Source organism: Macrotis lagotis, chromosome X (assembly GCF_037893015.1).
Source record: "Macrotis lagotis isolate mMagLag1 chromosome X, bilby.v1.9.chrom.fasta, whole genome shotgun sequence".
NCBI classification, from domain to species: Eukaryota; Metazoa; Chordata; class Mammalia; order Peramelemorphia; family Peramelidae; genus Macrotis; species Macrotis lagotis.
Window position 1 is genome coordinate 333,334,895 of NC_133666.1, and position 72,089 is coordinate 333,406,983.

General features: G+C 35.0%; 1 protein-coding gene across 1 annotated transcript; it reads left to right on the top strand.

Moving 5' to 3' along the window:
• The first annotated feature begins 33,718 nt into the window (after positions 1-33,718).
• Positions 33,719-34,473, top strand: LOC141497019 (uncharacterized). The gene has a single exon (XM_074199599.1). The coding sequence runs from the start codon at positions 33,719-33,721 to the stop codon at positions 34,463-34,465; it is 747 nt and encodes a 248-aa protein (XP_074055700.1). The 3' UTR covers positions 34,466-34,473.
• Positions 34,474-72,089: the final 37,616 nt, after the last annotated feature.

A 72,089-nucleotide genomic window follows, 5' to 3' on the forward strand; every position in this document is an offset into this window, starting at 1 on the left:
TTCCATATTGCTATATGGAACTATGCTCAAAGAGCAATAAAACTGTTTCTACCCTTTAACCCAGCAATTCCAATTCTAGATCTATATCCAAAATAAATCATAAAAAAATGGTAAAAGCCCCACACGGTCCAAATGTTCATAGCAGCTCTTTTTGTAGTAGCAAAGAATTGGAAATGAGGGGGAGCCATCAATTAATGAGTGGCTGAACAAGTTATGTATAGTAATACTGTGGAATATTATTGTTCTACAAGAAATCATATATGGTCGGACTCTAGAAAAGCATGGAATGACTTTCAGGAACTGATACTGAGTGAAGGGAGCAGAACAATGAGAACAATGTACACATTAACAACAACACTGTGAGTTGACCAACCCTGATGGATGCAATTCAGAGAGCTAGGACAACTCTAGGAGACCTCCTATGGACAATGTTATCCATGTCCAGAGGAAGAAAAACATTAATATTAAAAAATACAACCTACAGGGGAAAAAATTCTTGTTTTATAAGGACTGAAGAATAAAAAGGGTCTTGATGCAAAAAAAATGATTATCAGGGGCAGCTAGGTAGTGTAGTGGATAGAGTACTGGCCCTGGAGTCAGGAGGACATGAATTCAAATCTAGCCCCAGACATTTAATAATTACCTAACTGTGTGATCTTGGGCAAGTCACTTAATCTCACAAGCTTGCAAACCACTCCCCCCCCACAAATAATTATCAATAGCTCTCAATAGACCAAGAACTTTAATTGGTTAAAAAGTACAATCATATTGGTCTTCTACTTACTTTTAAGAAAAAAAATTTCTATGAAATTTTTCTCTTATCACAAAAGTGGAGTGATATTTTCATGTAAACAGTAAAAATGAAAATAACCTCCTCATGATCATACATGAGAAAAGAAATCAAAGATTTTGAAAATGGGAAAAATAATACAAATGACACAAGAGAACATTTTTAAAAAGCCTGTGTAAGGAAATAATACTTTTCTCAGCAAGTACATAATGCATATATACATTCATAGTGTATATACATACCTATGTAAATATTGAAAAGAAAACATATATATATATATATATACATATTTTAAGTGCTTATATCAAAGTATGTGTTTTTTTTTAAAAAATATTTAGTGGATATTAATGTGCAAAATGGCAAAAAAAAAAAAAAGGCAAAATAGCTCCACAGGTGACACAAAGAACAGGGACTAGAAAAAGGAGTTGTTTAGTTTTGTACTAAGAATGAGGCTCCTTCTGGGAAGAAGGAAAGATAAGATATTACAAGATTGTTAATATCCCATCCCAAGATCCTTAATATTCTACTCCAAAATTATCAGGGATCACAAAAGGAAATTTGAAAATAAATAGAAAAGCAAAATGTATTCTGATCCAATAAAAATTAATACATATTAATGAAACAAAAACTGTATTCATATGTTTATATATATATATATATCACAGTCACACATATGTGTGTGAAAATATATATGTGTGTGTGTGATGTATGTCCAAAGAATATGAAAGAAAATACCAGAAAAATAAACTAGAATTTTATCAAGGTAGAACAAAATGAATAATTATTTATACTGATGAATTGTAAATTTTTATTATAAAAATATCATTTAAGAGTTAAAAAGTAACAGAATATGGCTTAAATATTAGAGTAGGGTAATATTAAAGTAATGTTTCATAAGTATTTATGGAAAATAGAAATAAAATCTATATGCTAACAAGAATTATTTCATAGAAAGATAAAATGACAGAAGTAGCAGAGGAAAAAGAAAAATAATGCATTCAGAAAGTTAACATATTTTTAAAAAATGTAATCTGAAGATAAAAATGGTAGGTAAGGAGGATGTAATAAGGAAAGAAATTAAAGAATTTCAGGATTTCCAAAATTTTGAAGAAAACAATCAGACAATTTTACTTCAGTTAATCACAGGAAAAAAAATAAAAATAAGAAACTATTAGAAATGGTAAATTGACAGAATTTATTTTTGTTCACCTTTTATTTTTGAAGCAAATAATTGCCATCATGGAAGATGTCTAGACTTGCACATGAATTGATTTAAGTGAATCAGGGTTGCACTAAGTCATCAGACTCACTCTCTCTTCTAGACTTATCAAAATGGCAGGAAAAAAAGTCAAGATGCAGAAAATTGCTTTGGTGTCTTTGATGTCTGACCAAGATCTAAGCATTCCACAATGCCTGCTTTAACTACCTTCATGGCTGTTGAAACATTGCATAGAGTAAACATTCTGCTAACTCACTAACAGGCTTGAAGCCTGTTGATTACCCTCCACCTAGATTAACTCAGCTGCTGAGATGGTTTTGCCAGTGTGTGGTTTCAGGTAAGGGGCCACAGGTAAGAGTAAGAGTAGGGTGACAGGTGGAAACTGAAGATGGAGGAGCAGCTCTGAAAAGGACTCAGAAAGCCCTTATAATAGAGGTGCTAGTCCTTTCTGAACCCTCTATACACACTCAATGGAATTTTTTACAATACCTTCAAAAGTGGATTTAAGCAAACTATAATTTTCAAGCATATAATTTTTAAGCCTATGGTTGCAATAATAAGAATATGAATACTCAGTGAACAAAATTATCATTGTTATTATTGTTGTTTATTCATTTTAGTTGTGTTCAACTCTTTATGACTTCATTTGCAGTTTTCTTAGCAAAAATCCTGGAGTGACTTGCCATTTTCTTCTCTAAGTCATTTTATAGATGAGCACCTAAGAGGGACAGAGTTAAGTGTCTTGTCCATGTTCCCACGGGTAGCAATTATCTGAGGCTAGATTGAAATTTGGAAAGATGAGTCTTCCTCACTTCAGACACATTTTTCTATATGTTGTGCCACTTATCTGCCCTCAAGATGATCATTACATAGATAAAAAGTTAGAATTTCCCTTTTTTTCCTTACAAAAGTAAGATATGGTATAAGAAGCTAAAAATGACATTCTGAAAAATTTTCAAAAGATAGAGAATAATGTTTCACTGAAAAATCAGTTTCTTTGCAAAGCTAAGCATTCTTTTATAGATCTAAATATGTTCATTCAATAATTCTGATGAGTTTGAACAACTAGTGAAAAGCAGAACCAAGCACATCACATTTTTTTAATGTACCAAAAAGAGCACTGATTGAACTGAGCCATCAAAATAAATTCTCTGAGTGATGCATTCTTTTGAAGAGGAGCCACTTCTATAATTACCAAAAAAAGCAATGATACAAATGAGTTAGAAGGAGGCAATGAGAGAATGAACAATTTGATTTGTGTTGTCATAGATCAATAATGTAAGAATAAAAAAGCCCATTAGAGAGTAAAAGTTATAACAAGGTTCATACAATGTGACCCACTGATTTCGCTGTCAAAATTACACACTAAGGAAATGATGGACTGGGAAGAATCCCTCTGAGCAAAAATGTTCTAAGAAGTATTAAGTCAAATCAATAGAAAAAAAGTCTTTAAAACAATCCATGGCTAAACATTTATGTATGCAAACATCATAGAATGATATAGTTAGTCTAGAAATATTTAAGCATTTATTTTGTGAAAAGCACTGTATAAAATACTGGGAATACAAATACAATGAAAAAGGAAGACCATCCTTATCTTCATGGAGCTTACTTAAATTCTAATGAGCTAAGACAATACATGGAAGGAAGCAGAACATTGTATAGGGGAATGAAAGTAGATTAATTCTACAGTGAAACCTGAAGAGAAATGAGATATGGTTTGCAAGCACATCTTTAAACATAGATTATGAGAGGAACAATTCAATCAGAGGGAGAAGTCTCAAAAATTGGAGGGTTTGACTTATGTGTGAGTTCTAAGACTGGTGTGAGTTTCAAGGGAAGAACTGGGACATGGTAGAGGAATTAGGAGAGGATTATCAACTCAAAAGAAATATCAAATATGGAGACTTTTTAAAAAAATCTATGAGAATCCTTATGCTAAATAATAAAAAAGAAGAACCAAAATTATAATATTCACATTGACTACAACCACACAACAATTTTGTAAAAGTACACAAAATGTAAAAGCTCAAAACAGAAGGTAAACTAACATAATAATTTTGTTGCTAAGATTCTGAAGTAAAAAAAAAATATACTCATTCCTGGGGTGGAGCCAAGATGGCAGCTAGAGAACAGCCTTTCTTAGGAGCTCTTTTGAAAATATTTTAAAAACTTGAAATTATGACTCTAATTAAATTTTCACAAAACAGAACCCACAGAAAGATGCAATGAAGCAATTCTCTCACTCAAGGTAACCTGGAAAATAGTGGGAAGTCTCTGTTCCATGGGGTTTGAGGGGGTGGCAGTGCCAGAGTACAGGAGCTTCCTTCTTCCAGGAACACCCTGGATCCCTGGGAGCCCTGGCTCCTTGCAGCAGAAAAAATTTCCTGACTCCAGGGCCACTGCAGGAAGTACCAAACACGACTTTGAAGATCAGCAGGGAGACCTCTGCTAGAGCGAATGTGAAGCCCAGGCCAAGGTGGTCCTCCTCTGCACATCCCAGATACCAGGAAACAGAAACAGGCCTGTATAGCCGTCCAGGAGAGAATTGCCCGGAAGCTGCTTCCTGTGTGCTCAGCCCACAGAAGGTAAAGAAGTGGAGGGAGACTGCTGAGGTCTCTCCTCTGTTCCTGGGACAGGACTCTGAGGCTTTGACCATATTCAGACCCTAGTCTATCTGGGGCCCCATAGAGCACAGACCTCCTCACAGCCCTGGGGCAGAGGGGTGATGTGTCATTCACAACCAAGAAGAGCAGTAGGAGCCCCTCATAAAACCCTGAAGGAACTGAGGTACTTGCCAGGGTGACCCAGTAATACTCAAAAGTTCAGGAAACACTCCAAACCAGGGCACAGGCTGTGGAGATGTGTAAACAGACAAAAAAGGAGCCTGACCACCTTGATCCCATGGAGGACCAAAACACGGACTATGAACATGAGAAAGTCCAAGCCTCTGCATCTAGACTCCAAGAAAGATAGAAGTTGGGCTCAGGCTATGATAGATCTCAAAAAAAAAAAGAATTTTGAAAATCAAGTGAGGGGGGCAGCTATGTGGTGCAGTGGATAGAACACTGGCCCTGGAGCCAGGAGTACCTGAGTTCAAATCTGGCCTCAGACACTTAATAATTACCTATCTGTGTGGCCTTGGGAAAGCCACTTAACCCCATTGCCTTGCAAAAAAAGAAAGAAAATCAAGTAAGGGAGGTAGAAGAAAAATTGACAAAGGAAATGAGAGAGATGCAGAAAAAAAAACATGAAAACAAAGTCAGTGTCTTATTCAAGGAGATCCAAAAAAATCTGAAGAAAATAGCATATTAGAAACCAGTTTAGGTCAAATGGACAAAACAGTTCAAAAATTTAATGAGGAGAAGAATGCTTTAAAAAGTGGAATTGGCCAGGTGGAACAGGAGATAAGAAAGTTCTCTGAGGAAAACAAGTTATTCAAATGTAGAATGGAGCAAAAGGAAGCTGAATACTTTGCAAGAAATCAAGACACAATAATTCAACACCAAAAGAATGAAATATCTCATTAAAAGAACAACTGATCCTAAAAAACAGATCCAGAAGAGATAATTTAAAAATTATTGGGCTACCTGAAAGTCATGATCAGGAAAAAAAGCCTTGACTTATTTCATTTTGAAAGAATTTCTACAGGAATTGCCCTGATATCTTAGAAGCAGAGGGTAAAATAGAAATTGATGGAATCCACCAATTTCCTCCTGAAAGAGATCCAAAAAAAACTCCTGAGGAATATTATAGCCAAGTTCCAGAACTTCCAAGTGAAAGAGAAAATATTACAAGCAGGCTGAAGGAAACAATTCAAATATCATGGAGCTACAGTCAGGATCACACAGGACTTAGCAGGATCTACATTAAGGGCTAATAGGGCTTGGAATATTCCAGAAGGCAAAAGAGCTTGCAATGTAAGTGAGAATCAAATACCCAAAGATGAACTTTGAATGAAACAGAGGAATTTCAAATGTTCCTGTTGAAACAACCAGAGCTGAACAGAAAGTTTGATCTTTGAATAGAGGACCCAAGTGAAGCATGGAGAAGGAGAATGAGAAGGGCAAATTATGAGAGACTTAATGGTGATGAACTGCATGTATTCCTGCATGAAAAGATGAAACTGAAAACACTCATGTGAACTTTCTCATTTATTAGAGCAGTTGGAAGGAGCTTTTATAGTCGAGACACAGGAGGGAGCTGAATTGAAGGTATAATATATGTAAAATGGAGTCAATGGGTGAAAAGGGAAGAATAGAAAGGAAAGGTTGACTAAGCTAAGATATTTCATATAAAAGTGTCAAGAAATAGATTTTGCAGTGGTATGGAAAGGGAGAAGGCAAGGGGGGAATGAGGGAGCCTTCATTCTCATTAGAAATGGCTCAGAGAGGAAACAGTACACACTCAATAGGGTATAGATATCTAGAAGAAAAAGGAGAGAAGGAAGACAGGGGGAGGAGAGGGGGGGGATGTGTGTGATAGAGGAGAAGGTAGATCATAGGAGGAGATAGTTAGAAATAACACATTTTCTTTTTGTATTTTTACGAAGTGGTGAGATTGGATGGCCTGTCTGGGACCATGGGGCTGGGTGGATGCTGGGTCTCTGGGATGGGATGGAGCATTGGGGCCTCTTTGCCCCAGGACCAGTGTTGTGCCCACTGTGCCACTTGGCTGTCCCACAGCATATTTTTAAAGAAAATATAATAGATGGTCATGGGGAGGAATGGATGGAGGGAATGACAATCTGCAATAGCAACTGTGGAAAGTTATGGAAGTTAACTTCTATGATAGATTTATTATAAAGAATGTGATCCACCCAAGAAAGAACTGATGATGTCATCATCACAGGCTGAAACACAATTTTTTCTCTTTTCTTCACTTTATTTTCATGTGGTTTTTGTATTTTTGTGGGGGGGAGGGGGTATTATGTTTACTCTTACAAGAAGAATATTTTAGTAATGTGTAAATAAATTAAAGAAACTTTTTTAAAAAGAAAAAAGAAAAAATGTACATTCTTTTATTTTTAACAGTTAATAATGAAGCATAATAATGTAAAATTATTTAAAATGTTTTATATGTCAAAGATTGCCAAGTTCATGACAAGTAGTGTACCATAGTTGATGGACGGCTGTCTTTGAATAAAGAACAACTAGTTCAAGTACTGACTGATTCACACTAGCTGTGTGCCTCTTCCTAAATAATTTCTTCTCTGTCAAAGACATTAACACTATAACTTACAGATGTGTTGCTATTGTGCATGATTGGAAAGGGTTTCAATATGCTGAATACTCTTCACAAATGAAACTAATAGTCTGAATTTGAAAATAAAACACAAAAGTACATCTGATTTTTCTAATTAAAGCATATTGAGAGAAAAGCTAGATAGTTTCTAGATTCTCTCTAAATATTAAAAAAATCTGCAGGTAGGTCAGTAGCATGTTTGGTGGACCCCCCATGGAAAGCTTAAGGAAATATATAAGAATCTTTTGAAAGTGATATGGAGGCACTATGAGACATATGGAGAGAAAACCCACACTGAATATTTAGGGAAATTTATTATTTTTATCATTCTCTCTTACTCACTTGGTACAGAGGAAAACTATATAAGTGACCCTTTCTTATCCCTGGCAGTCTGATTTAAACCTCTAAAATAATTGTTTTGACTTAGTTCATTAAAAAAATCCCAGTTCAATCATTAAAAACAAACTGGATAAATTTGATTAATTTAAAAAGGAATTTAAAATTAAAAACAAAACCGCTATAACCAAGATCAAAAGAAATGTGGAAAATTGGGAAACAATTTTTACAACTAGTATTTCTGGCAAAGGATTCACTTCTAAAATATACAGAGAACTGAGTCAAATTTATAAAAAAAAAGCCAAGCCATTCCTCAATTGACAAATGGTCTAAGGCTATGCAAAAGCAATTTACAGATGAGAAAATCAAAGCTATCCATAATCATATGAAGAATTTCTCTAAATCATTACTGATTACAGAAATGCCAATTAAAGCATCTCTGAGATTGCTCTGAGACACCTCTCAGATTCGCCAATTTGACCAAAAAGGACAATGTTCAATGTTGGTATGGATGTGGGAAATATGGGACACTTAATACATTGTTGGTGGAGCTATGGACTCATCCAACCTTTCTGGAGAGAAATTTGGAATTATGCCCAAAGGGCAATAAAAATGTGCATACCCTTTGATCTAGCAATACCACTGCTAGGTCTATACCCTGAAGACATCACTTAAAAGGGTAAAAACATCACTTGTAGGAAAAATATTCATAGCAACTCTGTGGCAGCAAAGAATTGGAAATCAAGTGAATGTCCATCAATTGGAGAAATGAGCAAATTGAACAAAAAATGAACAAATTGTGGTATATGTACCTTATGAAACATTATTGTGCTATTAGAAACCAGGAGGGATGGGATTTAAGAGAAATGTGGAAAGACTTGCATGATTTGAGGCTGAGAAAAATGAACAGAACCAAAGAACACTGTCCACTCTACAGCAACATGGGGGTGATGATCACTCTTATTGGACTTCCTAATTCCATCAATGCAATAATCAGAGACAATTTTAGAGCATCTGTGATGGAGAATACAATCTGTACCCAGAGAAAGAACTATGAAGTTAAAAAAAAAGTCTATTGCTTTCATTTTTGTATTAAAAAGTGTCTTATGTACTATATAATTTTGTTATCTCTAATATTTCATTTTCTCCTCAAGGACATTATTTCTCTTCAAATACATTCAATTTCAATCAATGTATAGTTTGGAAACAATGTAAAGATGACCAGACTGCCTTCTGTGGGGGGATGAGGGAGGGTGGAGGAAAGATTGCAAAATTTAAAACCTTACAGAAAATGATGCATAGAAACTACTATTGTTTATAATGGGAAAATAAATAATATATTTATATAATGAAAAAAGGAAAAAAATCAGTTCAAATGGGTATAACCCAGACTCAAGATGCAATTGAGTCCAGAGGCATGAAAACATATATAAAAATAGATTTTAAAAACATTTATCTCGGTATCATACCCTACCACCTCAGTCATCACAAGTTAAATTGAAACTTCTAAAGATAGTCTAAATTGTTTAGACAAGTGGTTGCATTATATAATAATAATCTGTTTTGTGAAACAAGGTTGAATTAGGAAGAATATCACATCATTTTGGGTGAGTCATTTCTTACCTTATTAATCTATAAGCAGATCTTTACTCTGAAGCAATTTTCTTTCAAAAATTCTAATCTTTCTGTTAGATAAGGACATGAACTCAAAGAAGACTTTCATTTTCATAACTAATTCATTCAGGTGCCTCTTTTTGTCAATTGGGATTTTTTTTATTTTTTACTATGTCCAGCATGTATTGCCAAGAATGGTTTCTTTCTGGTAGTAACCAATGAAGCCCCCATCCCCTTCTTATTTCTATGAGCAAAGGTATACTACATCCCTGAAATTCTGAGATTATGACATATTCTTCTTAATACCCAAGTTTACAAGCACTGAAATCCAGATATTTTTTGAAGCTTGAGTTAGAACCCAACAGGTTAAAGAATAATAATGTCAGAATCAGATGTTTTGAATTCATCTCTGACCTCTGTGACAATTAATACCCATGTGACATTGGGAAAATTTCCTAACATCTCTGGACTTTGGTTTTCTCAATGCAAAATGAGAAAAGTATCCTTTCTGTATCTAAATATGAATACTTCCTATGTGAACTTGAGAAAGTCACTTCTCACCTCTTGGACATTCTTCTTAATTGTGTTTCATGAATTATTGGATTAGATTACTCTGGACCTTTCTTCCAACTCTGAATCTGAGATCCAATAATTTCTTATTTCAGTCACTTGTAGATACTAAATGCTTGCTTAGTAGAATGTACTGTAAAAAGATGCCTGGTATTGTTCTATTACTCAGATTAATTGAACTTTTAACAATAGGGAATTGGTTAAGAGCCTGTCAACTGCAAGGAAATGTTCTTCTGACCATTACAGGGACTAAATCCTTTTCTCTCCTAGCAGATTCGATGCAAATAAAAAGGTTCATAATTGCATTGTTTTGTGATAAACTTTGAAAGTTATTTCAGCTGAATAAAAATTTTGACAGTTTTTGCATTTCTTGGCATGTGTATTGTGGACACACATTATTATTTATCTATTAAAAGTTCTCTCATTAGCATAGTGTGAAGTATACAAACAAAATGAAAAAAAAATGACTTTTAGATGATCATTTGGTTTATATGTTTTATCTGTCAGTCTTTTAGAGTCATTTTTTCCCCTGTAAAGCGCCAAATAATTGTAAATGGTTTAAGGTTTGAAAGCCAAGAATCAAAATTGAGGAGTTTTTAGGTATAAATGAGAGAAAGCAAATTTCTAGACTTTTTTTTTTATTCAGAAAATCAAAATATGATTCTGAATTATAATTTTTATAATACAAGTCTACTAATGAGAATTAAATTCTTCTTTGGTAGAAGGACATTTTACTTAGTTGGGATTTAAATTAATGTTCCTTAAAATTAAAATCTATTAGAAACATTCATTTAAGTACTGATGTGTAATTAGGTTTTATTTATTTCATCTTGAAAATATGTCTTTTCATAAATAAAAATGCAGCCAAATACTGATATTAGTATACAATCATATGATTATAATTGAGCACATTCATCACTTTGAAGGCATTTATAGAATTGTATTATATGACTCTTCTCTTGATATTTGTTTTTATTATGTCATTTAATTGCAGATAAACAATAGCCATTTGAAGGTTTCATGGAAGCTTCTTGATTGCTAAGTTAAATCCAATTTGAAATAATAAAACTTCCTTTGTACTTTTATTGTGATCTGCAAGACATTACTGGAACTGTAGTTTGAGCTCACAAAGTATACTGTAAATTTGTGTGAGAATCCAGACTTTGTTTTTTTGCCTTAACTTTGGACAACTAGGAAATCTATAAAGTAGCATTTATAATTCAAACAACATAAATTGTCACTAAGTTGACTTTGCTACTTATAATTTTTGCATTTAACCATTTTATTTTGTAATTTTGAATCAATTTAATCAAATAGCATTATCAAGTCCACAGTAAAAGCTAATTTACCAAGGCTAAATAGTTCCCAATAGCAATGACTGAGGTCATTTCTTTTCACTGAGAAAAAAATTCATTCTCAGTCCTGATCTCCAAATATAAAATATTTTCTCTCATTTTTCTTGTTCTGATAACATGTACATGTACTTGTAATTTTTTTAAATGCCATGCATTGATAATAAGGATTATATTCAAAACATTGTCATTATAACTATTGTGCCAGTAAAATAGACAGTGTGTGTTAAGAATAGCTGCAAAGTCATCAGAGAGGCAAATTGTTTCTGTCACAACAACTGAACTCTGCTGTTGTATCGTGAAAGTAGCCATAGATAATATGTAAATGAATCAACATGGCTGCATACTAATAATAATTTATTTGTATGTGAAAATTATATATGTGAAATTTGTATAATTTTCATGTCATAAATTAATACTCATCTTTTTATTTTTAAAATGAAAAATTTAATTCTCAAAACATTCAAAAATAGGCTGACAGACAGGAGTTGACCAGGGTGGGGTGCCATATATTGCTGATCCCTGGTTTAGACTCTAGAAATACTTTGAATAATTCAATATAGATTTGAAATGAGGATACCAATACTAAAAAGATTGTACTTCTTCATTAACAAGTCAGGGATAGAACCTAGGATATAACATACTGATTTCATTTTCTATTAAGCAGAGGAAAGGAACAGTATGCTCTCAACAGAGAATAAGGGTTTAAAAGAGAAACTATGTTATCGTTATTCAATCATATCTGATTCTCTGTGACCCCAGGAACCATAGCATCCCAAACCCTTTTTATCCTGCTTTATTTCTCTTGAAGTCTGTCCAAGTTCATGTTCACTGTTTCCATGACTATCTACCCATCTCATCCTCTGTTGTCCCCCTTTCCTTTTTCTTCAATCTTTCCCAACATCAGGGTCTTTTCCAGCAAGTCCCACATCTCATTATATGGCCAGAGTATTTAAGCTTTAGCTTCAGTATTTGAGTTTTCATTTGAATAACCTGAATTACTTTAAGTATTAATGATTTGATCTGCTTACTGTTCAAGATTCATTCAAAACTTTTCTCTAGCACTATAATGTAAAAGTGTTGATGCTGTGATGCTCCATTTTCCTTTTTGTCCAACTCACAATTATACCTTACTCCTAAAAAAATAGCAAACAAGCATAAACAAAACTATAACTTTGACTTTACAGACCTTGCAGGTAAGGTGATAGCTCTACATTTAGTATGCTGTCTATATTTACCATAAATTTTTTCCAGAAGTAATTGTCTTTTAATTTCATGGCTGCAGTTGTCACTTTCAGTGATCTTTGAGACCAAGAATATAACATCTTATACTATTTCCATTTTTTTCACTCATTTTATCAGGAATTTATGGGACCTGCCAAGATACTAGGATTTTCTAAAACTAAACTTCAGGTTAATATTTACACATTCCTCTTTCACCATCATCAAGAACTTTAATTCCTCTTCCCTTTCTTCCTTAAAAGTGGTTTCAACTACTTATTTGAGATGTTATTATTACTCTTGGCAACCTTAACTCCAACTTTTGATTCACCCAGTCTGTCATTTTGCATAATGTACTCTACACATCAGTTAAAGAAATAAAATAGCAGTAAATTGCCTTATTATACTACTTTTCAAATTTTAAATCAATTATCTGTTCCATATTTGGTACTAATTATTATTTCTTGATCCATATACTGGTTCCTTAGAAGATTAAATGATCTGATACTCCCAACTCTTTAAGGACATTTTGTTGTGGTCTTAACAGTTAAATTCTTTAGTTTAATCAGGGAAACAGTGGTAGATGTTATTCTGTAACTCCTTTGCTCTCTTCATAATCCAACTAATGTTAGAAATTTCCCATCTAATTGTTAAATAGAAAATAATTAATTGACTAAGTAAGTTTAAAATAACTTAGAAAGATAATTTTTACCATGACAGTATCAGAATTAAAATGGAAATCGACTACTGAAGTGTAACACCATAATGTTAGATATGGAATCATATAGGTTCAAATCCTTATTCTACTGGCCTAACATTTTTAGACATTTGCTTTAATTTGCCTTTATGACCTTGACTATTTATTTAACATTTTTGAGTTTCAACCTCCCTGTCTGTAAAATGGAAACAGGTAGGGTTGAACAGGATGACCTCTAAGGATCCTCACAGTCATAAGTCTATGAGGATATATATGTGAATTATGTAAATCATTTAGCCTCTTCACTTTATTAATTTTCTGGCTTTAGTAGTGGCAGTGAGGTTTTATTTAGTCCTAGAAGATTTGAATCAATAATCTGGATATTGCAGTCTTTCAAATGTATTGCTCAATGGAGGAAAATTCACAGGCTTTCACTGTGATTTACCCAGATTAGTCATTTATAACTATGATATCTTTATTTCATTTTGCCTTTAGGAAGTCAGAGTTTGCAAGTTATCTGGTTCTGGGTACTACTGATCTCATTTATTAAGCCTACTATGGTGCCAGACACTAAAAAAGCTAAAAATCTTTTGAAAAAATAGAAAATGTATTGCTTTGATCTACTAGAAAATGAGATAAGACAAATATATTTTTAAAAATCATATAGTCAGTGTTCCACATTATAAACTAATTGTGACATGTTGTGTACACATATATCCCTGTGTGAAAATTTCTGAGCTAGGAAAGCACAGCAAAGAATGTAGAAAAATTTTGTTGCTCTCCCTTAGGGAAGGTGAGAAGATTATTTTTCTTCTATTATTTTCTCACAAATGTTCAATAAAAAGTACAATATGAAACTCAGAGTGAGAGAACATTCAGGAAAAATTTCCAAGCAGGTAATGGACACAAAAGTAGGCAAAGCATTTCCACAAGTATACCAGCTTCTTAATTATAATCACTCTGGAGTCCTTTGAAGGCTATAGAACCTTGGAGGAAGGTCTGATGTTTCCTCAAATCTATAATTGAATTTTTTTTTCAATAAAAGGAAGATTTTATTTTTTTGAATCTTACAATTTTTCCCAAATCTTGCTTCCCTACCCCCCCCACCCCCCTACAGAAGATAGTCTGCTAATCTTTACATTGTTTCCATGGTATACATTGATCTAAGGTAAATGTGATGAGAGAGAAATCATATCCTCAGGGAAGAAAGATAACGTATAACAGATAGCAAAATTATGTAATAAGATAACATTTTTTTTAAAGTAAAGGTAATAGTCACTGATCTTTGTTCAAACTCCATGATTCTTTCTCTGGACACAGATGGTATTCTTCATCACAGATTGCCCAGAATTGTACCTGATTGTTGCACTGATGGAATTAGGGAGTCCATCAAGGTTGATCATCATCCTATGTTGCTTCTGGTAATGCTCATCTCACTCAGCATCAGTTCATGGAAATCCCTCCAGGCTTCCCTGAATTCCCATCTCTCCTGGTTTCTCATAGAACAATAGTATTCCATGACATAGATATACCAAAATTTGTTAAGCCATTCCCCAATTGAAGGTCATTCACTTAATTTCCAATTCTTTACCACCACAAACAGGGCTGCTATGAATATTTTTGTACAAGTAATGTTTTTTATCCTTTTTACTCATCTCTTCAGGGTATAGACCCAGTAGTGGTATTGCTGGATAAAAGGGTATGCACATCTATGTTGCCCTTTGGGCATAATTGCAAATTGCTCTCCATGAGTTCACAATTTACAGTTTCTTTAGATCTTGATTACAATGGTTTTGTCTGTACAAAAGCTTTTTAATTTAATGTAATCAAATTGGTCTAGTTTATTTTTAATTATGTTCTCCATCTCTTCATTGGTCATAAACTTTCCATAGATCTGACAGGTAAACTATTACTTGATTCCTAGTTTGTTTATAATATTGTTTTTTATGTCTAAATCCTGTATTCATTTTGATCTTATCTTTGTCTAGGGTGTGAGGGGTTGGTCTAATCCAAGTTTCTTCCATACTCACTTCGAATTTTCACAACAGTTTTTATCAAAGAGAGAGTTTTTAATCCCAATAACTGGACTCTTTGGGCTTATCAAACATCAGATTACTATAATCATTCCCTGCTATGCCATCTATTCCATTGATCCACCACTCTGTTTCTTTGCCAATACCAGGAAGTTTTGATGACTGATGCTTTATAATATAATTTTATATCTGGTAGGACTAAGCCACCTACTTTTATACTTTTTTTCATTGAATCCCTGGAAATAATAGACTTTTTATTTCTCCATTTGAATTTATTTACAATTTTTTTCTAAATCATTAAAGTAACTTTTTGGAATTTTGATTGGTAGGGCACTTAAAACATAGTTTAATTTTGGAAGAGTTGTCATTTTTATTGTATTAGCTTGACCTATCCATGAGCTGGTGATATTTGCCCAGTTATTTAAATGTGATATTATTTGTGAGAAGTGTTTTGTAATTGTCTTCAAAAAGTTTCTGAGTCTGCCTTGGCAGGTAGACTCCCAGGTATTTTATATTGTCTGAGGTTACTTTGAATGGGATTTCTTTCTACTTATTTCTGCTGTATCTTGTAAGCCATATATAGAAATGTTGAGGATTTATGAGGGTTTATTTTATATTTTGCTACTTTGCTAAAGTTGCTAATTATTTCTAGTAGTTTTTTAGATGTTTTGGGGGGAATTCTTTAGATATATCATCAAGTCATCTACAAAGAATGAGAGTTTTGTCTCTTCCTTCCCAATTCTAATTCCTTCAATTTCTTTTTCTTTTCTTATTGCTGAATATAACATTTCCAATAAAATATTGAAAAGGAGTGGTGATAATGGTCATCCTTGCTTCACCTCTAATCCCATTGGGAATGCCACTAGACTATACCCATTTCATATAATGCTTGTTTATAGTTTCACATAGATATTGCTTATTATTCTATTATTTTAAGGAACACTCCATTTATTACTACACTCTCTAGTATTTTTATTAGGAATGGGTGTTGTTTTTTTTCAAAAGCTTTTTCATTATCTATTGATATAATCATATGATTTCTGATGGGTTTGTTATTGATATAATTGAGTATACTAACAGTTTTCCTAATATTGAATGAACTCTGCATCCCTGGGATAAGCCCTACTTTGTCATAATGTATTATCCTATTGATAACTTGTCATCATTTTGTTAAGATTTTAATTGAGAATTTTGGATCTATATTCATCAGGGATATAAGTCTATAATTTTCTTTCTCTGTTTTAACTCTTCTTAGTTTAGGTATCAGCACCATATTGATGTCATAGAAAGAGTTAGGCAGAGTTCCGTTTTCACCTATATTTCCAAATTGTTTATAGAGAAAGGGCATGAATTGTTCCTTAAATGTTTGATAGAATTCACTTGTGAATCCATTTGGCCCTGGAGATTTTTTCTTAGAGATTTCAATAATGGCTTGTTGAAATTATTTTTTTCTGAGATAGGGTTATTTAGGGATTTAATTTCCTCTTCATTTAAACTGGGCAATTCATATTTTTTTAAATATTTGTCCATTGCACTAAGATGTCACTTAAATTTATTGGCATAGAGTTGGGCAAAATAATTCCAAATTATAACTTTAATTTCCTCCTCATTTGTGATGAATTAACCATTTTCATTTATGATACTAGCAATTTGGTTTTCTTCTTTTTTTAAAACACATTGAACAAATATTTGTAAATTTTATTGGTTTTCTCATAAAACCAAATTTTCATTTTATTTATTAGTTCAATAGTTTTCTTGGTTTTGATTTTTTAATTTCTCCTTTAATTTTTAGAATTTCTAATTTGTTATTTAATTGGGGGGGGTTAATTTGTTCTTTTCCTAAATTTTAGTTGCATATTTAGTTTATTGAATTCCTCTTTCCCTAATTTATTCATGTAAGCATTTAAAAATATAATATATTCCTTGACAGCCACCTTGAGTGTATCACATAGGTTTTGGTATGTTGTTTCATTGTTGTCACTATCTAGGATGAAATAATTAATTCTCTAATTTGTTGTTTAATTCACTCTTTCGTTTAAATGAGGTTATTTACTTTCCAATTAGTTTGGGATCTATATATCCCTGGTCCCATATTGCATTTTATTGCATTATGATCTGAGAAAGATGTATTTATTATTTCTGCTTCTCTGTAATGGATCATTATGTTTTTAGGCCCCAGTACATTATAAATTTTTATGTGCCATATACTGCAGGAAAAAAAGTATATTCCTTTCTGTGCCCATTCAGTTTCCTCCAGAGGTCTATCATATCAAGGTTTTCTAATGATCTATTTAACTCCTTAACTTCCTTCTTCTTTATTTTATGATTAGATTTATCTAAATCTGAGAGTGGGAGGTTGAAGTCTCCCACTAGTAGAATTTTGCTGTCTATGTCTTCCTGTAGCTCTTTCAACTTTTCCTCTAAGAATTTGGATGCTCTCCCATTGGGTACATATGTATTTAGTATTGAAATTTCTTTATTCTCTATTGTACTTTTTAGGAGGATGTAGTTTCCTTCCTTATATCTTTTAATGCTATCTATTTGTTCAGCTGCTTTGTACACTTTCTTAACCATGCTTTATTCTCTTCAGTTGAAGCAAAATATATTGTGCTCCAACTTTCTACCTTTTCTCTATATGTATCTCTCTGCTTCAAATGAGTTGTAGGATTCTGGTTTTTAATCCACTCTGCTAATTGCTTATATTTTAAGGGAGAGTTAATCCCATTCACATTCAAAGTTGTAATTACTAACTCTTTATTGCCCTCCATGCTATCTTCCCTCTGTTTGTATTTTTCCACTTTTCCCCTTTATCCATATTCCCCAGTGTTTTGTTTCTGCCACCTTCAGTGTGTTTTTCCTTCTATATCCAGGCCCCCTCCCCTTTCTTTTCCCTTTTCCTTTTCCCTTTCTTCCTTCCCTTCCTTCTGTTAGTTCCCCTTTTTTCTCTCTCCCCACCCCTTTCCCCCTTTTAATACTTGTAAGGTACGATAAGTTTCATAACTTAACTGACTGTGTGTATGCTAACTTTAAGCCAAATCTGATGAGAGTAAGGTTCAGGTGGTTTTCACCTCCTCCCTTCTTCCCCTCAACTGCAATAGGTCCTTTGTACCTCTTAATGTAATGAGATTTATCCCATTCAATCTCCTCTCATCTCCTTATTGTCCCCCTTTTTAGGAGATATCATTCTTTTTGAGTCACAGAAAAGTCATGAATGTCCATAATTTCTGACTAAATATAATCTCTCTAATTGAATTACAATTCTCAAGAGTTATTAGAGTCTTTCTCCCAAGTAGGGATATAGACAGTCTCATCTTATTGGATAGCAGTTTCACAGATAAGTGATGAGTGTCCATCACTTCTGGCTAAGTATATTTTCTCTAATAGATTTGCAATTCTCAATAGTTATGAGAATCTTTCTTCCAGATGGGGATATAGCTAGTTTCATCTTATTAGATAGCAGGTTTTTTTCTATACATTTTAAAACCTTTTCATGTGTCTCTTGAGTGTCCTGTTTGATGTCCAAATTTTCTATTTAGCTCTGGCCTTTTTATCAGGAAATGTTGGCAGTCTCCCATTTTGTTAAATGTACATCTTTTCCCCTGGAAGAGAAGGCTCAGTTTTGTCAGATAGTGGATTTTTGGCTGCATCCCAAACTCCCTTGCTCTTTGGAATATCTCCTTCCAGATCCTTTGATCCCTTAATGTTGATGCAGCTAGGTCCTGTGTAATCCTTACTGTGGCTCCTTGGTATTCAAATTGTTTCTTTCTGACTGCCTACAAGATTTTCTCTTTCATCTGATAGTTATGGAATTTGGCCATAACATTCCTCGGTGTTTTCATTTTAGGATACCTTTCTGGAAGGGATGATGTATTCTTTTAATAACTGTTTTGCCCTGTAGTTCCATGATATCAGGGCAATTTTCCATCACTAAATACTGTAATATTAAATGCAGGCTTTTATTTTCACTTCATTGTTTTCAGGAATACCTATAATTCTTAGGTTGCCTCTCCTCCATCTATTCTCAAGATCAGTGGTTTTGCTGATGAGGTATTTTACATTTTCTTTTATTTTTTATTTTTTGTTCTTTTGGTTTTGCTTAACAGAATCTTTTTGTCTCAAGAAGTCATTAGTTTCCACCGATTCTGTTTTTTTTATTTTTAGACAAGAATTTTCTTCATTTACCTTTTGCCATCCACTTTCCAATTGGACAATTATATTTTTAAAGGAGTGTTCCATTTGCCGAAGTATAGTTTTAAGAGAATTATTTTCTTTTTGCATTTGCCCAATTTAGAATCTAAGAGAATCATTCTCATTTCGCATCTGTCCAATTGTATTTTCCAAGGATTTGTTTTCTTGTTATAAGATGTTAATTTTCTCTTGCAATGTGTTAATTTTCTCTTGAATTTCTTTTCACAATTTTTCCAATTAATTTTTAAATTCCTTCCTGATTTCTTCAAGGAAATCTTTCTGTGCTGCAGACTAATTCATATTTTTCTCAGAAGTTCTAGATCTTTTGGGGTTATAATCTGTGCTTTCAAAGTAATTCCCAATGCCCCCCTTTTTGCTGGTCTTTCTCCATTTTCCTAGGATCTTGTTTTGGAAAAGGGGTTGGCTTCATAGGCTTGCTTTTGAATATCCTAGAGGCTTTGTAAACTTGACTTAGTAGCTCCAAGTAGGCTGGCCAGTAGGAGGGCACTGGCTGCTTTCTCTGGAGTGTTTGAGGCCCTTTCTCTAGGACTGGGGGGAGGAAGGATCAGTGGCAAGATCTGAATTGTCGAACAATGTACTGGGCCCTGGAAGTGGTAGTTAATCTGCCTTTCAACTGAGGGAACTCTTCTGCCCCAACCTAACGCTGAGGGGGTGGAGGGGCATTACTGTTTGTTCTGGGAAGAGGACTCTGCTGAAAGTATGGAGCTCAGACCCCAAGTGCTGTTTGATGTACAGCCATGCTCTGCAACATTCTGTGCTGGAACATGCCCTCAGCTCAGCTGGGACACCCCAGGCCTCCAACCCCCCTAGCCAAAGATTCCTTGTCTAATGTTGCTCCTTGGACCTGCCACTTAAAGAAGCCTCCACTGCTAAGACTGATCCTATGGCTTCACCCCACCTCTGCTGCCCCTCTGCTGGCTCTCTGCTCTCTGCTCCTGGTTCACCCATGGTCCCTTCAGACAGACCTTGAGGTAGATGTTCTTCTAACTTCTTTTTCTGGGTTTTGTTGATCAAATTTCTGTTAAGTGGTTTCTTTCATGTTATTTTTGATAGGAAACCAGGAGACCTTAGCACAGTGCCTGTCTTCTTTCCACCATGTTCACCAGAAGTCATAGATCGTCAAATTTATTGGCATTCTGTTGTTGGACAAAATAGTTCTTAATTGTTGCTTTAATTTCTTTCTATTGGTGTGAATTCATCCTTTTCATTCATAATACTGGCCATTTGTTTTTTTAATTTCCTTTAAACATCAAATTAATCAAAAATTTATTTTATTGTTTTATTCATAAAAGCTGCTCTAAGATATATTTATTTATTAGTTGAATAGATCCCTATTTTCCATTTTATTATTGTCTTCTTCATGTTTTAGAATTTCTAGTTTTATATTTAATTGGGGATTTCAAATTTTATTTTGACAACATCTTGTTTTGGATGCCCAAGTTGTTGATCTCTTCTTTCTCTATTTTTATTCATTTAGTATTTAAAAATAAAAATAATTCCCTAACAACTGCTTTGACTGCATGACATAAATGTTGATTATTTGCATTTTCTTTGGCAAAATTATTGATTGTGTCTATGATTAGTTGTTTGACCCCCTCATTCCTTAAGATTGGATTATTTAGTTTCCAATTAATTTTTAGTATATTTTTCTCTAACCCTTTGTTATAAGTAATTTTATTGCATCATAATCTAAACAGGATGCATTCAATATTTCTACCCTTCTACCTTAGATTGTGAGGTATTTATGCCCTAATACATTATCTATTTTTGTGTAGGTGTCATGTGCCACTGAGAAAAAGGTTATTCCTATCTTTCCCAACACAGTTTTCCTCAGAGGTGGATCATATCTAACTTTCCAAAATTCTTTTCACTTTTGGTTTTTTTAAAGATTTTATTTGAGTTTTAAAATTTTTCTCCCAATCTTACTTCCCTCCCCCACCCCCCACAGAAAGCAATCTGTCAGTCTTTATTTTGTTTCCATGTTGTACATTGATCCAAAATGAGTGTGATGAGAGAGAAATCACATCCTTAAGGAAGAAACAAAACGTATAAGAGATAAGATCAGACAATAAGATATCTGGGTTTTTTCCCCTAAATTAAAGGGAATAGTCCTTGAACTTTGTTCAAACTACACCACCCTTTATCTGGATAAATATGGTATTCTCCATTACAGACAGCTCAAAATTATCCCTGGTTGTTGCACTGATGGAATGAGCAAGTCCATCAAGGTTGAACATCACCCCCGTGTCAGGGTGTACAGTGTTTTTCTGGTTCTGTTCATTTCACTCAGCATCAGTTCATGCAAATCCCTCTAGATTTCCTTGAATTCCCATACCTCCTGGTTTCTAATAGAACAATAGTGTTCCATGAATACCACAGTTTGCTAAGCCATTCCCCAACTGAAGGACATTGACTTGATTTCCAATTCTTTGCCACCACAAACAGGGCTGCTATGAATATTTTTATACAAGTGATGTTTTTACCCTTTTCATCATCTCTTCAGGATATAGACCCAGTAGTGGTATTGCTGGATCAAAGGGTATGCTCATTTTTGGTGCCTTTTGGGCGTAGTTCCAAATTTCTCTCCAGAAAGGTTGGATCCAAGAGTTCACAGCTCCACCAACAGTGTAATACTGTCCCAGATTTCCCCACAACCCTTCCAACAATGATGATTATCCTATCTGGTCATATTGGCCAGTCTGAGAGGTGGTACCTCAGAGAAGCTTTAATTTGCATTTCTCTAATAATTAATGATTTAGATAAATTTTTCATGTGACTATGAATTGCTTTGATCTCCTCATCTGTAAATTGCCTTTGCATATCCTTTGAACATTTGTCATTTGGGGAATGGCTTTTTTTTAAAAAAATATGACTCAGTTCTCTGTATATTTTAGAAACGAGTCCTTTGTCAGAATCATTAGTTATAAAGATTGTTTCCCAATTTGCTACATTTCTTTTGATCTTGGTTACAGTGGTTATATCTGTGCAAAACCTTTTTAATTTGATGTAATTGAAATCATCTAGTTTGTTTTTGGTGGTGTTCGCCATCTCTTCCTTAGTCATAAACTGCTTCCCTTTCCATAGATCTGACAGCTAAACTAGTCCTTGGTTTTCTAATTTGCTTATAGTATTGTTTTTTTATGTCTAAATCCTGTAACCATTTGGATCTTATCTTGGTAAAGGGTGTGAGGTGTTGGTTTAATCTAAGTTTCTTTGATACTAACTTCCAATTTTCCCAGGAGTTTTTATCAAAGAGAGAGTTTTAATCCCAGTAGTTGGACTCTTTGGGTTTATCAAACAGCAGATTACTATAATCATCTCCTGCTTTTGCACCTAGTCTATTCCACTGGTCTACCACTCTATTTCCTAGCCATACCAAACAGTTTTGATGACTGATGCTTTATAATATAATTTTAGATCAGGTAGGGCTAAGCCACCTTCTTTTGCACTTTTTTCATTAAATTCCTGGAATTTTTTGAATTCTTATTTCTCCATATAAATTTACTTGGAATTTTTTCTAACTCATTAAAGTAATTTTTTTGGAATTTTGATTGGTAGGGCACTGAACAGGTAGTTTAGTTTTGGTAGAATTGTCATTTTTATTATGTTAACTCTACCTATCCTTGAGCAGTTGATATATGCCCAGTTATTTAAATCTGATTTAATTTGTGTGAGAAGTGTTTTATAATAGTTTTCAAAAAATTCCTGAGTCTGTCTTGGCAGATAGACTCCCAGGTATTTTATATTGTCTGAGGTTACTTTGAATGGGATTTCTCTTTCTAGCTCTTCCTCCTGTATCTTGCTAGACATATGTAGAAAAGTTGAGGATTTATGAGGGTTTATTTTATAACTTGCAACTCTGCTAAAATTGCTAATTGTTTCCAGTAGATTTTTGGATGATTTCTTGGGATTCTCTAGGTAGACCATCATGTCATCTGCAAAGAGTGAGAGTTTTGTCTCTTCCTTCCCAATCCTAATTCCTTTAATTTCCTTTTCTTCTCTAATAGCTGAAGCTAACATTTCTAATATGATATTGAATAGTAGTGGTGATAATGGGCACACTTGTTCCACCCTTGATCTTATTGGGAATGCCTCTAGCCTCTCCCCATTGAATATAATGGTTGTTGATGCTTTCAGATCGATACTTCTAATTATTCTAAGGAACAGTCCATTTATTCCTACACTCTCTAGTGTTTTTATTAGGAACAGATGCTGTATTTTGTCAAAAGCATCTATTGATATGACCACATAATTTCGGATAGGTTTGTTGTTGATAGAATTGAGTATACCAACAGTTTTCCTAATATTGAACCAACCCTGCATTCCTGGGATAAATCCTACTTGATCATAATCTATTATCCCAGTTATAACTTGTTGTAATCATTTTGCTAAGATTTTATTTAATATTTTGGTATCTATATTCATTAGGGAGATAGGTTTATAATTTTCTTTCTCTGTTTTAACTCTTCCTGGTTTAGGTAACAGCACCATATTGGTTTCAGAGAAAGAGTTTGACAAAATTCCCTCTTTCCCTCTTTTTCCAAAGAGTTTATGTAGAATTGGAAATAATTGTTCCTTAAATTTATGATAGAATTCACTTGTGAATCCATCAGGCCCTGGAGATTTTTTCTTAGGGCTTTCAGTGATGGCTTCTTAAATTTCTTTTTCTTAGATAGTGTTGTTTAGTTATTTAATCTCCTCTTCATTTAACCTGGGAAACTTACATTTTTGTAAATATTCATCCATTTCCCTTAGATTATCAAATTTATTGCCATAGAGTTGGGCAAAATAATTTTGAATTATTACTTCAATTTCCTCCTCATTGGTGGTGAGTTCACCTTTTTCATTTATGACACTAGCAATTTGGTTTTCTTTTTTTTAATTGACCAGAAATTTATCAATTTTATTGTTTTTTTTCATAAAACCAACTTTTGGTTTTATTTATTAATTGAATAGATGTTTTGCTTTTGATTTTTTAATTTTTCCTTTAATTTTTAGAATTTCTAATGTGGCATTTAATTGGGGATTTTTAATTTGTTCTTTCTCTAATTTTTTTAGTTGCATGTTTAGTTCATTGATTTCTTCTTTGTCTAATTTATTCATATAAGCATTTAAAGATATAATATATCCCCTGAGAGCCTCTTTGAGTGAATCACATATTTTTTTGGTATGTTGTTTTTTTATTGTCATTATCTAGGATAAAATGATTAATTCTTTCTATAATTTGTTTTTTGGTCCACTCATTATTTAAAATGAAGTTATTCAGTTTCCAATTGGTTCTGGGTCTATATCTCCTTGGCCCAATATTGCATATGACTTTTATTGCATTGTGATCTGAGAAAGATGCATTCACTATTTCTGCCTTCTGCAGTTGATCATGAGGTTTTTATGGCCTAGTATATGGACAATTTTTGTATAAGTTCCTTGTACTGCAGAGAAAAAGGTATATTCCTTTCTATCTCCATTCAATTTCCTCCGTAAGTCTACCATATCTAGTTTATCTAACAATTTATTTACCTCCTTAACTTATTTCTTGTTTATTTGATGATTTGATTTATCTAGATTTGATAGCAGGAGGTTGAGGTCTCCCACTAGTAGAGTTTTGCAGTCTATGTCTTCCTGCAGTTCTTTCAAATTCTCCTCTAAGAATTTGGATGCTGTCCTATTGGGTACATATATATTCAGTATTGATATAACCTTATTGTCTATGGTACCTTTTAGGAGGATAAAGTTTCCTTCCTTACCTCTTTTAATGCTATCTATTTTTGCAGCTGCTTTGTCTGAGATAAGCATTGCTATCCCTGCTTTTTTCACTTCAGCTGAAGCAAAACATATTTTGCTCCAACCTTTTACCTTTACTCTATATGTATCTCTCTGCGTCAAATGAGTTTCTTGTAAGCAGTATATTGTAGGATTCTGGTTTTTAATCCACTCTACTATTTGCTTATGTTTTAAGGGAGAGTTCATCCCATTCACATTCAAAGTTATGATTACTAATTCTTTATTGCCCTCCATGCTATCTTCCCTCTGTTTGTATTTTCCCCCTTCCCCCCCTTTATCCATATTCCCCAGTATTTTGTTTCTGAATATCACCTCCTTCAGTGTCTTTGGCCTCCTATATCACCCCCTCCGCTTTCATTCCCCTTTCCCTTTTTCCCTTTTCCCTTCCCTTCCTTTTGTTAGTTCCACTTTTTCCCCCCTCCCCTTCCCTTTCTCTGCCTCCACTTTTCCCCTTTTAATACTTGAAAGGTTAGATGTTTTTTTAAGTTAACTAAGTATGTGTAAATTGACTTTAATCCAAGTCTAATGAGAAGAAGATCCAGGTGTTTCTCATCTCCTCCCTTCTTCCCCTCCATTATCATAGGTATTTTGTACATCTTAGTGCAATGAGATTTACTCCATTCAATCCCCTCCCTACTCCCATCTCCTTCCTGTACCCCTTTTTAAGGATGTAGTATTTTTAAAATTATTCTGAGTCATAGAAAATTCTGACTATCTGTCAGTTCTAGCTAAGTACATTCTATCTAATAGAGTTAAAATTCTTGAGAGTTATTAAAGTCTTTCTCCCAAGTGGGGTTAAAGCCAGTTACATCCCATTGGATAGCAGTCTCATGAATTAGGTCATGAATGTCCATCACTTCTGGATAGGTATATTGTCTCTGTTAGAGTTACAATTCTCAAGGTTTATGAGAATCTTTTCCCCCATGCTGGGATATAGCAAGTTTCAACTTTTTGGACCCCCCCTTTTTTTTTTTACCTTTTTCATGTTTCTCTTGAACATCCTGTTTGATGTCCAAATTTTTTATTTAGTTCTGGTCTTTTCATCAGGAATTTTTGGAATTCTTCCATTTCATTAAATGTCCATCTTTTTCCTTGGAAGAGAAGGTTTAGCTTTGCAGGATAGTGGATTCTTAGCTGTATTCCAAGCTCCCTTGCTCTTCAAAATATCTTATTCCAGGCCCCTCAGATCCCTTAATGTTGATGCAGCCAGGCCCTGCTTAATCCTTCCAGTGGCTCCTTTGATATTTAAATTGTTTCTTTCTGGCCACTTGTAGGATTTTCTCTTTTATCTGATTGTTCTGGAATTTGGCCACAACATTCCTTGGTGTTTTCATTTTAGGACTTTTTCTGGAGGGGATGGATGTATTCTTTCAATAACTACTTTGCCTTCTGGTTCCATGATATCAGGGCAATTTTCCCTCACTAGATCCTGTAATATTATGTCGAGGTTTTTTTTTTTTCCTCTTCAATGTTTTCAGAAAGTCCAATAATTCCCAGGTTGCCCCTCCTCCAAAAATTCTTGAGGTCAGTAGTTTTGCTGATGAGGTATTTTACATTTTCTTCTTTTTTTCTATTTTTTGATTTTGTTTAGCAGGCTCTTGCTGTCTCATGAAGTCATTAGTTTCTACAGACTCCATTCTTTTTTTTAGGGAGGAGTTTTCTTCATTAACCTTTTGCAACTCCTTTTCCAATTAGTCAATTCTACTTTTGAAAGAGCTTTACATTTGACCAATTGAGATTTTGAGAGAATTATTTTCTTTTTGCATTTGCCCAATTGAGGATCTGAGAGAATTATTCTCATTTTGTATTTGTCCAGTTGTATTTTCTAAGGATTTTTTTTTCTTGTTGCAAGGTATTAATTTGTCTCTCCCAAATTTTCCAGTTGATTTTTAAACTCCTTCTTTATTTCTTCAAGTAATTCTTTCTGTGCTGAACACCAGATCATATTCTCCTTAGAGGTTCTGGGCCTCTCTGAGTTAGGGTCTTTTCCTTCCAAGAATTTTTCTATGAATCCATCTTTCTACCCACCCTTCTTCATTTTGCTAACACCTTGAGTTGGGGAGGGGCTAGTTCACAGGGACTTGGGATCCCTAGAGGCTTTACTCACTGAGTGTAATTTCTCTGGCTGGCCAGTAGGAGGTTGCTTTCTCTGGAATGTCTGTAACCCTGATTTAGGCCTTCTCCCTTAGCTTGAAGGGAAGGGTTGAAGCTATTAAATCCTTTTGCCTTCAATCAATGGTGGGCTTTACACTGGTGTGAGGTCATCCCTCTCCCTATTGTCAGCTGGGTTGTTTCTTCTGCTCACACACCTGTGCATGAGGCAGAAATAGTCTGTAATTGTTTGCTCTGGGAAGAGGCTCAGCCACAATGGATGTGTGGACTCAGAGTTCCTCAGACTAGAGGAGCCCAGGGTTGGTGTCTGCCGCTCTCCTGCAACGGAACTGTCCCCCCAGCCCTGTTGGCAAGCTCCAGAAGGTATACGCCAACACCAGTGCCTCTGCTCCCTAACTGACTCAAGCCCTCACGGTCTAGCCCCACCCCTGATCCAGCAGGTTCATCTCTCGGGTCCTCAGACTCCCAGGTTCCAGTTCAGCCGTTAATCTGACTGATCCAGGGCTGATTTGCCCTCTGTGCCCAGACTCACCCAAGACAAATCCTTAGGTAGATGTTCTTTCCCCTGGCTTTTCTTTCTGAGTTTTTTGGGTCAGATTTCTGTTAAGAGATTTGTTTCATATGATAGATGGAGAAAGATCAGGAGACTTTAGAACTATGCCTGTCTTCTCTCCCCCGTCTTAGCCAGAAGTCCTCTATTCACTTTCTTAACTTCTATCTTGTTTATTTTGTATTTAGAATTATTTAGTTCTGAGATGATGAGACTGAGGCCCCCTGCTAGTATAATGTTGCTGTCTCTTACTTCCTGTTATTCACAACGTCTCATGCAAAAATTTGGATACTATATGACTTAGTGCATATTGTTTAGTACTGTTATAACTTCATAGTCCATGGTACCTTTTAGCCAAATATAGTTTCCTTCTCTATCACTTTTACTTTACTCTATTTTTGCTTGTATTTTGTTTAAGATCAGGATCATTTTATTTTTTCTCCAGTTGAAGCGTAATATATTCTGCTCCAGCTTTTACCTTTACTTCTTGTCTGTTTTGCTTTTTGTTTAAATGTGTTTGTTGTGAAGAAAATATTTTAAATTCTTGTTTTCAATGTACACTAATGTTAACTTCAATTTTATGGGAGAGGGGGTGGCTAGGTGGCATAGTGGATAAAGCACTGGCCCTGGAGTCAGGAGTACCTGGGTTCAAATCCAGTCTCAGACACTTAATAATTACCTAGCTGTGTGGCCTTGGCTAAGACACTTAACCCCGTTTATCTTGCAAAAAAAAAATAAACCTAAAAAATAATTTATGGGAGAGTTCATCCCATTCATATTCCCATTTATGATTACTATGTATTTTCCTCCATTCAATTTACCCTTATTTATCCTTTTCATTCTTTCTCCTTCTCCCAGTCTCCTCTCAACAGTGTTTTCCTTCTAACTACTGCCTCCCTCAATCTGCCCTTTTTTCTATTAGCCTTCCTATTTTCTTTTCTCCTTCCCTCCTAATTTCCTATTGGGTAAGATAGTATCTATGCCCAACTGAGAGTCCATGTTTTTTCCTTTCTGAGCCAAATTTGATGAAAGTAACATTCAAACAATTTTCATCCCCCTTCCTTCCCTCTATTGAAATAGATCTTTTGTGCTTTTTTTTCATGTGATGTAATACACTCCTTTTTGCCTCCCCTTTTCCTCTTCTCTCAATACTATCATTTTTTTCTTTTTATGATGCACTGTAATTTTGTTAACATTTCCCAATTACATTTAAATTCTTACATTTCTGATGGAGTGCTATCTGTGGGTGGGGGTGGGGGAGGGAAGCAAGATTGGGGAAAATTGTAAAACTCAAATAATATCTTTAATAAAAATTTAAAAGTAAAAATAATTAAAAAATAAAAAAATAAATTCTTACATTTAATTTTTTTAATTATATGAAAACAAAAATAACATTCCCTTTTAAAAAAAACTTTAGAGTTCAAAATTCTCTTCTAACTTTCTTCCCTCCCTCCTTATTGAGAAGAAAGAATAGTGAGAGAGAGAAAAAATGAATTTCAGTCTGTGTTCAAATTTCAGTGGCTCTGTCTCTGGGGTGAGTTACTTTCTCTATCATGAGTCCACCAGAGAAGTTGCTTCAATATTTTTCCCACAGGTGCTTTTACTGTCTGTGTTCCCCTCCACTCTATTCCTCCCCAGTCTCATTTATTCTACTCTCTCTCTCCTTGCACCCTGGCCCTGTCTAAAATTGTGTTGTATATGAGTACTCTCTCCCACAATCTTCCCTCTCTTCTATCACCTATTCCCCCCTTCCCTCCCCCCATTTCCCCTTATCTCATCCCATTCTTTTCATTTTTCTCTAGGGTAAAATAGATTTCTATACCCTATTAAGTGTATATGTTATTTCCTCTATAAGCCATTTCTGATGAGAATGAAGGCTCACTCATTCCCCCTTGCCTTCCCCTTTTCCACTCCATTGAAAAAGCTTTTTCTTGTGAAATTTCTTAGCTTATTTGTCTTCATCTCCTTTCCCTTCTTCCCAGTACTTTCCTTTATTACTCATTGACTCCATCTTTTTACTACATTATGCCATTATATTCTGCTCCTTCCTGTGCCCTGTCTATATATGCTCCTTCTAACAGTTCTTATAAATGAAAAATTTCATATGAGTTATCAATATCTTCTTCCCATGCAGGAATACAAACAGTTCAATATCATTAAGTTCCTCTCAGTTAATCCGTCTCATGCACTCCATCTATGGTTCACCAGAGTCCTATACCTAGAAATCAAACATTCTGTTCAGCTCTGGTTGTTTCAGTAGTAAAGTTTGAAAGTCCCCTGTTTCATTGAAAGCCCATCTTCTCCCCTGAAGGAGGATGTTTAGTTTTACTGCGTAGTTGATTTTTGATTGTAAGCCAAGATCTTTTGCCTTCCGGAATATCATATTGCAATTCCCTGTGAGCACTTAAAGTAGATGCTGTAGATTCAGTGCAACCCTGACAATGAGCCTCAGTAGTTGAATTGTTTGTTTCTGACAGCTTTCAGAATTTTCTCTTTCATTTGGGAGTTTTGGAAGTTGGCTGTAATATTCCTGGAAGGTTTTTTTTTGGAAGTTGGAGTAAAATATATTTTCCTTCAGCTGAAGTGAAAAAAGCAGGGGTAGCAATCCTTATCTCAGAAAAAGCAGCTGTAAAAATAGATAGTATTAAAAGAGATAAGGAAGGAAATTATATCCTCCTAAAATGTACCATAAACAATAAAGTGATTTCAATACTGAATATATATGTACCCAATGGGATAGCATCCAAAATCTTAAAGAGAAGCTGAAAAAACTACAGCAAGACATAGACTGCAAAACTCAACTAGTGAGAGACCTCAAACTCCCACTCTCAGATTTAGATAAATTGGATCATAAAATAAACAAGAAAAAAATTAAAGTGGTAAATAGTTTGTTAGAAAAATTAGATATGATAGACTTATGGAGGAAATTGAATGGAGATGAAAAGGAATATACCTTTTTCTCTGCTGTACATGTCATTTATACAGAAATTGACCATGTACTAGGGCATAACAACCTAATGATCAACTGCAGAAAGGCAGTGAATACATCTTTCTCAGATAACAATGCAATAAAAATCATATGCAATATTAGGCCAGATATTGACCCAGAACTAATTGGGAACTGAATAACCTCATTTTAAAAAATGAGTGGATCAAACAACAAATTATAGAAAGAATTAATATTTTATCCTAGATAAGACAATAATGAAGTAGCATACAAAAACCTATGGGATACACTCAAGGTGACTGTCAGGGGATATATTATACCTTTAAATGCTTACATGAATAAATTAGAGAAAGAGGAAATCAATGAACTATATATGCAGCTACAAAAATTAGAGAAAGGAAAAATTAAAAATCCCCAATTAAATACCAAATTAGAAATTCTAAAAATTAAAGAAGAAATTAATAAAATTGAAAGCAAAAAAACCTCATTGAATTAATAAATAAAACCTAAAGTTGGTTGTATGAAAAAAAAGCAAAAAATTGATAAACCTTTGGTCAATATGATTAAAAAAAGAAAGAAGAAAACCAAATTGCTAGTATCGTAAATCAAAAAGGTGAACTCGCCACCAATGAGGATGAAATTAAAATGATAATTTGGTATTTTTTGCCCAATTCTATTCCAGTAAATTTGACAATCTAATTGGAATGGACAAATATTTAGAAAAATATAATTTTCCTAGGTTAAATGGAGAGGAGATTAAATACCTAAACAACCCCATCTCAGAAAAAGAAAACTAACAAGCCATTATTGAAATCCCTAAGAAAAAATCTCCAGGGCTTGATGGATTCACAATTGAATTGTACCAAACATTTAAGGAACAATTGATTCCAATTCTATATTAACTCTTTGGAAAAATAGAGGAAGCAGTGGCTAGGTGGCACAATGGATAGAGCACCGGCCCTGGAGTCAGGAGTACCTAAGTTCAAATCCAGCCTCAGACATTTAATAATAACCTAGCTGTGTGGCCTTGGGCAAGCCACCTAACCCCATTGCCTTGCAAAAACCTAAAAAAAAAAAATAGAGGAAGACAGAACTCTGCCTAACTCTTTCTATGAAAGCAATATGGTGCTGATACCTAAACTAGGAAGAATTAAAACAGAGAAAAATATTATAGACCTATGTGCCTGGTGAATATAGATGCAAAAATCTTTTTTTTTTTAGTTTTTGCAAGGCAAATGGTGTTAACTTTTCTATATGTGACTAGCAAGATACAGCAGGAAGAGCTAGAAAGAAAAATCCCATTCAAAGTAGCCTCAGGCAATATAAAATACCTGGGAGTCTATCTGCCAAGGAAGACTAAGAAACTTTTTGAAAACAATTATAAAACACTTCTCACACAAATTAAATCAGATTTAAATAACTGGGCAAACATCAATTGTTCTTGGATAGGTGGAGCTAATATAGTAAAAATGACAGTTCTACCAAAAGCAATTTACCTGTTGGTGCCCTACCAATCAAAATTCCAAAAAAAAAAAAAATACTTTAATGAGTTAGAAAAAGTTGTAAGCAAATTCATATGGAGAAATAAAAAAGTCAAGAATCTCCAGGGATTTAATGAAAAAAAGTGCAAAAGAAGGTGGCTTAGCCCTACCTGATATAAAATTACATTAAAACACATCAGTCATTAAAACTGGTATTGGCTAAGAAATAGAGTGGAGGATCAATGGAATAGACTAGATGCAATAGCAGGAAATGGTTAGAGTAATCTGCTGTTTGATAAACACAAAGAGTCCAGCCTTTGGGATAAAAATTCTCTCTTCAATAAAAACTGCTAGGAAAATTGGAATTTTGTATGGAAGAACATTAGATTAGAACAACACCTCACACCCTACACCAAGATAAGATCCGAAGGGATACAGGATTTAGACATAAAAAACAATAATATAAACAAACTAGAAAATCAAGAACTAGTTTACCTGTAAAATCTATATAAAGGGAAATAGTTTATGATTAAGGAAGAAATAGAGAACATCACTAAAAACAACTAGATGATTTCAATTAAATTAAATTAAAAAACTTTTGCGCAGACAAAACCAATGTAACCAAGGTCAAAAGAAATGTAGTAAACTGGGAAACAATCGTTACAACTAATGTTTCTGTCAAAGGACTCATTTCTAAAATATGCAGAGAACTGACTCAAATTTTAAAAAAGGCATTTCCCAATTGACAAACAGTCAAAGGATATGCAAAGGCAATTTACAGATGAGGAAATCAAAGCAATCCATAGTCATATGAAAAATTGCTCTAAATCAATACTTATTAACGAAATGTAAATTAAAGCTTCTCACATCTCTCACACTGGCCAATATTGCCAGAAAAGATAGTGATCATTGTTGGAAGGGTTGTGGGAATTCTGGGACACTATTACATTGTTGTGGAGCTGTGAACTCATCCAACCTTTCTGGAGAAAAATTCAGAACTATGTCCAAAAGGCAACAAAAATGTGTACTCCCTTTGATCCAGCAATACCACTACTATCTCTATACCCTAAAGAGATGAATTAAAAGGGTAAAAACATCACTGTGGTAAGCAAACTGTGGTATATGTATGTCATGGAATAATATTGTTCTATTAGAAACCAGGAGGGATGGGAATTCAGGGAAGCCTGGAGGGATTTGCATGAACTGATGCTGAGTGAGATGAGCAGAACCAGGAAAAACACTACACCCTAACAGCTACATTGGGATGGACTCACTCATTCCATCAGTGCAACAATCAGGGACAATTTTGGGCTGTCTGCAATGGAGAAGAACATCTGTTTGCAGAGAAAGAACTGGGGAGTTTGAACAAAACCAAGGACTATTAACTTTAATTTAGAAAAAGGCTGATATCTTATTGTCTGATCTTGCTATCTCTTATACTTTAAGTTTCTTCCTTAAGTATATGATTTGTCGGGAGCAGGCAGAAGCGGGGCTGAGAAGCAGCAGCCGTGGCGAGTGGAGGAGCCAGCAGCCGGAGCGGGAGCTGGAACGGGGCGGGCACCATGGCTGGAATCACCACCATCGAGGCAGTGAAGCGCAAGATTCAGGTTCTGCAGCAGCAGGCCGATGACGCAGAGGAGAGGGCCGAGCATCTCCAACAGGAGGTGGAGGGGGAGAAGCGGGCCTGGGAGCCGGCTGAGGCTGAGGTGGCTTCCTTGAACTGTCGGATCCAGCCGGTTGAGGAGGAGCTGGACCGTGCTTTGGAGCGCCTGGCAACAGCTCTGCAGAAGCTAGAGGAGGCAGAGAAGGCAGCTGATGAAAGTGAGAGAGGTATGAAGGTCATTGAAAATCGGGCCCTGAAGGATGAAGAGAAGATGGAGCTGCAAGAGATACAGCTAAAAGAGGCTAAGCACATCGCAGAGGAAGCAGACAGGAAGTATGAGGAGGTGGCCCGCAAATTGTTCATCATTGAGGGGGACTTGGAGCGCACAGAGGAGCGGGCCGAGCTGGCTGAGTCCCGTTGCCGGGAGATGGATGAGCAGATCAGACTGATGGACCAGAATCTGAAGTGTCTGAATGCTGCTGAAGAAAAGTATTCTCAGAAAGAAGACAAATATGAGGAGGGGATAAAGATTCTTAACGATAAACTGAAGGAGGCAGAGACCCATGCTGAGTTTGCTGGGAGATTGGTAGCCAAGCTGGAAAAGACAATTGATGACTTGGAAGATAAACTGAAAAGCACCAAAGAGGAGCAACTCTGCACACAAAGGATGCTGGACCAGACTCTGCTTGACCTGAATGAGATGTAGAACCCCCCCCCCCCCAGCCCCACCCTGTCTATTGCTCCTTCCACTGACTCTGACTTCTCTGGAGGCCAGCCTGCCTGAAGCTGACCTTTAAACTGAGGGCTGATCTTTCACCTGAAGGCTGCTTTCTTCTCTGGGTCCTTGCTCACCTTTCCCCATCTCACCCCCACCCTCAACTCCCATGTCCATTTCACCAAACTGTCTCCACAGCTCTCCCCTAGAGATCCCAGATGGACTAAGGGCTGAGTACTTTTGGGAACAACATTTAAGGGAACATGAGCGCAATGCAATAGTGTCTTTAAAAGCATGTTGTATGACGTATACATTTTGTAATTACCTTTTTTGTTGTCGTAGCAACCATTTATAAGACATTCCAGATAATTCCCCAGCTTCTAGGCTGTATCTAATCTATTTTCTTCCTTTTGGATAGTAAATCTTTCTACCTAAACAATGTCCCTTTTCCATAGAAGAAGGAAAGATGTGTTAGCCTGCCTACTGAGAGCTGAACATAGGCCAAGATGAGACTCCATCATGGAAAACCTCAATGTTCTGTACCAAGCACCAGCCAAATCTGAAAGGTTATTCCAGGAGGAGTTTGCCAAAAAAAAAGTGCCGTTCAGTTTTTCAGCTTTAAGGTTTTCTTAGGGTGTTATTTTTTCCTTTTCCCCCTCCCTTTTTTTTTTTTTGGATCAGTAGCAAACAAGCAAATTACACAGACAAGACCTCTCTTGAGACCAAATTATTTTCCCTCTCCTCATTCACTCACAGAATGGATCATGTGCCCCAGATGTTAGGGTGTCTACTATCCCCACTTCACCTTCTTTGAAAAATAACGTTTATTTTGCCACTGATTAGCCAAGTGAAATTCATCTCATTACCCATTCCTGGGTCTGAAGCTGCTGTCTCTAAAAGTGCCATCTCATTTTGCTTTGTATCACTCAGTGCTGGAGAAATCTTGAATAGCTTGTGTACAAAACTTTTTTTTCCTTAATTTTATATATATTATTTTTGAGGCTTTATTTCTCTCAGATGAGGAGCACCAGGACCACCCCTACCCCACTTCCACCCCCATCTGGCTGTGAGTGCTCTCTGTCCATGAGCTGGCAGTGTGCTGATCTTTTTAAATTTTTTTTTGGGGGGGACAAGGTTTCTGTGAGGTCTGTTTGCATCGTGCCGCTTATTGGCTTAAATGTACTCTCCTTTGGTGTGGTCTATTTGGGAACCAATCTGGAGAAAGAGGAACCAATAGTGCAAGTGTTTTGATACTTAAAATTGACAAAATGTCTTTTGAAATAAAGAACCAGTCCCTCTAAAAAAAAAAGTATATGATTTGTCTCTCATCACATTCAATTTGGATCAATATATACCATGGAAACAATATAAAGACAGGCAAATTGTCTTCTGTGGGGGGGGGGTGAGGGAGTAAAATTAGGGGAAAAATTGTAAAACTCAAAATAAATAAAATCTCAAAAAAAGTTTCTGTTTTGGCATCTCTTTCAGGAGGTGACTGGTGAATTCCCTCCATTTCTATTTTACCCTCTGCTTCTAGGATCTCAAGGCAATTTTGCTGTATTATTTCTTGAAAAAATGAAGTCTAGGCTCTTTTCCTGCTCATGGCTTTCAGGTAGCCCAATAATTTTTAAATTATTTCTTCTGGATCTTTTTTTGAGGTCAGTTGTTTTTCCAATGAGATATTTCACATTTTCTTCTAATTTTTGACTTTTTTGGGGGGAAGAGTTTTATTTCTTCCTGAATTTTTGTAAACCCATCAGCTTCCTTTTGTTCCATTCTGTGTTCGAAGGAATTATTTTCTTCAGAGCACTTTTTTATCTCCTTTTTCAGCTGTCCAATTCTGCTTTTTTTTTTTTTTTTAGTTTTTTGCAAGGCAATCTGATTAAGTGGCTTGACCAAGCTACAATCTGATTAAGTGGCTTGACACAGCTAGGTAATTATTAAGCGTCTGAGGCCAGATTTGAATTCAGGTACCCCTGATTCCAAGGTCACTGCTCTATCCACTGTGCCCCCTAGCTGCCCCCTCCCAATTCTGCTTTTTAAGGTATTCTCCTCGTTTGCCTTTTGTTTTGCTTTTTTCCATTTGGCCTAAACTGGTTTTTAGTATATTATTTTCTTCAATATTTTTTGTATTTCTTTCACCAAACTATTGATTTGGTTTTCATTCATTTTTCTGCATTGTTCTCATTTCTGCTCCCCATTTTTCCTCTACTTCCCTTACTTGCTTTTCAAAGTGTGTTTTGAACTCTTCCATAGTCTGAACCCATTTTCTATTTCTCTTGGAGGTTTTGGATAGGGAAGCTTTGATTTTATCATCACCTGAGTATGTGTTTTGATCTTACATGGGACTAAAATAATTTTTGATGGTCAGATTCTTATTTTTCTGTTGTTTACTCATTTCCTCAGCCCAAGACTAATTTGGAATTTTTGGATAATCTTTTGGAATTTTTTTGTGGGGGACACCCCACTGAGACCTTTATTCCTCCAAGGTCTTATGCTCTCTTGCCTGTGCTTTGATATGACCACAGCATGCCCCCCCCGCCCCGGAGCTGTAAGGAAGAACCCTGCTTGGCTAGGCTATTTTGGTATGGAAGCCGAAACTGCAAACTATATCTGAGTGAGACAAACAGCAAAGTCCTTCTCCCAGGGAGAGCAGAGAAATTTCTGCAATCTCCCCTGACACCCTTACCATCTATGGTCTGTGCCCTGGAGGTGCAAGCTGGTTTCTCCTGATTCTCACTGCAGGTTCTGCTGTCAGTGCTCCTCACTCCACATTCATTGTGGTATAGCAGAATTATCTCACTGCCCCTTCAAGCTGTTCCCAGTCTGCTCTGTGCCTGGGCTTTTTCCATCTCCCGGTCCTTTCCCATGGACCTTCTAAGTTATCTTGGACTGGGAAAATGTATCACTCAGTCTTTCTGTGGGTTCTGCCCCTCTAAATTTTGGCTAGAGTCATAATTTGATGACTTTTGGAGTTTTGGGGGGAAAGTGTTCCCAGGAAATGATGCCTTCATGTTGCCATCTTGTCTCCACTCCCCAATACTTTCATTTGTATAGCACTTAATTTTTATATCATCACATCAAAATTAACTCATTACTATATCCTTTGTGTATGCTTAATTCCATACTGCCTTAATAGAGATATAGTTCTTAAGAGTTCCTACTATCATCTTCCAGTTTAGACATGTAAACAGTTTAAATTTATTGAATAACCTTTTCCTGCTTTTTTATGCCGAATTTTCTGTTCAGTTCTGGTCTTTTCATCTGGAAAATTTGAATGGCTCTGATTTCATTGAATGTTCATTTCCTCCTGAAAGATTATGCTCAGTTTTACTAGGAAGCTGATTCTCAGTAGTAATCTTAGTTCTTTTACTTTACAAAACTTTATAATACAAACCTTTTAACCCTTAATGTTGATGCTGCTAAGTCCTATGTAATCCTGACTGCGACTTCACAGTATTTGAATTGTTTCTTTCTTTCTCCTTGCAATATTTCCTCCTTTACTTGGGAGTTGTGAAATTTGGCTACAATATTCCTTGGAAATTTTCATTTTCAGATGAGGAGGTCATGAGATGCATTATTTTAATTACTATTTCTTCTTCTAGTTCCAGGATATCATGATAGTTTTCCTTAGTAATTTCATGTAAGATGCTAAATTTTCTTCTTCTTCTTCTTCTTCTTCTTCTTCATCATCATCTTCTTCTTCATCTTCTTCTTTATCTTTCTTCCTCTTCATCTTCTTCATGTTCTTCTTTATCTTTCTTCTTCATCTTCTTCATCTTTCTTCTTCTTCATCTTCTTCATCTTTCTTCTTCTTCTTCTTCTTCTTCTCCTTCTTCTTCTTCTTCTTCTTGATCATGATTTTCATATAGTTCCATAATTCTTAAATTATCTTTTCTGAATCTATTTTACAATTCAGTTGTTTTTCCAATAAGGTATTTTACATGTTCTTCTATTTTTTCACTTTTTTGAATTTGTTTTGACTATTTATTGATATTTCATCAGCTTCTATCTCCCCAAACTGAATTTTTAAGGAATTATTTTCCTGAGTTAACTTTTGTAAGTCCTTTTCTATATGGTCAATTCTACATTTCAAGGAATTGTTTTCTTCAGTCAATTTTTATGCTTCTTTTCTAAGCTATTCATTCTTTTTATAATTTTCTTATATTATTCTCATTTCTTATTCTCAATTTTTCTCCATCCTTTCTTACTTGATCACTTCCAGGGGAAGTTTTTGGGACTGAGATCAATTCAAATTTCCTTTTGAAGCTCTACATGTAGGTATTTTGACATTACTGTCCTCTTCTGAGTTTGTGTTTTGATCTCCCATGTTACCATAGTTACTTTTTGTTGTCAGGGCTCTTTTTTGTTTTTTGTTCATTTTTACCCAATTTTGTGACTTTTAATGTTAAACTTTGCTCCTGAGGCAATTTTCCTTGTGCTAAAAGATTGTGACTTGTTCGCTGACTTTCTCTGTCTAGCCTTCAGGACTAGCCTTACTACTAGCCTTCTACTCAAGGATGACTCATTCTATTCATGCCAGTTGTGCCTTGTGTTCAAGGGATGATATTGTGCCTTTTGTATTTGAACTGGGCTTGGAAACCTCATAGCTATCCCACTCTGCCACCATTCAGGACCATGGATACTCAGTTGCTGATCTTGCTGTGGCTAAGAGCCTCCTTCTTGCTTTCCTGGACACAGCCTGCACTGGGCTGTATTCCCCTTTTACCCAAGTGAGATACTTTTCTGAAGTCTCCTTAAGTTATATTGGACTAGAAAATTGTTTCACTCTGTCTTTTGTGGATTTTGTTGCTCCAAAATTGATTGATTTTTGTTCCCAAGGGAGACTGAGAAGAATTTAATCAACTTCTTTGCTTTTCTCTGCTATCTTGGTTCCACCTTTCCTCACTCTTTCTTAATCCTTCAGATCAAATCAATTACTAAATTGTTTGCTTTAAAAATCCTCCATACCTTGCAAATTGTTTATTTCTCCAATGTTCACTTCCCTCATCTATTCTGTAATTAAGTAACACCTTATTTACTTGTGATTTCTTAAAGAAGACACCCTCACTCCTGACTTTGTGCCTTTCCACTAGCTATCCTTCATGCATAGAATTCTATTTTTCTACTTCTTTTGGTTTTCCTGGTTTTCTTGAAAAAATCCTACCTTTTGCAAGAAACTTTTTCATTTTTTCCTTAATATTTATTTCTATAATCACCCTACTTTGTCCTGTATATATGTTGTTTTACATAGTTATTGATATGTCTCCCCCCCTTTAGATTGTGAGTTTTTTGAGAGCAGGTACTGTTTTATGTTTGTTTGCTTGCTTGCTTTTCTTTATATCATTGGCACTTAAAGTGCGTGGCATTTAATAAATGCTTATTCACTTGACTTTTATAAAGTGCTTGAATGCAAAGTATTTTACATACAACAAATCTTTGAATCTATATGTTCCACTTTTACAGATAAGAAAGCTGAATTGAGATATTTTCTAGGGTATCATATTGCTAAAAGGCAAAGCTTCAATAATCCTAAGAGTGAGACATTAGGGAGAGATCATACTTTGGTTAAGTATTTGAATCTTTGTTAAAAATGATGATTATTAATACAGATATTCAAATAACAGTAGTAGAGCTAGAGATATTTGTAGCTGAAGTCTTGGGGCTGAAAAGAGCATGGAAAACCTGAACATAAATTTTTCCCATCATTCTTGCACATTAAAGAGTGTATGGGAAAGGAATCAGTACAATTGAGATCTTGTGTAATTTTAGGGACTTGTCTATAACCGTGCAGCTTATATATGTCAGAAATGAAACTTGAACTTGTTCAGGTCTGACTTCAAGACCAAATTGCTATGTACTATATAATATTATTTTTTGTTGCTTATATTTAGATTATGAAAAATATATGTATATATTATAATTATGTTTATATGTGCATATATATATATATATATGTTTCTATATATGGATCTTACTGATTTGTTCTTACTGCCTTATCACCTAGCACTGTATCTTGAATATAATTGTTGTTTTTCAGTCATAGAGTCAATTATTACTCTTCATTACCCCTCTGCCCTTATATCCATAGGGTTTTCTCAGCAAAGTTATTGGAGTGCTTTGCCATTTCCTCAGCAGCAAATTAAGGCATACAAATAATTTGCCCAGGGTTAGCTAGAAAGTGTATGAGATATAATTTTAATTCAGTTCTTCCTGATTCCCAGATGCAGAACTCTATATGGTTAATTCTTTTCATTTACTATCGAAGAAGACCAAAAAGGCATTATTATACTAGAGACAAATTATAGTTTGTAATACAATGTACCATGACTGATCATACCAATACAAACTCAGAATACTCTACCACAGGTCAGGCATAAATACTTCATGTGAACATCAAGTTCCATTTCTGACATTTATAGGCTGCATTTCCTTAAAAATTACACATGATCTCAAATGTACTCTAAACTCATATATTTGACATTTCCTTTACATTGCTTCAATTCTGCCTTGATCATCGAGTGCAACATCCTCTTTTATGAAGGCATGGTCCTGAGCCAGTATCTCCCCTGCTGCACAATCGATTCTAAAGTTCTTAAGAGAGAACTTCAGATTGTCTCTGTATCACATCTGATTGTGATTGCTTGTCCTGTGTGAGTTCTCCATAAAAATAAAAATATCCTTTTTTGGCAATTGTATTTTGGCATTCAAACAATAAAGCCAGTCCATCATAGTTGCAGTCTCTGTGGTAACATTTGAAAGCTTGGCAGTTTAGTTCAAAAAAGTTTCTTATTATCTGGTATCTTCTAATAGGTGATCTTCAGGGTCTTCATAAGACAATTTAAATGGAAGTGGTTCAGTTTCCTATCAAGGCACTAGTAAACTGTTCAGGTTTCACAAGCATACAGCATTGAGGTCCACACAATGGTTCTGTAGATCTTCAGTGTGGTAGTTAGTCTAATACCTCTTTTCTCCCACACTTTCTTTCAGAACCTCCCATATGCTTAGCTAGCTCTGGCAATGTGTGTGTCATCCTCATTATCAATGTGAACCACCTTGAAGAGCATACTTCCAAGGTAAATGTATTTACCCATAGTATTCAAAACTTCTCCATTTGCGGCAATCAATGGTTCCACATATGAATGGTGTGGATAAGGCTGATGAATCATCTGTTTTCTTTGTGTTGTTAGGCCAAAATTTATACAAGCAGCAGAGAATGTATCTATACTTTGTTTCATCTCAGCTTCAGAGACTGTTTTGTGTGCACAATCATCCTCAAAGAGAAAGTTAGGCATCAATTCTTCCTCCACTTTGGTCTTGGTTTGCAGTCTTCTCAAGTTAAAGAATTTACTATCAATTCAGTAGCTGACCATGATGCTGTGTTCATATTCAGTGAAAGCATTTGATAACATGGCATGTGAAAACATCATGCCAAAAAGCACTGGAGTAGCTACAGCCTTGTTTCACTCCACTGATGAATGGGAAATCATGAGAGCATCATCTACTATTCAGAACCTGGGCAAGCACATAATCATGAAATTGACATTCAATATTGATAAAATTTTCTGGGCAATCAAATTTTGACATGATTTTCCATAACCCTTCAAAACTTAGCCTTCAAAGGTCTTTGCCATATCTGAAAATGTTGAATACAGACCTCTATTCTGCTCCTGGCATTTTTCCTGTAGTTGTCAGGCAACAAATCCTATATCAACTCTTCCTTGATTCTTTCTGAAGTCACACTGGCTCTCAGAGAGGTGATCACCTTCCAGATGGAGAGTCAGCCTATTTAGGAGCACTCTGCCAAGAATCTTACTAGCAATAACTAAAAGAGAAATACCCCTGTGTTGTCATCTTTACCTTTACCTTTTTACAGGAAGACAATGAAGGCATCCTTGAATTCCTGGGGGATAATCTCTTCATGTCATATAACCCAGAAAATTTCAATCAACTTTTGTAGGAGCATTGCCCCCCTGTAAATCTCAGCTCAAATAGAATCAGTACCACGTGCTTTTCCAGGTGAGAGGAGCCTAATGGCATTCAAAACTCTTCTCCAAGTAGAGTTTCAGCTAGGGCTGGATTGACTTCAACTTGAGGTAAATGATCAAGTTCCATCAGTACTAAGATGCACCATATGTCTTTGGTCCATAAATAGCCTTCAGGAGAGCTTAAAAACACTTTGGATTATTACTATTCATATAACATTGAATTTCATCTGCCTTCTTACTGAGTCAAGGGTCCTGTCTCTCTCTAAGTTTCACTTGTAGTTTACTTTTGATGGAATTAAATATTGCCTTCTGAGAAATAGATGGACTATCCTTTTGGTAAAGTTCTTATTTTTGTAGTTCCTATTTTTTTATTTAGCTTCTGTATTTCCCTTCATTTTCATCAAGCCAGTCTTGATTTTTGTGAGTGTTCTGACCCAGATGAGCAAACACAGTGCAGTATACCAAATCTCTGAAAGCTACCTGTTCTTTCTATGATCCACTGTTGCAAACTGTGTGTTGGCTCAACTTTCCATCCAAGTTGGCAACAAGCTGTTCCTGATCAGAAAGATTCTAAACTCATGATATTAATTCTTCTAGTAGTCATTTTGCCTTGGGACCATCATTTCCAATGACTCTGAATATATAACTTGGAGAGGATGTCTGTTATCAGTCCAGAACTCTGTGCCACATATTGTCTTTGTCACTCTCATATCTTGTCCATCTCTTCTCTGTACAATCACAAAGTCTTAGATGCCAATGTTTGCTGTGAAAGTACACCCAGGAAGTTATCCTGTATTTAGGTAAATGGAAGACTGGGTTTGTGATGAAAAGGTCATGAGATGCACAAGTTTTCAGTAGTAGGTGACTGACTATGGCTGTTACTGTTTCCAACTTCATTCCTTCCAAGGACTTTCTGCTATAACTGGTAGTCTGAACTTACTTTAGTAAAAAAGTCACTAAGAATTATGAGTTTGTCTTCTTTTAGTACATTGATGATAAGGGTCTCCAGATCATCATAATTTTTTTTGATTCATCAAAATTCTTCATGGTGGGAGCATACATATTTTCCTGCAAATGGCAGTCTCATTTTCATGAGCCTGTCATTCAGTCTTTTTGGTAGGTATGCAAACTTGTTGCCTAGATTAATTTTGATTGCAAAACTTATCCCAACTTCACAGTGCTCCCCTTCACTCTGGCCACTCCAAAAACATGTGTATCTAGTTTCAGTAAACTGACCTTCATTTCCCAGTCTTGTTTCGATCAGGGTTGCTTTTTGGATATGATTCCTGTTGAATTTTCTTGCAACAAGACCTGTTCATCCTTCAGGTCTATTGGATCTTGGGTTATCTTCGAGTTTGCACATATTCTATGCATTTGATGTTGAGTGGAATATTCTTTGAAGAAGTTTTTCTCATTTTTTTGTGTGTGTTTCAACCACATGGTGGGATCCTCATTGACCATGGTAATCAGGTCAGGGTTGGGTAAGCAGATAATTTTTAGGGCACCTTTTCTAGCACATTCCTCACACCAGGAGGTGAGCTATGATATTTGAAAAGGCTTCTCAGACACTCGGGGGGCTACCAAATCCCACTACTCAGGGGGCTGCTGAATCCAGTGAGGAGACAACTCTATGACCTGGGTTGCCTGTATGCAGGGCTCCCAATGTATCTGTGCCTACTGGTTCATTGCTTGCCTGTAACCTTTGAAATAGGACTGGTGAAGTGGTATGGGTGATGTATTTTAATTCATGAATAAATTGGATTTAAATGAGGTAGAATTGCATGATGTCATTGGTCTCATTCTCTCTTCCAAAGTCATAGAGATAGAGAGAAGACAACTAGTGATACTCTATATGTAGTGGATTACCTTAACATCTTCATTATCTAACTAAATTTTAAGTACTCTATAGCACCTGCTTCAGCAGTCATTAGAATGAAGTTTTCTCATTTGCCCTTTACACCAGTGGAAGATTTCACATACTTGGGATAGACACCTCTCCCCAATTCACCAATAAATTTGAGACTCCTTTGGTTACCCTCAATCTGATTTAGTCTGTCTGCTGAAATAGTTTATCAGGGTGTGGGTACTGTGATCCTTAGAGCCACAGGTGAGAGTTAGGTGATTCAGGTGGACATCAATGATGGAAAGCAGCCCTCACATCAGAGGCACTAATTCTTCCTTGAACTCACCCTACACCCTAGCATTTTGTCTACTAAGCCAATGAATATCACAGATACTCAATATTTGTTGATTTGAATGAAAGGACTCTTTAGTCATTTGAGTAATTTGTATATTAGTCCTTAAGAAACTTTAACAAAACTCACAAAACAGATTAAAACATGTGATTTAATCCAATTTCCACCCTCCACATTGGAGTGAAAATGAAGTCTACATGATGCGCATTTTGTAAACTGGAAACACAGTGATATTTGGCTTCCCAGAATGGGATTTGTTAAACATGTCCTATTTGACCATTTCCACCAATCCTGCTCAACATTTAACAGCCTAGGAATTACTCCATCACTACTGGAATCACAGCAGAAAGAAATCAGCAGCCTGACATATTTTTGTAAAGAGCTAATTACCCCATCTACTCAAATAGCTCCGGTAATGGAGAAAAACAAATGCTATTACTCCTAGCATTGGCTCTGTTTCCTGTTCTAATTGTCATTTTCATCTCCTGAAGGCAACCATTATATTATTGACTCATCGGGACTCCCCCAGTGGAAGTCAAAGAAAGAAAGACTCAGAAGAACAACTTGTGGCTGGAATGCCCTGGGTTAAATCTCATTGATTTAGAATGCAATGAGCTTGTTACTGGCACCCAGCTTTAGTTTTCAGACAAGCTCCCACCAAATGCATTTTTTTAAATTTTGCTTTTGTTCAGTAATTTGAGCTAAGGCAGACATAATTGGCCTGGGAAGTACCATTCTTCTGGCATGTCTATAGTTAATAGCAACCAAAATCTGGCATTCTTCATTTTCCCCAGGAAGTTGTCCTTATTTACATTTAAAGTCTTTTGTATTTATCAAAAGAGAGGATTTGTTTTTCTTGTATGTAACAATCTAAATATAGAAGCCAGACTTACCTGGGTAGTAATGCACCAGCTGGGATCTTTAATTTAGAGATAGGAGAAGTTTAAAAACCACACTATCCAGAGGTGTCAAACACTGCTCCCAATGGGAACCAGATTAAATATAAATTAGAAGTATTTAATAAAACATATACAAGTGCAACAGAATATCAATGTAAATAAAATTAAACCTAATTAATAATAGGTACTTAATAGCATTCTAAGTCAATTTTCTATTTTTTTTGATACCACTGATCTATTCCTATCTTTCCTTTTTTAAAAAAGGTAGTAGAGACTTAAAGAGGGGAAGTGACTTGTCTAAAGCCAAACATTTAGTAAGTATCAGAATCAGAATTCAAGCTCTAATTCTAAATCCAGTGTTTTCCCCATTGAAATTATACTGTTCTTCCAGAATCCCAGGCTGATTGTAATTCAATTCAATTCCACAAACATCTACCAGGTATTTATGGAGACAGAATGAAATACCATCTGACTTCAAGGAATTTATATTTTGTAGGACTATTCAACATATACCCAGATAAATAAATATAAGATATTTGAGTACAAATGACTTGAAAGTTCAGGGGAAACTTCTAAGAATAACAGGCACCTTACTGAAGTCTTGATTTGAGAAAGGTCTTCATTTCATTGCTGAAAGACATTCTATATGAATGCATAGAAGGAAGAGATGAAGTGGAAGCATAGTATCTGAAGAAGATCAATGTGAAATAAGGCTGGAAAGTTGCATTGAGGCAGATTATTTTAACATCAATATAGTCATCCTGAATGAACCATTCTATCATGTTCCTTCCCATCAGCTTCTCTAGTATTCTTCAATTCCACTTCCACATCATTTGCCTTGTTTTTATCTATCAAGTACCAGTAATACTCTCCTCCCCACCAACAGCAACACATTCTTCTCAATTGCCCTAGAAAGGCACTGAGGATGAACATCTAGAGCTACTAACAATCTACCTTAACTTATTCCAGAATGATTATTATATTTATGCCCCACATATCCTTTCCATTCCTGTTATTTTGGCACCCCATTTCTCATTGTTCAATCCTATTCCTGTCCCCACCACATGAACCTCTACAATGATCTGCTCTACAACTATTTCCTCTTTTCATTGTGCTCTCTGGAATGCATATTCCATAGGTAACGAACTAACTTTTGTCTTAGACCTTTTCCTTTCTCTTATTCCTAAACCTGGTCCACCTTCCCCCCCTCCCCATGACAGTTTTTCTTGTCACCTTTTTTCTAGCACCAGTTGCATTTTGTTGGTTTTAATGAGATTTGGAATAATTCTTGATCCCCATTGCCACTCCTTCTAATTCATTAGTCTCTTCCCCTTTGAGGTTTACTTAATCCATCGTCATTACCCCAAAGTAAAATTCTGCTAGCTAGTAATTACCAATCTCTCCTTAAGTTCAGTATTTGTCCCACAATCTTCCTCTCCTCTAGAATGCCATTACTAGAGAGCTTTTATCATAGAAAATGATGTTCTCTCCAATGTTAATTTATTAGTTCCTAGACTTACTCATTTCCCTTAATCTACTATTCAATCTTAACTTCACTACATTCTGATGTGTCTGATCTTGTCATTACCTATAAATGTCACTATTCCATGTTCATAAACTCTTGAAATTCCTTTAGTCATTCCACTTACCATCTGCCTTGCAACTATTTTTTTAAAGTTTTTGTGTTGTTGTTTTGTATTTTTTTAATTTACATTTTTATTATTTACACATTACTAAAATGGTCTTGTTGTAAGAATAAACATAATCTCCCTCCCCGCACAAAAATAAAAAAACCTCATAAGAAATAAAATGAAAGAAAAAGAAAAATTATGTGTTTCAGCTTTGTCTCTGGGGTGGATCATATTCTTTTTCATAAGTCTATAAGAGAAGTTATTTCCCTATATTCCACAGTTGTTGCTGATGGTAAATCCCTCTATCCATTCCTCCCTACTTCCATTTATTATATTTCTTCTCTTCTTTTCCTCTTCAAAAGTATGCTGTGGGGCAGCCATGTGGCACAGCAGACAGCACACCAGCCCTAGAGTGTAGGGGCCCCAAGCCTATATTCCCCACTCCCTCAGGTGATCCAGGAACCACCCAGCCCCATGGTCCTGGACAGGCCACCCAATACCAACACCTTGCAAATAGTGAAAAAGAAAATGTATTATATCTGACTATCCTCTCCCATGAGCTAACCTCTCCTCTATCACCTACATCCCCCCTCCCTTCCCCCATCTCCTTTTAATTCTAGATTTCTATTTTCTATTAAATATATATATATATATATACAGTTTCATATCTGAGCCATTTCTTATGAGAATGAAGGCTCCCACATTTGCCCTCACCTTACCCTGCTTAAATACCATTGCAAAAGCTATTTCTTGACTCTTTTATATGAAATATCTTAGTCATTTCTACCTCTCCTTTTCCTTTCTCCCAGGACATTTCCTTTTCATCCTTTGACTCCATTTTAAAAATATGTTATACCTGGGGTGGCTAGGTGGTACAGTGGATAGAGCACTGGCCTTGGAATCAGGAGTACCTGAGTTCAAATCCAGTCTCAGACACTTAATAATTACCTAGCTGTGTGCCCTTGGGCGAGTCACTTAACCCCCTTGCCTTGCAAAAACTAAATACATATAGATAGATAGATAGATAGATAGATAGATAGATAGATAGATAGATAGATATAGATATAGATATAGATATAGATATAGAGATATAGATATAGATATAGATATACCTTCAAAATTTGGCTCTCTCCTGTGCCTCATGTATAAAAGCTCCTTCTAACTGCTCTAATAAATGAGAAGTATTGGCAGGATCATCTTCCCATGCAGGAATACATGCAGTTCATCATCATTAAATCCCTCATAATTTACCCTTCTCTTCTACCCTCTCTATGATTCACCTGAGTCCTGTACTTGAAGATCAAATTTTCTGTTCAGCTCTGGCTGTTTCAACAGGAGCATTTGAAATACCCGTTTCATTGCAAGTCCATCTTTTCTTCTGGAAGAGGATGTTCAGTTTTGCTGGGTAGTTGATTCTCAATAGAATTCCAAGCTCTTTTGACTTTCAGAATATTATATTCAAAACCCTATGAGCCCTTAATGTGGATGATAAGTCCTGTGTAATCCTGACTCTAGATCTATAATATTTGAATTGTTTCATTCTGGCTGCTTGTGATAGTTTCTCTTTGATTTGAGAGTTTCTGGAACTTGGCTATAAGATTCCTGGGGGGTTATTTTTTTTCTCTTTGCTTCTAGGATATCAGGATAATTTTCTTGTAGAAATTCTTTAAAAATAGTCTCCTTTTACTTGATCATGATGTTCAGGTAGCCCAATTCTCTCTTTTGGATCTGTTTTCCAGATCAGTTGTTTATTTCAAATGCAATATTTCACTTTTTCTTCTAGTTTTTCATGCTTTTGTTATTGTATTATTGTCTCTTGATTCCTTGCAAAGTCATTAGGTTCCTTTAGCTCCATTCTACATTTGTAGGAGTTGTTTTCTTCAGAGAACTTTCTTATCTGCTTTTCCATTGGCCAGTTCTGCTTTTTAAGGCATTCTTCTCATTAACTTTTTGGATTGCTTTTTTCCATTTGACCTAAACTGGTTTATGGTGTGTTATTTTCTTCAGCATATTTTTGGATCTCTTTCACCAAGCTGCTGACTTGATTTTCATGTTTTTCCTGAATCTCATTTCTCTTCCCAATTTTACCTCTGCCTCCCATACTTGATTTTCAAAATCTTTTTTGAGTTCTGTCTTAGCCTGAGTCCAACTTCTATATTTCTTGGAGTCTTTAGATGCAGAGCTTGAACTTTGTCATCTTTTGAGTTTGTGTTTTGATCCTCCATGGGACCAAAGTAATAGTCTATGATCAGGTTCCTTTTTTTCTGTTACTCATTTCCCCAGACTGTGCCCTGGTTTTGGGGGTGCTTACTGAGCTTTTGAGTATTATTATTAGGATACCTCTGCAAGGACCTCAGTTCCTTTAGTGTCTTGTGAGAGGCTCTGACTTCTCTCCTGGCCTGTCCTTTGGTCTGTGTATGACCACAAGTACAGCCCTCTGCTCCAGAACTCTATGGCAATTGGGGGGGGGGGCAGACTGACATTGGGGTCTAGATATGGACAAAGCACCAGAATCCTGTTTCAGGGACAGAAGAGAGACCTCGACAATCTCCCCCACCCCCTTACCTTTCCTGGGCTGATCACTCTGAGAGCAGCTGCTGGGTAGCTTCCTGGAAGGCAGCTCTGAAGACCTGCTTCTATTTCCTGGGATCTGGACTATACTGAGGGTTGCAACTATGCTGATGGCTATGGCTGTGCTGAGAGCCACACTGGCTCCCACTCATTCTGGCAGAGGGTTCCTCATTGATCTTCCAAGTTGTGCTAGGTGTTCCCTGGGTTGGCAGATCAGGAAACTGTTTCTGCTGCCAGAAGCTGAATGTCCCAGGGACCCAGCTGCTCCGTGGGCTGTTCTCTGAAGGCTGGAGCTCCTTAGCTGCAAGATGATGATTTTGGCTGCACTGCTGCTGCCAACCCCATGCAATAGAGCCTTCCCATAGTCTTCCAGGTTACCTTGGCCTGCAGAATTGTCTCACTGGATCTTTCTGTGGGTTCTGTATTGAACATTTAGAGTTATAATTTTAAGGCTTTTAGAATATTTTAGAGAGAGCTCCTAGGAAAACCTGTTCTCATGCCACCATCCTGGCTCTGCCCCCCTACCTTGCTACTATTAATATGGTTCCTCTTCCTCACTGTGACCTTAACCTACCTTTCTTTTTTGATTTATTTATTTTAATGCAATAGAATTAAGAGTGACTTACCCAAGGTCCCACAGCTAGGCAATTATTAAGTGTCTGAGGTTGGATTTGAACTCAGGTCTTCCTGACTCCAGAGCTGGTGCTCTATTCACTGTGCCATTTAGATGACCCTTCACCTACCTTTCCGTTCTGTCCTAGGATGTCATCTCTGCTTTGATTACATTCTTCAACTTTCCTAATTTTGACCCTTTGGTGAAGCAGGGACATTTTTATTGGTTCTCTTTTCCTGTTATTCTACTGTAGATTTTGCCTTATCAAGTCCTCTCCTGGAATTATTCCCATTATACATTGTCAAACAATGCTCACTGGATCTACAGCAAAATTAGGTTATATATCTTAACTGGACTCTAACTGTAACAAACTATTCCTTTTATACTTGCCCAGATGATTCATTATTCAACTCACTAAAACAGAATTTGCAAATTGTTTTATCCTCCCTCAGTCTTCCCATGACTAGTCATTCCCATTCTCACTTACTTAGCTTATAATCTTTCCCCATATTTCAGTGGGAAAAAATTGCACTTTTTACTAAGAACTGATTCTTTCTCCCCCATTTCATATCATCGAGATTCTTTCAGTCACTACCACCTCCTTCACTCCTTAGGTTTCCCCTCCCTCTTTTTTCCTCCCTCCCTCCCTCCCTCCCTTCCTTCCTCCCTTCCTTCCTTCCTTCCTTCCTTCCTTCCTTCCTTCCTTCCTTCCTTCCTTCCTTCCTTCCTTCCTTCCTTCCTTTCTTTCTCTCTCTCTCTCTCTCTCTCTCTCTCTCTCTCTCTCTCTCTCTCTCTCTCTCTCTCTTTCTTTTCTCCCTTCTGTTTGCTGAAACCTGATGAGTTATCTTGGTATTTACCATGCAAAACCATTCTGGCCCTCACTGATTATTCAAAAATAGGTACCAGGCCAACCCAATTTGGTCACTGTTTGGACCCTGACTGTCTCAGATTGAAAATAAATAGCATTGTTTTTTTTTCTGTTTTAGCCAGAAAACCTGGATGCCTTCCCATCCTAAACTGATTTGTTATTTGATTATGCAAAAGAGGCCATTTTGGGCTTCATTTCTTTCTTACCTTCTTTAGTCAAGGCCTCAGTCAAATTGAGATCTGATTAAGATATTGCATCCAGCTCCATCTCTAGTGTTCCTGATCCATATCTCTCCACTGGACCCATACAGCTCTGGAGAAGAAAGTGAGGCTGGCAACTGTGTACATTTCTTAAATTCGAATTCACTTATATGTTCTCTATTCCATGATGTTATGGTCCTCTTCAAGAATGAATAACAAACAACAACAAAAATAATTTCCCTTTGCCAAGGAAAATCCTTTTCTTTTCACAAATAACCCCATTCCATTCTATTTTCTTTAGGTGATTCGACTTTCCTCTCTTATCTTGAATCTCGCCTTGTTTACTGGTTTTGTGCCTATAAAATTTGTTGATAAGTCCCATCCTCCAAAGACTGACTTGATCTGTCCATCCTTTTCAGTTATTATGTATAGCTCTCCTTTTCATGACAACATTTGAAAAGGCTATCTTAAGTCAGTGTTTCCAGTTCTTTTCCTCTTTCTCTTAACATTCTCTATAATCTGTTTTAATATCTTATCATTAAACTGAAAGTGGTCCCCGAAGTTAACCAATGATCTCTTAATTGCCAAATCTATTTTTTCCCAATTCTTATCTTTCTTGGCCTCTTTGTACTCACTGACATTGTTATTAACCCTGTTTTCTTTGATAGTCTCTTCACTCTACATTTTAGAACCCTTGCTCTCTCCTGGTTTTCCATTTAATAAACTCCTGTATCTTCCTATTGTACCCCAAATCAATTAAAAAATTCTTTTAAAGGCCTTCATAACCTAGCACCTTTCTGCTTAATTCTTTCACGCTCTTTCTTTTATACTTTCCTGTGACACTGTACTTCTTGCTGTTTCTCATTCAGTAAATTCAGTCTCTCTGATATGCATTTTTACTGACTGAACTTCATGGCTGGAATTCTCCCAGTTGTCTTTTCTATTTCTTGGCTTTCCTATATAACATTCCACTTTCTATAAGAAGATGTTTCAATGCCCCTTAATGTTAGTGCCTTCCCTCTTCAATTATATATATATATATATATATATATATATATATATATATGTATATATATATATACATACATACACACACACACACACACACACACACACACACACACACACTTCTTGTGCCTAGTTATTTACATGTTTTCTTCCCCATTAGACTGTGAGCTTCCCAAGAATGGGACCTGGTTCTTTATTTGTTTGTTTTGTTATATGTTTGTTTTTGTTTTTTTTTGCATTTCTTTGTATCCCTGGTTCATGGTATCCCTGGGGTCAGCACTTCACAGAGTATGTGGTTTAGATAAAATCAGATATTCCTTGACAGATTGTCTGTGTGATCTAAAATTCATTCATAACAATACTAAGAATTTAATTTCTAATAGAGTAAATATTTATTGATAAAGTAACCCATATAATCAAAATATTTTTAGATATTCTTAAATATTTCTAAGAGTGCAAAGGGGTCCTGAAAGCCCCAAATTTGAGAACCATTGTTCTATGTCAAACTCCTTACATTATAGACAAGGATACTGAAGCCCAGAGAGGTTAAATAAGTTTCCCAAAAATCAGATGAGTAATAAGTATTATTCAGAGCACTTTGAATCTGACACCATTCACTAAAACACATTTCTAGGGATGGCTATACAGAATAGTGACAGAGATAAAAGTAATTCCTATTCATCCATGCCTTCCCTGTGATCCTTTTCTTGTTTCAGAAAAGGCAAGATATCAGTTTGGTTTCAGACACAAACCACCTGATAGTTCTGCAAGAAGAGATAGCTAACTTCATTGTTGTATAATTATTGCTGACCTCAACTAAACCCGGAGTGGGAGTAAAATGAACAAACAGGGGAAGAAAAAAAAAGTAGGATTGTACCATTCTCATATAGAGAAAACAGATTTTTTTGTCTTTATTAATATGGATGTAGATGCTTGGTTTTTTCTTTGTTCTCAAGATCATGTGGAGATCATAGTTTCAAAAGCTGGATGGATTTTTAACAGTCATCTGACTCAAACACCTTATTTTATAGCTGAGGACATTTAGACTCAAAGAGATGAGTTGATTTGTCCATAACCACCCAAGAAGTAAGCAGCAGAACTAGGATTTTAATCTGGATCCACATAAGATAGGTTTTCCTTAGAGAGTTATGAAAGCCTTATCAAGACTTAAGAGGAAATGAGAAAATGCAACCACAACTAGTGACCCTGTTTCCCTGATAGGATAAGAAATAAGAGTTTGAAGCCTGAGGAGTTAAAGACCTTCAGACCTAACTCTTCCCACTATGTTTTAGGTTAATATAGGCTTCTAAGTATATTACTATTATAAATGAGGAGGCCAAAGGAGTGAACTCAACTGAAATAATGATCTATCTTAAATTAATATACTTTCCAGGTTAATATTGTGTACATTTTCTTTTGTTAAAAATTATAAAATCATTTTGTCTCAATGAAGAATCTGAATCATTAGACCTGTTTGGATGAGGATGGGCACAGAACATAAAGGAAGAAATGGATATAATGTAATTGAATATTAGTCCTAGAAGGGATCTCAGAACAAAATCATGCCTAACTTTACCTTTTATAGATGAAGAAACTAAAACTTAGAGAAATTTTCTTACTCAAATTCACATGGCTAGATTTAGTATATATGATAATTTATTTGACTAACTTATTCTGCCTATTGTCCCTCCAAAGAAGTCCTTTTTATTCTCACATAACAATTTTGCCTATCCTTATAATATTAAAATAGACCTTTTGATTCTTATTTTTTGGTTGGGAGAGGGAAGAAGCAATATTCCATTTTGTATTGGTGTTAAATTCAACTTAATATCTCAAAACTAATTATGATATAGAATTATTCAGAAAATTCTTAATCTATCTTCTTCATAATTCTACTTCCAAGGTCCTGCTACTTCTACAAGACTTCAATTATTCTTTACACAAATCTATTTGTATATAGTAAAATGGTTATCACCGGTTCAGGTAAATATTTGTCTGTTACTACTACATCCAATAGATGTCACGTGTATTCTATTTAAACAATAAATTGAGAAAAGATGAATTATGGGGGAACAAGGAGAAAAACAGACATTTCCATGATCCCCATTTACTTAAGATCATTGGGAAAGCAATGTGTGTACTTTGTTATAATTTCTTGAATTTAATGGTGTCTCTTTTGAATCAAAAGTAAGCAAACTATGCAATATTCCTGACATATATTTATTACAACATTTTCTAAAAGCAATTTCCATTCTGAAATGCCATTTCCCAGATTGTGTTATTAAAAAGTTAAGAAAAATGAAGACTAGAAGATCAAGATTAGATCTTTCATAGATGCAACTACAAAATGAATGGAGCCCTGGAAGCCAGAGATAAAAGAAACAGTAGCAGAAGTTCAACAACTATTAAACAGAGAGGTGCCAGAAAAATGCTGACTAGTTTATCTGTAATTTCCATCATAAAAAATTAAAATCCCACTGTATATACTCAACTAGATTAAGTATGCCACCCCACCCCCACATAGTCCACAGTCAGATATTGAATGGAAATGGTTCAGATGGTAAAGGATCAATATTCACAACTTTTGTGCTCTCTTCTCTCTCTCTCTCTCTCTCTCTCTCTCTCTCTTTCTTCCCCTCCCCTCCTCTTGCTTTTCTGTTTTTCCCACTTTGTTTTTCCCTTTGTATTTCTTAAAGATTAGATTTTGGACTGTCATTGTACCACCATACCTTATGAAAGTCAGACATCCAGGTATATTTTTCTGCATTAACTGAATTTTCTCCCAGAAAAATAAAATGAAACAAAAAGAAAAAAGGTTGAGATTAAAAAAAATAAACCAAAACTTTTACTAAAAAAATTCAGAGGAAAAAAATTTAATAGAAGTTTAGAGACACTTCATATTCTAAATTAACTAGAGCATAATTATAAAGTATATTAGATTCATAGTTTATATTGCATAGAGTAGCTCTAGGTCCATTTTTTTAATTTAAAAAATAATACTTTTAATGACATCACTATCATTCCTAATACCACTCTCCCCAATAAAACTCTCCTCCAATTAAGAAAAATAATTCCAATTACAATATCTGATAACATATGTAATGCTACTGTAGCTCATTGCTTCTCTGCTAAAAGTATTTTTATCTTGGGACTCTCTGAATACAAGACTAGCTTTTCATTTGACTGAGGTCTGACTTTTTTTAAATGTTCGTTTCTTTGCAAGATGGTAGAATGTACATTCCCTCCCCTGTTTTCTTCATTTTTATCAGTTCAAATTATTTCTTTGAATTATTCATGTCGCTATAACTAATAGCATAAATGTATTCCATTACATTCAGTGCCATAATTTATTCAGTTTTTCTTCAATAGATGGGCACCTCCTTTGTTTCCAGATCTTTGCTACCACCAAAAAAGTTCTAATGCATATTAAACAGAATATTTTGAAATGTCAGAGATATTTGTGATGTCTTTGCCCCTTTGGAGAGCATATGCCAAATGGTGGAATTGTGGACAAAGAGAATAGATAGATTAGTAACTTTTTTTTAACATAAGTGCAAATTTCCAAAATGAATGGCCCAATCTATAACTCTACTATTAGTATATTGGCAAACTTGATTTCACATTGACCCTCCTTCATTTACTATTTCTATCTTTTATCACATTTACTATTTTGATGGATATGAGATCACATCACAAAATTTTTTAAATGTCACATTACAGTTCTTTTTCTTCCCCCTAAATCTATTTTATACTGGGGAAATAGGTGCTAAGTAAAGATATGCTGACTCCTATATTTGTGATTCTCAGTTCCATAGTCTGTTGACATATCTGGTACAAAACACAGACTCTCAAAATTTGTTTTCTGATTTAGTCTTTGGGTACAAGATCCTTAGGACATGTTATATGATTCTGTCTTTTCCCTATTGGTTCTTTTGTGGCACTTTGAACAAGGAAAACAACTTCTGGATCCTGAAGATTAATTCTCTAAGCAGCTGCCCCCTTTTTTCCTTATTAGATGTCTACACAGATACCAGCTAATTAGAATCCTACTCTTGCTTTTGACCTATTTCTGTTCATCATATTCAGTTTGCCTGAAACATATTTAATTGCTACACAGTTGTTTCAATAGTGTCCAACTCTTTGTGACCCCATTTGGAGTTTTCTTGGCAAAGATACTGAAATGTTTTGCCATCTCCTTCTCAAGTTAATTTTATAGATAAGGAAATTGAGGCAAACAAAATTTCTGAGATCAAATTTGAACTCAAGAAAATAAATCTTACTGACTCCAATCTTGGCATTCTTTCACTGCTTCAAATATATTTAATAGTATTTCATTTTGTTCTAATTAGTAAAGAACTGGAGTAAAGCAGACATCCATTGAAAAGGAAATGACTGAAAATGATAATAACATGATCTTAATGTATTTTAATTAATGTAATTTAGTGTATTTACTGTAAAAATTGAATGTGAAAAATACAGAGAAGCATAAAAACTCATATAAACAGATGCAAAGTAAAATAAGCAGAAAAAGGAAAATAATATTTACAATAACTGCAGCATTATACTGTGAAGAACAATATTAACAAAATAATTCAAGTGAAATTCTACAAATATAATAACTGAGGTTGTGCAGAAAAGAAAGATATGAAAAAATACCCTTTTCTAAATTTGTTGTAAGAATGCAATATTAGAGATGTAAATATTATATTGGAAAATTTTTTATAATGGGTAGCTTTTTTTGAACTCTCCCTTTTTAATAATTTGTTATGAAGGATGACTTTCTAAGAAGAAAGGAGGGATACATTCTCTGATATATATATATATATATATATATCTTTTATTTTTCTTGGATCAAAGAGGAATTTAAACTTTGAAGCAAAGAAAGAATTAAAGTATGCTTCTGCCTATTGAAGGAGTAGGAAATAATACTGTGGAATTCTAGAACAAGATGATATAACCCAAAAGGACATTGTAAAGGTAGCCTTGAATAACTTAAGAATGTTTTTTTAAATAATTTTGTTGTTGGTTTCTTTTGTTCTTCCATCACCAATATTTGGGTTAAGCCTTAGGGTATTTCTGTCTTCAAAACTATCTTCTTGTCTTGGGAGTATATGACCTTAGACTTAGAGTTACAGCATGATAAAGGCAAAGGTATCTTAATCATCATTCAATATAATATCTTCCCTTTTATTGATGAGAAAACTAAGGACTTGAGAGGTTAATTAATTTTTTAATATTATTAGTTATGGAGAAAACAGGACTAAGCAAAATTCAAGTCTTCTGAATTTCAGCTCAGTGACCTTTTTTAACAAAGTTTATGTCTTCTATTTATTGCACCTGATCAGAATATTTGCACTGCCTGAACACAGAAAGGAAATAAATCTCTTTCCCACTTGTACAGGTTTTTTATAAGAAATAAAAGGTCAGGTGGCTAGGTGGCACAGTGGATAGAGCACCGGCCCTGGAGTCAGGAGTACATGATTTCAAATCTGGCCTCAGACACTTAATAATTACCTAGCAGTGTGGCCTTGGGCAAGCCACTTAACCCCATGGCCTTGCAAAAATACTTTAAAAAAAATAAAAAGGCCCCATAGTTCTCATTCCTAATTATATTTAAATATTATCCCTGTACTCCCTTATAGCACCTTTAAAGTTTTCTCTCCTCTGGATTCACTTTAGTTTGCTAATGTACTGCCAAAAATAAATTACCCCAAACCCTAAACACAACTGACCAGGAGGGATCTTATTTAGACAAATCAAAATTTAGACAATTCTTAAATAATAATTAACTCCCTTATTCTGCACAACGTGTTTCTCTTACAATAACTAGAGTGAAAAAGCCATGGGGGCTACTTGGTGCCATTCTTTAATTATTGTGAATTTACAGTTCACTGAATTCAATGAATTATTTTCTAACATTTTATTTAAGTATGTCTTCCCAATTTTGTATTTTGAAGTTAATTATCTAAAACTTTGTAGAATCTAACATTTATTCCTCTTAAATTTAATCCCATACAATTCAGTTCATTCTTGACTTTCTGAGATCTTTATATTCTGCTTGACATCCAAATGATCAATCCATGACATTAATTAAGTGCCAGCTACATGGTAAGAATTTATGCGAATCCCTAAGGATACAAGGAAAAAATAAAAACATGATCTTCCCTCAAGAAGTCTGCATTTGAAAGGAGGAGACAATATGTGTATATAGGCATTTTAAGATACATACAAAATAGTTACAAGATAACTTTAGAAGGGTAGGCTCTAACTGTTGAGGACACTGGGAGGAGCCTCCTATAGGTAGTGAAGTGAACTGTTTTAAGATTATGCCTTCTGAATTTGATTAGCTTATCATTCATGAATTTATTTAATTCATTAATAAAACAAATCAATAAAGCTCTGGAACAATGTGTTTAATAAATGATTATTGATTGATTTGTAGACAGATTCTTATGTTTTTCCTTCCAAGGTAACATCAATTTCTTAGCAAATACTCTATGTGTCTGCTCATTCAACCTGTTCTAAATCTCACTCAGTTTATATGAACTTCTCATTTTAAAGATAAAATAAGTGTCTGTGAAAAATCATGATGCCATCCAGTTATATTAGTTTCAGTTTCATTTCATTACTCTATATTAAATTAAAAGCCTTGGTGTTGAATCCGGATTCTGCGATGCACCAACTGAGTGAATTTGGGTTAGTCACTTCATTCTCCAATTTTGTATTTGTGAAGTTGATTCTTTATACCTTGTTGTATGATTTAGCATTTATCCCTCTTAAATTAAATACTATAAAATTAGGCATGTTTTTTCCTAGCCTGTTGAACTCTTTTATTTTAAACCACAGATATTTTTACTAACTGAGCATTAGAAAAATAATCATAGTAGAGATTTTAATTCATTCCACTATTAAGGCTGTTGATCTGGTCTTCTGTTTTACCACCATCTCTACTTTTCACAAAAATGTGCTGTCTTTTTCTTCATTCCACCCTGTGGAGAAGATAATTTGAAGGGAACATGAAGTTGTTGGCAGCTTTTAAGTGCCTGTCAGCAGTGTTAATTTAATCTCATGGATTAAATTCTACTTGCAGATAATTCCATATTTACCAAGAGATTTTGAAATAAGGGTATTATCAGTCAAGATAATTCTCTGTTTTTTGATCTTGCCATAATCATTTTATTCAAAGACTTTAGGTTTGGATAACACTATGCAATGTGTGTTTCCACAATCCTCAGCTTGTTAATTAAAGCCTTGTTAAAACTTAACAAAAAGTGCAATTGAAACTTTGGTGAAGATGAGGAAGCTGCAATATTTTTCAGACCTTTGGATTAATATCATTGATACCTCTGATTCTGACCCCCAAAAGTAACTTGATTCTGCAGGTACACAGTCATTGTCAGCACTCCATGTTATTTTCAACTAGTCAAATTTTGCTTCTGTACATCTGTCTGTATTTCTTATGGTAGATTTTAGCTACTAGTTTGCATGAAGCTTATAAATAAATATATATATATATATATATAAAATGCACATATATACATGTATATACATTCTTAAACTATCAGAATAGTTTATTACAAAAATATGATTCTCTTCAAACCCACACTTATTTCAGTGGAAATTTTGTTTTACTGAAGCAAGATTAAATATTCAAAATACACAGAGAATAACCAATATTCTTATAAAAACAAAAGCAAACAATCACTTTTTTGTGTACATCAAGACTTTGAGAACTATGTAAGTAAACTTGGAGGGGAAAATCTAAAAAAATGTACATAGAAAGATAAATATATATCTTTTAAATTTTTTAACCATTTTTTCTGTAGTGATTGGATCTTATTTTATACCACTAATGCCACTATACAATTACTTTTGGATGATTCATGTTGGAACTTTTTGATAATTATTTAAACCTTTGTCGTAAAAATTAAGGTCTTAGAAAACCTGAGGCAGGAAGAAGGGGTTGGGGAGAAACAGGGTAGAATCTCGGAAAATGTCTGAGTTTCATTCAGTCTCATTCTCTGATTTTTAAAGGTTTCATTTTTTTGGATGAATAAAACTCTAATAGAAAACTTTTTGACAGTGACAAATGAAGAAAATCATGCTGGTTTTATTTATGAATGGTTGTTTATTGAGGAGCAGAGATATGCATTGGACTTTGATGTTGTTCTCACATTATAGATTTGAAGCACATCTCACATTTGGTTTTAAGTTTGGTCAATAAAGTTATCATGTAATTATCATCAACTGATATTTAATTATTAATTGTTACCTCCAGGGCTGTCTGCGGACTGAATACTGTATTTCATCAGAAAGTGAGGACTGGATTTGTCAGTCAGAAGGGGGAGGGGAAAAATAATCAGTGCCAACATGAATAATTAAGCTTTAATAATTTTTGCTGCATTTAGAAATCATTTCCCACACTAGTTACATGACCAAAATGCCTGCAGCTCCAAAGTTGATCAGGCTCATATCATACTTGCTGAAACTCTACAGATGGAAATGAAACAATGTATAGATTCTCTGGTACAAAGATAACCAAAATGAAGGCAAGGTTAGAAAAATACTGGATCAGCAAATGAAAGGGCCATAGGATTTACAGTCAGAGAACTAGTGTTCAAATCTTGACTCTGCTAACTTGAGTAAAATTATTTAACCTCTCTAGGGTTCACTTTACATACACTTCACCTTATTCATTAAATAAATTTCAAAATTCCTCTGTATCTTATGATCCATTAAAATATAAACTCTGTGAGGGGAGGCAGGGACTATTTCTTCTCTTGTCTTTGTTTTTCTGATACCTAATATAACACCTGGCACATATGCACTTAATAAATAGTGTTGGACAGATTGGCCATATATTAAAAAGGCCTTGAAGTCAAGAATGAAATCTTAGACTACTACTTCGTCTTTCTGTCATTATCTGTTATCTATTAGGAGTTCAACTCATGTTAAATTAGTGATTAAATTCTAGGGGGCCCCTCTCAGGATATATCAACTTAAAATAAATCCCTGTTAATGATGACTGATTTCAATGTATATTGGAACCAACATAAGAGGAAGGCATTTGGAACTCTGCAATTTCAAAAGCCCAAATGGGCAAAAATGTTAATGACTAATCAAAATGTTGAATAGTTCTTGTCTTCCAGTATAGGAGAAAAAATAATGGGCATTTCGCTGAATTTCAAAGCCCAGTGAGTGGCCAATGTACACATGAGAGATTGTGATGATAATTTTGAATGGACAAAATAGAATCTCTTGTTTCAAGAGAAAGAATCATATTGGGTGCGGCTAGGTGGCACAGTGGATAAAGCACCGGCTCTGGAGTCAGGAGTACCTGGGTTCAAATCCAGTCTCAGACACTTAATAATTACCTAGCTGTGTGGCCTTGGTCAAGCCACTTAACCCCATTTGCCTTGCAAAAACCTAAAAAAAAAAGAATCATATTAAATTCATCCAGTTCTCTGCTACAGTGATCTTGTACTGTGACCTTATGGCAAAAAAAGGGAAAATTAAAATGAAAGATCCAGATAGCCAATACATAATCATATTCATATGAATCCAAAAGAAAACAAGGAGGGAATGAGAATTATTATTTAAAATAATCCATAGAGTAGTGAGGCAACATAAAAACATAAAAAAATATCTTTTGTGAGTACAAACAAGCTTATACATTGAAACAATGAGATCCTGCAAAATAATGATGCTGGGGAGAGATTCAGGATATAGTTCTTTTTTTCTTGCTTTCCTTAGTATTTGTCTATTTAGAAATTAATTGACTTTCTTTTTTCAATTATATGCAAAGATAGTTTTCAACATTCATGCTTTTTCAAACTTTTGAGCTCCACATTTTTCTACCACTCTCTTTTCCTTCCCCATGGCAGTAACCAGTTAGGATATAGATTGTACATATAGAATCAGGTTTAATATATTTCCACATTAGTCATGTTGTGAAAGAATAATTAAAACTAAGAGGGGAAAACTGTTAGAAAGAAAAAAAATAAAATAATTTTTTAAAAGTGAAAACAGTATATATACATATGTATATGTAAGTATATATAATCATTATATATATATATATGTTTGTGTGTGTGTGTGTATGTGTGTGTGTATGTATTTAATTATATATACACTGCTACATCCACTGGAACTTAGATTCTTTGAATGCAGGTACTGTTCTATTTTTGTCTCTATATTTTTAGTGCTCAGCATACAGTTAGTGATTAATTTGTTGATTGAATGGTTGAATTCTGTATATGCTCCATAATTTTAGACTTTAATTGATGCTTAGGCTATCTCAAATGGCAAGAATGGAAATAATAGACTTCTCTTTTCAATTTCCATTGTCTATTAGTTAGACATAGTGTGAATTTAACTCTCTTTAGAAATTAAACCTTATGAAATATTGAACATTGTTGAAGAAATCTAATGAAATAGCAAACATTCTAGGAAGCTCTGGAAAAAATTTCGCTCTCCTTTCTCTCTGCCTTTAATCCTGTCTCAGATTCTCTTTTCTTCATATTGGTCTTTGTTAACCTGTTTGTTTAAACATTTCTTGCTACCCCAAACTCTAGTCTCTTCTTTCTGTTTCACTTGAAAATAACTTATCCATGCTTTGAATGCATTACCCCCAGACACATCTTGTTTCTTTGGGTGATAAATGTTCAGAGGTAAAATATGACTACTTGAAGCCTCCACACATCCTAAAGTAAGATAGAATACATATAGAAGTCTGAACTATATAATAAGCTCATAATTGTATGTAACATAGTATGATGTGATAAATTTGAAAAATCTAGGACCCTCCTACACATTGTTGTTATTAATGTTTGTCCTTCCTTCTCACTGAGAATCATGATATCAGAGAGGTAATGATTTGAGCTTCATTAAATGATGTGATAGGCATTTTTGCCTAAGCTTCAAAGTTCAAAATCAACCTTCTGTTCAACTTATGAACATGATGAAATTCCTGAATATTTCTCCTCAGATGCTTATAAAATATTAAATTTTCCAATCTTATATGAAATGAAAGTAACCATAAATTTTGAAGAATTCAATGAGAACATCCAAAATTTGATAAATGATGTCAAATTCTAGTGATATATTTGGTAGGTAAAGATATACAAAGATATGTCCATAGTTTGTTTGTATTTTTGTTTTTTCTTTTAGTCCCAGGAGTTATGCTAGGACACAAAAAATGCTACAATTATCCTCCCCTTCTAGAATGTTCTCTTACACTTGCATAACTTCACAAATTATAAAGTCTTTTTAGAACTTATTATCTATTCTTTGCCTCCTACCACCTTGTGACATAGGAAGGGCAGATCTTATTATTTTCAGATGAAGAAAGTGGAAATCAGAGAAGGGAAAAGATTTGTTCAGGACTGTATAGCTAGGAAACTGTGGAAACTGTATTAGAATCTTGCTATCTTGACTTTTCAGATACAGACCACTAAAGCTTCCCTTGGTTTCCACTCATTGAAGGCTACACAATATTCAGTACAAGACTGATGACAGTCATACCATTTCCTAATTTTTAAGTGAGTCTGAGAACTATAAAGGACTTAGGTCAGTTTTAGAATATCTTTCTTTTTTAATCAAATTTTATTTGATGTCATCCTAGAATCACTATTCTTTCTCTCCTCCAATTGAGAATAAAAGAAATTCGAAATAAGAGTTTCATAACTCCTGTTATTAACATGTGATTTACATTATTTATTTACACATTACTAAAATAGTCTTGTTGAAATAGTAAACATAATCCCCTTCCCCCCACAAAAATTAAATAAAAAACCTCAGGAGAAATAAAATGAAAGAGAAAAAAAAACGTGCTTCAGTCTGTGTTCAGATACCATCAGCTCTGTCTCTGAGGTGGATCACATTCTTTATCCTAAGTCCATCAGAGAAGTTAATTCCATATTTTTTCCCACAGTTGCTATTGCTGATTGTAATTCCTTCCATCCATTCCTCCCCCCTCCCATTTATGCTACTTTCTCTCTCCTTTCACTCCATCGTTCTTCAAAACTGTGCCATGGGGAGGCAGCTAGATTGTGCAATGGATACAGCACCAGCCCTGAATTCATAAAGACATGAGTTCAAAAGTGTGCTAGAGGACAGAAAAGTGGCCCAGCAAAGAGAGTACTGGCCCTGGGAACAGGAGGACCTGATTTCACATCCCACAGACACCCAGCAACCATCCATTCATGTGGTCCTAGGCAGTCCACCCAACCCTACCACCTTGCAAAAAACAAAAAAAGTGACTTGTATCTGACTACCCTCTCCCATGGTCTAACCTCTCCTCTATCACCTACACTCCTCCTCTCCTCCCTCTTGTCTACGTTCTCCCTTCCCTTTCCTCTCCTTTTTTCCTCTAGAGTAAGATAGATTTCTATACCTTATTAAGTATATACGTTGCTTCCTCTCTGAGCCATTTCTGATGAGAATGAAGGTTCACTTATTTCTCCTCAACTTGACCCCTTCTATCCTATTGCAGATGCTGTTTCTTGTCTCTTTTACATGAAATATCTTAGTGCATTCTACCTCTTTTACCTATCTCCCAATATCTTCCTTTTTTGCCCATTGACTCCATCTTTACAATATATTATACCCTTTAATCAGATCCCCCAGTTTAAAAATGCTCCTCCTAACTGCTCTAATAAATGAGAAGGCTTGTATGAGTATTGTCAGTATCATCTTCCCATATAGGAATATAAGGCAGTTCAACATCATTAAATCCCTCATAATTTACCCTTCCCATCCACTCTCATTATGGGTCCTGTACTTGAAGATCAAACTTTCTGTTCATCTCTGGCCATTTCAACAAGAACTTTTGAAATTCCCCTATTTCATTAAATATCCATGTTTTCCCCTGGAAGTGGATATTCAGTTTTACTGGGTGGTTGATTCCCATTTGCATTCCAAATTCTTTTGTCTTCCAGAATATTATATTCCAAACCCTATGAACCCGTAATGTGGATGCTGCTAAATCCTGTGTTATACTGATTGTAATACTACAATATTTAAATCGTTTCTTTTTTGGCTACTTGTACTATTTTTCTTTGACTTAGGAGTTCTGGAATTTAATTATAATATTCCTGGGGGGTTATGTCTTTTAGATCTCTTTCAGAAGATCAGTGGATTATTTCAATTTCTATTTTTCCCTCTGCTTGTAGGAAATTAGGGCAATTTTCCTATACAAATTTTTTTAATAATATAGTCAAGGTTCTTTTCCTGATCATGACTTTCAGGTAGCCCAATAATTTTTAAATTGACTCTTCTGGATCTGTTCTCCAAGTCAGCTGTTTTCCCAATGAGATAATTCACATTTTCTTCTAGCTTTTTATTTTTTTGGTATTGTTTTTTTGTTTCTTTAATTTCTCACAAAGTCATCAGCTTTTCTTAGCTCCATCCTACATTTAAAGAAGTTGTTTTCTTCAGAGAACTTTCTTTTTTTATATTGTATTCTTTTTTAAAATTTATTTTTTATCAAAGATATTATTTGAGTTTTACAATTTTACCCCCAATCTTACTTCCCTCCCCCACCCCCTCACGGAAAGCAATCTGTCAGTCTTTACGTTGTTTCCATGTTGTAACTTGATCCAAATTGGGTGTGATGAGAGAGAAATCATATCCTTAAAGAAGAGACAAGAAGTCTAAGAGGTAGCAAAATCAGACAATAAGATATCTGTTTTTTCTAAATTAAAGGGAATAGTCCTTGAATTTTGTTCAAACTCCACATCTCCTTATCTGGATACAGATGGCACTCTCCTTTGCAGTCAGAAAATTTTCTTATCTACTTTACCATCAGGCTAATTCTGCTGTTTTGTTTTTAAGTAAGGCAATAGGGTTATGTGACTTGCCCAAGGACATGGACCTAAGTAATTATTAAATGTCTGAGGTCACATTTAAACTCAAGTCCTCCTGACTCCAAGGCCTTGCTCTATCAACTGCACCACCTAGCTGCCCCCAAATTCTGCCTTTTAAGATATTCTTCTCATTAACTTTTTGGACTGTTTTTTTTTCCATTTGACCTAAACTAGTTTTTAACACATTGTTTCTTCAGCTGTTTTTTTTGTATCTCCTTATCTAAGCTACTAACTTGGTTTTCATGATTTTCCCTCATCTCTCTCTTTTTTCTTCCCAATTTTTCCTTTATCTCCCTTACTTCATTTTCTTTTTTTTTGTTGTTTGGTGTTTTTTAGGTTTTTTTGCAAGGCACATGGGGTTAAGTGGCTTGCCCAAGGCCACACAGCTAGGTCATTATTAAGTGTCTGAGACTGAATTTGAACCCAGGTACTCCTGACTCCAAGGCTGGTGCTTTATCCACTGTGCCACCTAGCTGCCCCCCCTTACTTCATTTTCAAAAATATTTTGGAGCTCTACCATTAATTTGAGTCCATTTCCCATTTTTCTTTAAGGCTTTGGATAGAGAATTTTGGATTTTGTCATATTCTGAGTGTGTGTTTTGATTCTCTAGGGGACTAAAGTAATTTTCTATGGTCAGGTTCCTTTTTTTCTGTTTACTAATTTCCCTAGCCTATGCCCTGATTTTAAGAAGCTTCCCAAGCTTTTGAATATTATTGGGATGCCCCCATCAAGAACCTCAGTTCCTTTAAGGTCTGGTAAGAGGCTCTGACTGTTTTCCTGGACTGTATTTTTGGTCTGTGGATGACCACAAGCACAGTGCTCTGCCCTGGAGTTGTGAGGAGGGTCCCTGTTCTGCTATGGCAGTGAGGCGTCCAGACTGTGACCACGGTCTGTATAAGATCAAAGCACCCAAGTCCTATCCCAGGGACAGAGGAGAGATCTTTAGTCTCCCCACACTCCTTTACCTTTTGAGGACTAAGCACTCTGAACGCAATGGAGGCTCTGTGCTAGGTAGCTCATTGGGCTCCTCATTCACTCTGGAAGTGTTTTCTCTGCTGATCTTCCAAGTTATGCTTGATGATCCCTGGATTGGGAGGTCTGGAAACTGCTTCTGTTGTCACAAGCTGGTGCCCTCAGCGACCCAGGTACCCTGTGGGCTGTTTCCCAAAGACTGGAGCTCTTTTGTTCCAACTTGGTGATCCTGGCTGCATTGCTGCCCCTCTCCATCCCCATGTAACAGAGTCTTCCTACACTTTTCAAGTTTCTTGAGCTGGAGGATTGCCTCACTGGGTGTTTTTGTGTGTTCTGTCTCGAAAATTTAGTTACAGTCATAAAGCAAAAAAAAAAATAATCACCTTGGTCACATCCTAAAGTTAATTTAGAAGCATATAATATGTGTATGTGTGTATGTGTATATGTATATTTACAAATAAACTCCACATATATGAAACAAACATGTTCGTAATATTTATATGTATATGTATGCACATGCAAATTAGTTATATGAATATATAATCTATATAGAGTTATATGTATATGTTAATGTGCGTGTATAGACATATGTGCACACACACTACATAATTTTATATATGTGCATATATAAATACACAGAATAAGTAAATGTTTGTACATAGATACATGCAACACATATTTTGTGTAGTAGATGTATATATACATGTGTATTGTGTATATTTGTGTCTTTTGTGTAAACTATTTTTGTATTATAGAGCAATACATATTTGCAACAATGAGATTGTTTTATATATACAAATTTATGTATTTATTTATATAAATATTCATGTGAACAAATACATTTTATATAATATATATATATATATATATATATATATTCTGTATACAACATACTTTATACAGTCATTGCTCAGTTGTTAGACACTCCCTCAGATTCCCATTCTTTTCCATCTTAGAAAGAGCTCTAAAGATTTTGTATATCCTTAACTTATTTTGTTTAGGATTAATCCTTCCCTTAACTTCTCTCTTAAAACTAAGCATTACAGAAGTCTAAATAGCTTTGAAAAAACACATTTTTAAAAAAAATGTTCATCAATATCTAAAAGTTAGTATTTCTTTCAACAACTTAAAAAATCTTCCTGGGGGGCAGTTAGGTGGCACAGTGGATAGAGCACTGGCCCTGGAGTCAGGAGTACCTGAGTTCAAATCCAGACTCAGACATTTAAAAATTACCTAGCTGTGGGGCCATGGGCAAGCTATTTAACCCCATTTGCCTTGCAAAAAGTTAAAAATTATCCTGAGAAGAATCTGGAATCTGTAGGGTTCTCCATATTCCATATTAACAAAACACTCTCTCTCTCTCTCTCTCTCTCTCTCTCTCTCTCTCTCTCTCTCTCACACACACACACACACACACACACACACACACACACAGACACACACATAAATGGTAAAACGCTCCTCTTATAAAATAAACAAAGATCTATTGAGCTTAGTATTTGGACCTGTTATTCCAGTTAACACAGTTTCTTGACCAGTTTTGTCATTGACATATATGAAGCTCTCGCATCCTAAAATACTCAATAGCCCTACCTCAAGAGGACAGAAAACAACCAATATGGCATTATTGTATTTATCTTAGTATCTTCACCTAGTTTGCCTGTATGCCTATGGGGATGTATGACAAGGATGCCAACAATGCTAGTCTAATCATCCTGATTACCAAACTAAAGTGAATTATGTAGTAAAGGTAGAAGACTCATTGAGGAAAAACTTCAAATGCGGTAATGAGAAAGACCACTGGTAAGAAAGGAAAGGGTTTTGGTGCCAGTTCAAACTGACTCATAAAATCCATTGTTGCATTTTTAGTGTGATAACATTTATACTTTGGTTGAGCAAATGCTACAAATTAGGGCTTGGTTCATTATTTAAAAGGGATGATGGATCATTATCATCTGTAGATTGTCTAGACTTTAAAAAGCGATGGAGAATTTGTTAATAATGGGATTAAACTTAAAAATATCAATTTAATTTTTTTTCTTCAGAGGACAATTGTTTAAAATATTTCATCACGTCTGTCTGAAAGACCAAAAATCTAGTTTCCAGTTCCAGTTCTGCTCTTAATATGTACTGTGGTTATGGATAATTTATGTTCTATAAAATGAAATTTCTTGATGTGTAACAAATACCTAAGTAAATACTATTAATTTGATTCCCTGAAAATGTAGTTTTAGTTGACATGATGTTATAAGGGACAATTAGTTCATTGGAATGCTGTCATATATGGATAATTGGCTAAATGATATTTTTGCAGTTTGATTACATTAGCATAAGTATACTTATGCAATAATAAGGGTCAGTACGAATCTTTTAATTGATGTGTGTTTGCTTTGATTACTTCATGAAATTGTTTTAATGTTTTAATGCTATGTTCAAATACCATAATGCTTATAAAAGTTATTTCTAAGCTTTTAAACATAATATAAGTTAATGGTACAATTTTAAACAAATGAGTATTTGAGTTTACATTGATCAGAGACAGAGCACAGGGTTTTTTGGGTTGTTTTGGGAAATTGATTGGATTAAGCGACTTATCAAAGGTCACACAACTAGTAAGTCTGAGGTCCTTCTGACTCTAGGGCCAATGCTCTATCTACTACATCACTCCACTGCTCCTGAGAGGTGTAGCTTTAAGAAAATGTTCTTAATTGCCTACATGGCAGAAGGGAAGCTAATATTTAAGTGCCTATAATGTAAGCCATGTTGTGCTAAGCATTTTACAAATATTATTTCACTTAAAACTTATGGCAACTCTGGAAAGTAGATGTTATAATTATCCCAGTTTTACAGTTGAAGAAAAGAGAAGTTAGTAAATTGCCTAAGGTCACACAACTAGTAAGTTTATGAGGTCACATTGGAACTCAGGTCCTCCTGTCTCCAAATTGAGAATTCTATATACTTTAGCTGCCTAGCTGTTTCTAGGCAAGTGACAGGGGAAGAGTTATAGAAGCAAGAAAGACAACTCACATTTATTAATTACTTACTGTAATTAATGCAGAATTATTGAAAATCATCAAATAAAGAATAATTAAAATTTTAGTCTCATCAAACTTTGTATGGCCATCATAATGAACAATGGACAGTGCCTGGAAATGAGATGACAAGGGATCAATTTAAATCTACAAACTGTATTATGTTGGATAAGTCACTTAACTTTTGGGACTTCAGAATTCTTCGTGATAAAATGGAAATAATAGTAGTATTTTGTTGCCTACTTTATAGACTGGAACATAGAGTATATAAAGAGATACAATTTTAAATACATCTAGAAAGATAAACTGAAACCAGGATGAAAAGCATTTTAAATGGCAATTTGAAGAGACTATTTCACTCTGAAGACTATTGGAAATATCTGATAATCCTGATAATTCCTATACTGCTTCTTATGCTTGTCTGATAGTTGACACCTTCTCAACCTCCTTTGCTGCCTCATCATCCATTTCATTTCTTTTGTGTATGATTGTATCCTATGGTTTTTTTCCTTAAAACCTTTTCTTTCTCTATAATCTCCATCTTAAGGTTCTCATCATGTCCCATATGTTCAAATATCATTTCTTTGGATTCTTCTAAAAATCTATATTTCAGCCAAGCAATAAGTATTTCTTAATATGCTAGGTCCTGAAAGAGGGGTTATTCAGTTCTAATCTCTCCTTATATCTAATTCCACATCATCAACTTCATGATATTCCACCCTTGTATGTCTAATGTGTATATCAAGCTTCATATGCCTAAAACAGAACTCACTATTTTCCTCCCCTAAACTCATCCTACCCAGAGAATGTTGAGAAGGAATCAACTATCAGACAAATATATGAACCAGTAGAAAAATTATCAGGAAATCTTAAGTAATAAGGACTGATCATTCCATTTCACAAGAAAAGAATCATTTTGGGTTGATGAGCGGGAGAAAAAGAGATAGGACTATGGCTGTCATTACTATAATGCTGATTATTTTCTAAGATGATGCTGAATTTAGCTGAGCATTTTGACCTTAGTTCTATCCATATATTTTAAAAAATATTTATAGGAATGTTTCTAAATGCAGTTGTAATTGTCTAACTCCCAAATTGTAAATGTGACTACTTACCTCTTATTATGGAATGACATGAATTTAAAAAAAAATATTACTTTTTGACAATTTATGAAAGAGGATTGTCAGGAGAAGTGAATTTTATAAAGTGAAATGACTAAAAAAAATGTGAGCATGAATACTTTAACCCGCACACAAAGCAAACTGGCCAACAATGAAACACAATAGATTTTGGCAAAATTTATAAATGGGAAAAACTAGAGGAAAGGGGAATTTTGAAAATTTTAAATTTGCTTTAAATTCTATTAGTAGCTGAAAAGTAAGAATGAGTGAATTTTATCTGACTCCCAAAGATTTACATCAAAATATTTTGCAGAACACAAAATGAAATAAAACTTACAAATTGTACAACATGCAACACAGAAATTGCATAATTATGCCATGAGAAACATTATTAAAGTAAAATTGATAACTAACTTACAAAAACCTATTCACTGCTGGAAAAAATGGTAGAGTATAAGTGGAAAGGGAATGGGGTACAAGACATACCTTTTGTCAAAGAAAGTAATAAGCATTGTACAGGGTAAGAAGATATGGATAAATTGTAATTCCAACTGTTGAAGACAGTAATTTCATTGACGAGATCATGATACATCTTTTTATCTATCATCTATCTATCTGTCTGTCTGTCCATTATATCTATTTTATATGAAC

What these genes read in the sequence shown, in the direction of transcription:
- LOC141497019 (XM_074199599.1), top strand. Translation starts at nt 33,719, where the DNA reads ATGGCTGGAATCACCACCATCGAGGCAGTGAAGCGCAAGATTCAGGTT.